The following is a 70,183-nucleotide window of genomic DNA, read 5'->3' as shown; positions in this document are numbered from 1 at the left end:
CCAGGGATTCCCCCTGCTAGAGCTGTCGAATTCATCATCGACTTGAAACCCGGCACCACCCCTATAGCTAAACGACCCTACAAGATGCCGCCGCATGAGCTCATTGAGCTTAAGGAGGAAATCGACAAATCTCTTGTCAAAGGTTTCATTCGCCCAAGTTGCTCTCCTTGGGGAGCACCTTCTCTCTTTGTTAGGAAGAAGGATGGGACAAACCGATTGGTCCAATACTACCGTCCTATAAACCAAGCTACCATTCAGAATAAATACCCTCTTCCTCGGATCAATGATCTTTATGATCAACTGGCTGGCTCATCAGTGTTCTCCAAACTCAACTTGAGGTTGGGTTACCACCAGATCCGTGTTCGTGAAGAGGACATCCCAAAAACCGCCTTCGTGACTTGGTATGGATCATACGAGTACACCGTCATGTCATTCGGCTTAACGAATGCTCCAGCCACCTTCTCTCGTCTGATGAACTATATATTCATGGATTACCTCGACAAGTTCGTCGTGGTTTATTTGGACGATATCCTTGTATTTTCCAAAAACAAGGAAGAACATGCTGAACATCTTCGTCTTGTGCTGGAAAAGCTTCAGGAGCATCAGCTGTATGCTAAGTATTCCAAGTGTGAATTCTGGCTCCCCGAAGTAACCTATCTTGGGCATGTCATCTCCAAGGATGGTATTGCCGTCAACCCTGAACGAGTTCAGGCTATTCTCAATTGGACTCCTCCGAAGAATGTGAAGCAAGTCCGAAGTTTCCTCGGTCTCGCCAGCTATTGCCGTCGATTCGTCGAGAACTTCTCCAAGATTGCCAAGCCCCTGACTAATCTGTTGCATAAGGGTGTCAAGTTTGACTGGACAGACAAGTGTCAGGAAAGTTTCCAGGCGCTCAAAGACAAGTTGACTTCTGCCCCCGTGCTTGCACCACCTGATACTAAGGACTTCGTCATTTATTGCGACGCTTCCCGTCAAGGATTAGGCTGTGTCCTAATGCAGGAGCGCAGAGTGATTGCTTATGCCTCTCGTCAACTGCGCCCTCACGAAGAAAACTACCCAGTTCACGACCTCGAGCTGGCTGCTGTCATTCATGCACTGAAGCAGTGGCGACATTACCTTCTCGGTAATCGTTGTGAGATCTTCACTGACCATCAAAGTCTGAAGTATCTGTTTACTCGGCCAGATCTGAACCTCCGTCAGCAGAGATGGATGGAGACTGTTGCAGACTTTGACGTGGGTATATCCTATACCCCCGGCAAGGCTAATGTAATGGATGATGCCTTGAGCCGCAAGTCTTACTGCAACCACCTCCAGGTTCATAAAGTTCAGCCCTCGCTTGTCGAAGAATTTAGAAAGCTGAACCTCCATATTGTTCCTCCTGGAGCACTCGCTCCCCCTCCCCCGGAGTTCCGCAAGATGAATCTTCTTGTTGTTACTAAGGGTTCTCTAAATACCCTGGCTGTCGTACCAGATCTCGTAGCTGGTATAAAGACTATTCAAGGTTATGACTCTGAAGTCCATAAGATTAAACGCCATCTAGCAGAAGGAAAGCCCTCATTCTTCACTATCGCCGACGATGGCGCCTTGTATTTCAAGGGCCGCCTAGTGGTACCATGTTCGAAGAAAAACCTGGATAAGACAAAAAGGGTTATGCAAGAAGCCCATGATACGCCTCTGTCCATCCATCCTGGTAGTACAAAGATGTACCAGGATATTCGTCAAAGATTCTGGTGGTCTAATATGAAGCAGGACATTGCTCGTTATGTTGCTGAGTGTGACGTTTGTCGCTGAATCAAAGCAGAGCATCAAAGGCCTGCTGGAACTCTGCAACCTATCTCTATTCCTGAATGGAAATGGGACCATGTTGAAATGGACTTCGTCACTGGATTTCCCAAATCGCAGAAAGGTAATGATGCTACTCTTGTCGTCATTGACCGGCTCTCCAAAGTTGCCCATTTTCTGGCGGTCAAAGAGACAATCACTGCTAGTCAGCTTGCTACTCTCTACATGGCCAGAATTGTTTCACTTCACGGTATTCCACTAGTTATCAGTTCAGACCATGGCAGCTTATTCACTTCAAGGTTTTGGGCGAGTTTCCAAGGAGCTATGGGAACTCATCTGTCATTCAGTACTGCGTTTCATCCTCAGTCGCAAGGACAGGTTGAACATGTCAACCAAGTTCTCGAAGACATGCTTCGAGCTTGTGTAATCTCATTCGGCAAGAAATGGGAGGAATCTCTTCCATATGCCAAGTTCTCTTATAATAATAGCTATCAAGCTAGTCTGAAGATGTCCCCCTTCGAAGTGCTATATGGACGAAAGTGTCGAACCCCTCTGAACTGGTCAGAAACTGGGGAACGTCCACTCTTCGGTCCGGATATTATCCAACAGGCCGAAGAACAAGTTCGCATTATTCGCGAGAATCTCAAGACTGCTCAGTCACGTCAGAAAAGTCAGTATGACTGTCATCACCAAGACATGGTCTATCAACCTGGCGAAAAGGCTTATCTTCGAGTTACACCAATGAAGGGTGCACACTGCTTCGGGATCAAAGGAAAGCTAGCTCCCCGCTATATTGGTCCTTTCACTATTCTCGAAAGGCGTGGAAAGGTGGCATATCAACTGGAGCTTCCGCCGAACCTTTCTCAGGTCCACGATGTGTTCCACGTGTCACAACTCCGAAGCTGCTTCAAGGACCCAATCCGAGCAGTGGATCATGAAGTGCTTGAATTGCAACAGGACCTCTCCTATAAAGAGCATCCGGTCCGCATTCTCGACCAAGCTGAACGCCGCACACGTCAGAAGGCGATCAAGTTCCTCAAGGTCCAGTGGTCGAATCACTCTGAAGACGAAGCCACCTGGGAACGCGAGGATCGTCTTCGTGATGAATACCCCGCACTGTTTCCTTCTACCTCCTAAATCTCGGGACGAGATTTCTTGTAGTGGAGGAGAATTGTAATGCCCGGATAATTAAGCTACAGTGAATCTCCGCTAATGATGCCACGTCACCTCGGTTGTTGTTGATAAACCCGCGTAGTTCGAAACCCAGTTCAAAATTCAAATTTAAAATAAAGGCAAACAATAAAAGTTTTCAAATATTAAAACTAAAATGTTCGGAGTGAGCCAAATAATCCATATTAAATATTGGTGAAGAAACCACACCTTTATAAAATGTTTAAATAATATGAGATGGGTAAAACAGCAGCAAAACAATTATTTTAAATGCTTTTAGATACTAAACAAATGTTAATCTAGTTTATATAATCACCAAACTTTTTGGAGTAGGTGGCCTATGTTATTATGCTAATTTAGGAGTAGGGGTTATATTTTTGTAAAGCTGTTTTGCTAACTAAAATAAATAAAATAGAAAAGGGAAGAATAATAAAAACAGGAAAAAAAACAAATTAAAAGCCCCCCCCCCTCACTGGGCCTCGGCCCAGCTGGCCATCCAACTAGGCCGGCCCACCTAACCCTTGCTTAACCCCCTGCCTCTCCCCGTGACCTAGCCACTACCCAGTCAACCCCCCACGATCCCCTTCTCCCCTCCCCGCGCGATCTGGATCGGGCGCACGCCCCGCCCCCGACACGGTCGCCCTCGCCGCCCGGAACGACTCCGCCGCCCGAGGACCTCGCTGGACCGCCTCCACCTCGACGCTGCCTTCCTCGTCTTCCTCCATGACTCGCGTCACCAAGCCTCGCCGCCCTGTGCCCCTGCAACGCCGGTGAGGCCATCGGACTCCGCCTTCCCTCCTCCTCTTCCCCTTTGTCGCCTTGCACACTCGCCGACCGGGCCTCGAACGTGCTCACCACGACCATGCCGCGCCCCTACCACCGCACCGCTCTACCGACTCCGCCGCCCGCGCCTGCTGTTGCTTCAGTGACGGCCACCGTCCGCAGCTCGAACCGCTCCCCCACCTGCCGGTTCCCGGCCACACCTGCTGCGCCGTTGCCCTGTCCGCCATGCCCGCCTCTGCTCGCCCGCGCCCTCCCTTGCGTCCTTGCACGCATCCGCCACGCCGGCGCCGCCCAGCTCCGCCATGGCCCTCCTCCCTTCACCCCGCGGCCTCCCTCTGCTTCCTCTGGAAGCGCGTGAGCGCGCGCTCGCCCCCGGTGGCCTCCGTGACTCGAGTTGCCGCCCATAGCAGCGATCTGGCGTGCCTCCGCCATGGCTCGAGGCCACCAGCGTTTAATCACTGGCCTAATAGGCCATTAGTGCTAATTGCGCTATTAACCCTCCTGATAAGCCACTAACACATGGGGCCACCCCGCTAATTAATTAGTTGGCTAAATAAACCTCTTTTAATTTACCTCTCATTGACAGTCGGGCCCCACCACTTGTTTGAGTTAATTTAAAAGGTTAAACTCTGGTAACACAGGCTCTGTCTATGACAGGTGGCCCCATGGTCAGTTTAACTAGTCAACGTCCACAGTTGACTGCTGACTGGGCAGTCAACTGGGACCACTGTCAGCCTTTGGTTCACTATTGTGTGTACTGGACCGAGTGCACGTAGCCCTTTTCCTTTTACATTTTGAAATTAATATTAATCCAGAAAATCCAGAAATCAATAAAACTTTTAAAAAATCATATAAAATAAATTTTAACTCAGATGGAAAAACTTTGTACATGAAAGTTGCTCAGAACGACGAGACGAATCTAGATACACAGCCCGTTCGTCCACCACGCATCCCTAGCATAGGGAACGCGCAACTTTTCCCCTCCGGTTCATCAGTCCGAAAATGCGAAACACCGGGGGTAATTTCCCAGATGTTTTCCCCCTTCACCGGTACCACCTCGTACCCCGTTAGGGCACACCTAGCATCGCGCTTTGTCATGTCATGCATCGTCATGCATTTGTTTTCATTATATTTATTGTTTCTTCCCCCTCTACTCTCGCTAGACATCGAGACCGACGCCGCTGCTAACCAGTACGACTACGGTGTTGACGACCCCTCTCTCTTGCCAGAGCAACCAGGCAAGCCCCCCCCCTTTGATCACCAGATATCGCCTACTCTTTTCTCTACTGCTTGCATTAGAGTAGTGTAGCATGTTACTGCTTTCCGTTAATCCTATTCTGATGCATAGCATGTCCTTGCTACTACTGTTGTTACCTTTACCTGCAATCCTAATGCTTAGTATAGAATGCTAGATTATCATCAGTGGCCATGCATTCTTGTCCGTCTGCCATGCTATATTATCAGGCTGTGATCACTCGGGAGGTGATCACGGGTATATACTATATACTTATACATGATACATGTGGTGACTAAAGACGGGTCGGCTTGTGGAGCACCCGCGAGTGATTCACGGATTGGGGGCTGAAAGGACCTTTGTCCCAACGGCCCTCTGTGTGGATCTTTGTGGCGGAGCGACAGGGCAGGTTGAGACCACCTAGGAGAGAGGTGGGCCTGGCCTTGGTCGGCGTTCGCGGTTATTTCAAAATAACACGATTAACGAGATCTTGGTATTTGATCTGAGTCTGGCCACTGGCCTATACGCACTAACCATCTACGCGGGGACAGTTATGGGCACTCGACGTCGTGGTATCAGCCGAAGCCTTCGTGACGTCAGCGACTGAGTGGCGCGCGCCGGATTGGACCGTAAGCCTGCTCTTGTATTAAGGGGGCTAGTTTTGCTTCCGGCCGCGTTCGCAACGTGCAGGTGTGCAAAGGGCGATGGGCCCAGACCCCTGGTGCGCTTAGATTTAGACCGGCGTGCTGGCCTCCTCTGTTGTGCCTAGGTAGGGCTGCGACGTGTTGATCTTCCGAGGCCGGGCATGACCCAGAAAAGTGTGTCCGGCCAAATGGGATCGAGCGTGTTTATGTGGTGCACCCCTGCAGGGAAGTTAATCTATTCGAATAGCCGTGATCTTCGGTAACAGGACGACTTGGAGTTGTACCTTGACCTTATGACAACTAGAACCGGATACTTAATAAAACACACCCTTCCAAGTGCCAGATACAACCGGTGGTCGCTCTCTCACAGGGCGACGAGGGGAGGATCATCGGTTAGGATTATGCTATGCGATGCTACTTGGAGGACTTCAGTCTACTCTCTTCTACATGCTGCAAGACGGAGGCTGCCAGAAGCGTAGTCTTCGAAAGGACTAGCTATCCCCCTTATTCCGGCTTTCTGCAGTTCAGTCCACATATAATAGCCTTATTCCAGTTGATACCAATGCATACATATGTAGTGTAGCTCCTTGCTTGCGAGTACTTTGGATGAGTACTCACGGTTGCTTTCTCCCTCTTTTCCCCCTATCCCTTCTACCTGGTTGTCGCAACCAGATGTTGGAGCCCAGGAGCCAGACGCCACCTTCGACGACGACTCCTACTACACCGGAGGTGCCTACTACTACGTGCTGCCCGCTGACGACGACCAGGAGTAGTTTAGGAGGATCCCAGGCAGGAGGCCTGCGCCTCTTTCGATCTGTATCCCAGTTTGTGCTAGCCTTCTTAAGGCAAACTTGTTTAACTTATGTCTGTACTCAGATATTGTTGCTTCCGCTGACTCGTCTATGATCGAGCTCTTGTATTCGATGCAATGATCTAGCATAGCAATGACATCAAAAAACGGACAAGCCATGAAAACATCATGCTAGCTATCTTACGATCATGCAAAGCAATATGACAATAAATTCTCAAGTCATGTATATGATGATGATGGAAGTTGCATGGCAATATATCTCAGAATGGCTATGGAAATGCCATGATAGGTAGGTATGGTGGTTGTTTTGAGGAAGATGTAAGGAGGCTTATGTGTGATAGAGCGTATCATATCACGGGGTTTGGATGCACCGGCGAAGTTTGCACCAACTCTCGAGGTGAGAAAGGGCAATGCACAGAACCGAAGAGGCTAGCAATGATGGAAGGGTGAGAGTGCGTATAATCCATGGACTCAACATTAGTCATAAAGAACTCACATACTTATTGCAAAAATCTAAAATTCATCAAAACCAAGCACTACGTGCATGCTCCTAGGGGGATGATTGGTAGGAAAAGACCATCGCTCGTCCTCGACCGCCACTCATAAGGCAGGCAATCAAAGAAACACCTCATGCTTCAAATTTGTCACACAACGGTTACCATATGTGCATGCTAGGAGACTTGCAAACCTCAACACAAGTATTTCTCAATTTCACAATTAATCAACTAGCACGACTCTAATATCACCACCTTTATATCGCAAAACTATTGCAAGGAATCAAACATATCATATTCAGTGATCTACAAGTTTTATGTAGGATTTTATGACTAACCGTGTGAATGACCAATTCCTGTCATCTCTCTAAATAGATATAAGTGAAGCAAGAGAGTTTAATTATTTCTACAAAATATATGCCCACTCTCTAACAAATATAAGTGAAGAAAAAGAATATTCTACAAATGGCGGTTTTCTATGTGTAGGGAAACAGGCAATCCAAACTTCAAATGATATAAGTGAAGCACATGAAGCATTCTATAAAGCCATACTCAAAAGATATATGTGAAGTGCAAAGAGCATTCTATAAATCAACCATGGACTATCTCATACCAGCATGGTGCATAAAAGAAAAGTGAAAACTAAATGCAAAAGATGCTCCAAGATTTGCACATATCACATGAACGAAACGAATCCGAAAACATACCGATACTTGTTGAAGAAAGATGGGATGCCTTCCGGGGCATCCCCAAGATTAGACACTTGAGTCTCCTTAAATATTTACTTGGGGTGCCTTGGGCATCCCCAAGCTTGAGCTCTTGCATCTCCTCCTTCTCCTCACATCGAGACCTCCTCGATCTTCGAACACTTCATCCACACAAAACTCAATAGAAAGCTCGGTAAGATCCGTTAGTATAATAAAGCAAATCACTACTCTAAGTACTGTTGCAAACAAATTCGTATTTTGTTTTTGCATTGTAGCTACTGTAATATAACTTTTCCATGGCTTAATCCACTGATAGAAATCGATAGTTTCATCAAAACAAGCAAACTATGCATCAAAAACAGAATATGTCTTAAACAGGACAGTCTGTAGTAATCTGACCATTCACCATACTTCTGGTACTCCAAAAATTCTGAAACAATTAGGAAAGATAAAAAATTGTATAGAAAGACAGTGCAAAAGGTTGCAGAACTGTTTGACGTTCCAGTAAAAAATGTAAAATCGCGCACTACAGACAAAGTTTCTGTTTTGCACCGCACGAACCAACAAGCAATGTAAACATCCTAAAGGAAAATCTTGGCACATTGTTTTTTATAATAGAATGGATTTGTACTTTATAAAATCACACAAAATAAATAAATGACTCTCTAGAACTTCCGGGTTGTCTCCCTGGCAGCGCTTTCTTTAAAGCCATTAAGCTAGGCATATAGTGCTCAAGTAATGGATCCACCCGGATCCCAAGGTATATCAAAGCCAATTTTAATTAACAATGATTTGTGATTTAATAGTAAGCACAAAGTAACATATATCATGTAATGACGAAGTCTAACTCTCTTCCTATGCATCAGCATGTCATAAAAGAACAATTCATGCACACATAATAAAGGCCGATGCATAGTATAAATAGTTTCTTGCAATTTTATCATATTGGAAACATGGAGAGGCGGAGATGTAGTTCCTATCTCATAATAATTGAAAGTAGGAGTAGAAAGCACATGCATATTATATCTATCAAAGTCATCATGTGTAGTAGTAAAACGCAACCCATCAATATAATCCTTAATAGGGGCAAACTTCTCCGATACAGTGTAGTCGGGAGAATTCAAAAAGATGACAGGACTATCATGCGTGGGTGCAATAGCAACAATTTCATGTTTAACATAAGGAACTATAGAAATTTCATCTCCATAGGCATAATTCATATTGGCATCTTGGCCACAAGCATATCAAGCATCATCAAAAAGGGATATTTCAAAAGAATCAACGGGATCATAACAATCGTCATAGCAATCATCCTTCGGTAAGCACAAAGGGAAATTAAACAATGTATGAGTTGAAGAGTTACTCTCATTAGAAGGTGGGCACGGGTAGCTAATCCGCTCTTCCTCCTTTTGTTCTTCGCTCTCCTCGTCATCTTTTTCATCCAATGAGCCCACAGTTTCATCAGTTCCTTCTTCCATAGACTCCAGCAAAATATTAGTCTCTTCTTGGACAGCCGAGGAGTCCTCAATATATGGTTTAACATAGGAATTAGAAGCATAATTATCATAAAAATATTTAAGTATGGCAAAATTTTCAGATTTGTAAAGAGTAGCATCATACTTTCCAATCAAAGAAGCAATTTCATAAGCACCCTTAAAAGCAACAAATTCTTCAATTTATTGAACATCATAGTAATTATAAACACCCTTAGCATATGAAGATACGATTCCATTATCACTAAACTCACATTGATAGGGAAGGTGTTTCTTAAGGTCTTCAGAACAACAAGTAATATCATATATTTCACATAAATTCCAAGCATAGCATTGCAAACGATGAATTTCATCCAGTAAAAGTTTCCCTTTTTGAGATAAGCGGTGCCGCACATAATAAGCATGCTCATCTAAAGATTTGCCCTCAACTAAGCTAGTTGGGGTTTCAGCACGAGCACAAAGGGATCGAAGATGATCCAAGTAAAAAGCTTCAGGAGTGATAGATTTTGAGTGGTTCTTCAACCATTGGTGTAGTAGGTACAACTAATTTTTTTGGTATTTTGTGTCTCCTACCCATAACTAAAGATAGAAAACAAGAGCACAAAAAAACTACTTAGTGATAAATCTAACAAGCACACACGAGAATATTCACCCCACGCTATTGCTCCCCGGCAATGGCGCTAGAAAAAGGTCTTGATAACCCACAAGTATAGGGGATCAATTGTAGCCTCTTTCGATAAGTAAGAGTGTCGAACCCAACGAGGAGCTAAAGGTAGAACAAATATTCCCTCAAGTTCTATCGACCACCGATACAACTCTACGTTTGCTTTACCTAAAACAAGTATGAAACTAAAAGTACTTTGTAGGTGTTGTTGGATAGGTTTGCATGAATATAAAGAGCACGTAAATAAAAACTAGGGGCTGTTTTAGGTAAAGAAGCAATAAAGTTAGTATAGCGAGTGTGGCAAAGTGGTGGTAGGCATTGCGAAATTGTCCCTAAGCAATTGACTACTTTACTAGACCGATAGAAAGTTTTATGTGGGAGAGGCCACTGCTAGCATGTCATCTCTGACTTGGAATTCTATGCACTTATGATTGGAACTATTAGCAAGCATCCGCAACTACTAACGTTCATTAAGGTAAAACCCAACCATAGCATTAATATATATTGGTCCCCCTTCAATCCCGTATGCATCAATTTCTATGCTAGGTTGAAGCTTCTATCACTCTTGCCCTCTAATACATAGTCCTATCCACATACAACTAACCCTATGGTGTGATCCACACGCGCACTCATATGATGGGTACCAAAGGACAGCAATATAACCACAAGCAAATTAAACCAATCATAGCAATTCACCAATTACCGATAGGACAACGAAAATCTACTCAAACATCATAGGATGGCAACACATCATTGGATAATAATATGAAGCATAAAGCACCATGTTCAAGTAGAGGGTACATCGGGTTGCAGGAGAGTGGACCATTGTAGATAGATGGGGGAAGGTGATGAAGATGTTGGTGAAGATGATGGAGGTGTTGGTGTAGATCGCCATCGCACAATGATGGCCTCGGTGGCGTTCTGGTGCCACCGGGAGAGAGGGGGAGAGAGCCCCCCTTATTCTTCTTCTTCCTTGACCTTCTCCATAGATGAGAGAAGGGTTTACCCCCTAGTCCATAGCTTCCATGGCGGTGGAGGGGCGAGATCCCCTCCGAGATTGGATTTGTCTCTCTGTCTCTCTCTGTTTCTGCGTTCCAGATTCTGGCCTTTCACCATTTCTTATATTCCCGGAGATCCATAACTCCGATTGGGATGAAATTTTAACATGATTTTTGTTCGGATATTGGCTTTCTTGTGGCGAAAGAATGGCACCAACCGCCTTATGGGGTGGCCACGAGGGCCAGGGGCGCGCCCCTGCCTCATGCCCCCCTTGGGCATCATCTTGCGTTGATTATTCTTCCCAAAAATCACACATATTCCAAAAAAATCTCCGTCAGTTTTTATCCCGTTTGGACTCCATTTGATATGGATTTTCTGCGAAACAGAAAACATGCAACAAACAGGAACTAGCAGTGGGCACTGGATCAATATGTTAGTCCCCAAAAATAGTATAAAAGTTGCCAAAAGTATATGAAAGTTGTAAAATATTGGCATGGAATAATAAAAAATTATAGATACGATAGAGACGTATCAGCCTAGTATCTACTTGTTAGGCTTATTGCAAAAGCAACATCAGGCCGTGTACATATCATGGCATACATGATGGATCCAATATCCGAGGCATACGGAATCCGACTCATCCTGCTTTGCTCATCAGATGTCGAAGGACTCCGAGTCTCGCATAGCCTTATACCATGTGAGACAGGCAAGAACCCTTTCTTGGCCTCACTCATGTTGAACCGCTTCAACACTTTGTCTATGTACGTGCTTTGGCTCAAGCCGAGCAGCCTCCTCAATTTATCTCTATAGATCTTGATGCCTAAAATGTAAACTGCCTCACCAAGGTCCTTCATTGAAAAATTGCCATTCAATGATTCCTTGACCGATTTCAGCATCGAAACATCATTTCCGATCAGTAGTATGTCATCCACATACAAGATCAAAAACACAATCAAGCTCCCACTTAACTGCTTGTATAAACAAGCGTCCTCGTCGCTTTTGATGAAATCGAGACCAGTGATGACCTCATCAAAATGAATGTTCCAACTCCAGGATGCTTGCCTCAACCCATAAATGGATCTCTTGAGCTTTCATACTTTACTAGTGCTAGTCGGATCGACAAAACCCTCAGTCTATATCATATACACGTCCTCAGTTAAATTTCCATGAAGGAAAGCCGTTTTGACATCCATCTGCCATATCTCGTAATCGAAATATGCAGCTATAGCTAGTACGATCCTCACCGACTTCAGCTTCGCTATCGGCGAGTAAGTCTCGTCGTAGTCAATTCCTTGAACTTGTCCATAACCTTTAGCGACAAGCCAAGCTTTGTGGATCTGAACATTTCCATCCACATCGGTTTTCTTCTTAAAGACCCATTTGCAGCCAATGGCCTTTATGCCAGGCGGCGGATCAACCAAGTCCCAGACTTGATTTTCATCCATGGACTTTAACTCGGATCTCATGGCCTCTATCCATGCCTTAGAATCTGGGCTCACCATCGCTTCTGCATACGTGGCCGGCTCATCGCTCTCTAGCAACAATACGTCACGCACTCTGCGCAATCTTTCCAACCTTCGTGGTTCTGGTGCCGCTTCCACTACGGGTTCCCTGACTAACTCTGGTATGATCTCATCACCCGCCGAGCCGTCCCCGAGTGGTACTCGAATTTCTTCGAGTTTGACCGTCCTCCCACTGGCCTCCCGACTGAGAAACTATTTCTCAAGGAAAACCCCATTCCGAGCAACAAACACTTTGTTCTCTTCCCGGTTGTAGAAGCTATATCCCAAGGTTTCCCTTCGATATCCCACGAATATGCACGTATCCGACTTGGGTGTAAGCTTGTCTGACATAAGTCGCTTGACAAATGCTTCACAACCCCAAATCTTTAGGAAAGACAAACTGGGGCTCTTCCCTGTCCACATCTCATGTGATGTCTTATCTACGGATTTTGATGGTACCCTGTTAAGTGTGAAAGCTGCAGTTTCTAGAGCGTATCCCCAGAATGACAAGGGTAAATCCGATTTGCTCATCATTGACCGGACCATCACTACAAAAAAAGACACATCTGTGACATTTTCGGTCGAACGAAATTTTTTGCTATCATCCATATGACACTTCTATGACGATAATTGTGACAAAACCCGATATCATCATAGATGTGGTGGGCTCCTACTTCTATGACAAAAAATCATGATAGAAAATGGGCTTTTCGTCCTAGGCGGGCCAGAGACGCAGCTGCATGACATTCTTTGGGCCATCCATGACGGAAAAAACCATGGTAGAAGCGAGGGGGAGGAAAATTTCAGGGAGTTCCCAATTACGGTGGGAGGTCGGGGCCGAGCGATGCATGTTTCTCTCGTACACGTACGCGCGTGTGTGCGAGGTGTTGGCTCTAACTGAACCCAAGCGAGGCGTTGGGCTCTAACTGAACCCGAGCGATTGCATTGCAGGCTACGCATTACTGAACCCGAGCAATCAACCGTTGGCTATTAACTAAACCCGATCGAGCGATTCCTTCGCTACTGCTGCTAATTGAAGCCGATCGATGCTGCCTCTGGGATGAACAGTGAGCATTGCGGGGGGGGGTTGGATGAACAGTGAGCGGTGGCGTTGCCTCTGGATGAACAGGACCCCGTGGTGTGGTGGAGGGCTGGATGAACAGTAGACGGTGGAGGGGTGCCCGTGGAGGGGTGGTTGAACAGGACCCCTGGTGTGGAGGGCTGGATGAACAGTAGACGGTGGAGGGGTGCCCGTGGAGGGGTGGTTGAACAGTAGCCGGTGGAGTAGCGCGCGATGGAGGCTGGATGAACAGGAGCCCGTGGAGGCTGGAGGAGGTCGACGGTAGCCCGTGGAGGCTGGAGGAGGTCGACGGTGGAGATGAACAGTATCCCGTGGAGTCCCGTTTTGCGGTACGCCACACCCCTCCCGATGAACAGGACCCCTGTTTCGACCGTAGGAGGTCCCTTTCGTCCATTTTGCGGTACGCCACACCCCTCCCGATCAACAGGACCCCCGTTTCAATCGTAGGAGGTCCGTTTCATCCGTTTTGTGGTACGCCACACCCCTCCCGATCAACAGGACCCCCGTTTCGACCGTAGGAGGTCCGTTTCCTCCGTTTTGTGGTACGCCACACCCCTCCCGATCAACAGGACCCCGTTCCGAACGTAGGAGGTCTGTTTCCTCTGTTGTGTTGTACGCCAGGACTCGTTTCCATCGCCTGTTCCGTCCAAGCCCTCCCGATGAACACGACCACGCATTCCGTTCTGACCCAGCCGGTTGGCTCCCACGCGTTCCATTGCCTCCCGATGAACACGGCGCATTCCGTTGCCCCCCCCCATGAACACGACGCATTTCGTTGCCTCCCCATGAACACGACGACGCTGTTTCTCCGTTCCGACCCAGCCATGTACACGAGCCCTGGCCGTACGTATGCGCGAGTAGGCGTTCGAGACCCCGCCCGTATGTACACATACATGGCCGTATTTTCTTTCTTGCACCCTGGCCGTTGTACGTACGTGTACATGCTACGTGCGCGCCTCTACTACGACACGTACGCGCCTCTACTATGACACGTGCGCGCCTCTACATCCACCAGTATATATGTCCGTACACGTTCGCGACCAGAATGACAACGCTACGTACGCTTCGACCAGGTGGTTCCCGACTATCAGGCACTTCCTTGCCTGCGAAGATGTAGCTGGTGGGTCCCAGCAGTCAGGGGGGCGAATCGTTTTTTTTTGCCCGGACGCACTTCCTTGCGTGCGGAGATGTAGCTGGTGGGTCCCAACAGTCAGGGGCAAACATTTTTTTTCGCGAAATACGGTGGCCCGTACGGTGGGTCCCTGCTGTTAGGTGGAGGAATAATTATTTTGCATGTAATAAGGAGGCACTTCCTTGCTACGGTCGTGGACCCAGCTGTCAGCCTCTCCATGTATAGTCCACGTCTGATGGAAGCTGTTCCTTGACCATGTTGACCACGCCACGCCGAGAGCACCAGGGCAGTGGACGACAGCGAGGCCTAGGAAGGGGACGACGTGGAGCTGGGGAAGACGCGGCAGTGGATGCCCATCGTAGAGGAGTGCGAGGGTTCACTGGTTCGCTGCGGTGTGAGGTTGCCGTCGCCGTAGAATAACAGGGGGTGTGGGTGAGTAGAGGGATGGCCTGGCCAGCGGTGGGAGTAGTAGGGGGCGGTGAGGCCTCCGCCGCATCGCAGCCGGCCACGGGAGGCAGGAGCACGAGGCACGACCGGCGTTGGTTTGGGCGACTGGAGCAAGAAGACTAGAGGTTGAAGAAGCACTACAGCCGTTGGATGGACATCGTACGGTCACTGGAGTTAGAATCGTGCATATTGACTAAGTTGACAAAGCCCTCCGTCCCCGTCAACTTAGTAGGCCCACAAGTCAGCCTGCCACTATACTGGGTCCCAGCTAACAGGGGGAGTATTCATTTTTTGTGTGCGTAATAAGGAGGCACTTCCTTGCGTGCAAAGATATAGCTGGTGGGTCCGAGCTGTCAGCGGCGGTAATGTTTTTTCGCGAAATACAGAGGCCCTTTCGGTGGGTCCCTGATGTTAGGTGGATGAATCATTATTTTGTGCGTAATAAGGAGGCATTTCCTTGCGTGCAGCCATGGACCCAGCTGTCGGCCTCTCCACATACAGTCCACTTCAGATGCATGTCGGTCGTTGACCATGTTGACCAGGCCGCGCCGAGAGCACCAGGGCGGTGGACGACGGCGAGGCCTAGGAAGGGAACGACACGGAGGCAAGAAAGGCTCGACAGTTGTTTCCCACGCGGAGGGGAGTACGACTGTACGAGGGTTTACTGGTTCGTCTGCCGTCGCCGGAGAATAACAGCAGGTGTGGGTGAGTAGAGGGATGGCTAGGCCAGCGATGGGCGTACGGTGGGGTGGTGAGGCCTGCGCGGCAGCAGAGCCGGCCGCGGGGAGGAGGGAGCAGGCAGTCCTGCCGGCGCTTGTTTGAGCGGCTGGAGCAGGAAGAGCAGAAATTGAAGAAGCACGACGGTCGTTAGATGGCCATCCAACAATCACTGCTTGTGCGTCAACCTTTTTTTAGGAAAGCCTCACATCTGTGGAAAACAACATACAGCCCATCTGCCATTATTTCTAATAATTTACAGCCCATTTGCTAATTATTAAGGTTTTTTCCGGAGCCCATATTCTTTTTGTTAGCATTACAGCCCATATTGTGGCCATGGTTAAAAAATTATATGAAATTTTGCATATTTCGGTGCGGTCCGAACTGTTTTTAATCCCAAAATTTCGACTCACATTCAAACTGATTTTAAAAATAAATGTATATCAATATAAAATCCAACAAATTCTCCACGCATAAAAATTAATGTAATTTAAAATCTCGAAATGAAAAAAAAGATATTTGAAACTAATTGCCGGTTTGGTGTGTTTTAAAAATGTACAGCCCATTTCTCATTACTGATAGGCCATTTTCTCGGCCAGCCGAATGAAGCTTTCCTCGTCTTGAAAGATTTGCAGCCCAACAGGCCTCACAAAGCGACTTACTTGGCAAATCACAAAAAAACTGGGTTGTGACCGTGGACCCAGCTGTCAGTCCATTTGTTTTTTTAGTCCATTTGGTGGGCTGGGTGAAACAATGATGTAGCATCTATGCAGCCCGTTTAAATCTCATTTGCATTTTTCTCGAAATCCGCAGACTTGCTGGGCTGGGTGAAAATATCATGTTGGGCTAGACGGAGAAATGTTATAAAAACATAAACACATGATTGCACGTTAGTAAAATCTTTGCAAGCTTATGTATGCAATCACTAGGAGTTAACTTACCAAGTTATATATAAACAATTATTGTTATTATTTTGTAAGAACTTTCAACTTACGAAATAAAATATCATTTTAATTTGATGAGTTAATAGTACGTGGGGTATTATTATTTTTTAGGCTAGACGTGGGACAGTTGAGTTGGTTCTAGGGGAAAGTACTGGGAGAAAACTCAGTTTACATCGGAAAAGAAAGTGGGAGAAAATTCAGAGACCTGCTGGGTCCACCTGAGGAGGGGAATATGTTGGGAGGAAGGAGATTCAAAGGATGGCAGCCGAGTGAACTAGTTTGTTTTACGGACAAGTGAACTAGTTTACATACATAAGCAAATAGCCACTAAAAAGCAATCAGGTTAATGGGTTCTTAAAAGAAATATTTCGGACAAAACAAATAATTACGACACATAGGCTAATGCATGAAACACTCAGATGATAAAGGTGCTTATAAACAGATAAAGTACAACATCTAGACCTTCCTGGCATGCTTGATCATGACGCTGCGGCTGTCCGTGTACTCGTCGGTTACGGGAAGCACACACGCCCTCATGTCCAAGATCTGCCTGTACATGTCGTAGCATGTGTATGCGTCCTTGGCCGCGTAGGTTATGTAGGCTAGATTTAGAGGTACCTCCCACATGTTCAGGTCGTCTTCTTTCATGTTGGCGTATCAGGGGTCGATGATGGTCTCGGCGAGGTCAACCATGGAGTCCTTCTCCTGCCCATTACTGATGATCTTGTATTGCTTCTGGATGTCGACAAGCTTGTTGCACCAGATAGCCGAATCGTCGTGTTCTTCCTTCTCTCCACCGTAGCCAAGGTGCAGTCGGCGCTGCCGATGAAACGGGCGAATGCTCCAGAACCTGGTGCAGCCATAGGACTGAGGCGAGGCAGAGCTTTACCGAGTCCGTATCGTTGGTGTACATCACATTCAACTTGGTGCAGCCACAGGACTGAACGGCGAACTCAAAGGGGAACTCCTTGTTGAAGTCCATATCCAGTAGGATCACCCCTCGGATCGCCATTGGAGTCTCTTTGAGTGAACGAGTGTGTAGGCGGCGGCAACAGTTTGTTTTCCAGCTCTTGGGGAACTGGATTCAACAGTAAGCTGAGTGTGTACAGGCGACAACAGTTACTACCCCTCCCTCGTCCGCTGCACGCCTGGCAGAAGATGCACCCTCAGCCACACGTCGGTTCACGAGCGGGTCTGTATTGGTACTGTAATAAGAGGAGTTAGTGGTCACTTTACTTAAATTTAATTAGCTTTAATAGAAATTTGTACTTAAAACAAGCAATGCATTCGCTCGTTCTATCAGTGCCACAGGATCAACATGCACAACAATTAGAATTATTATTCTCAGGACGCACACGATCAGCACATTTGTCGCACTTTCACAAAGATAATACTACCAAGTTTGAACTGTTTGTTATGGTTGTTGTCCTCTACATCATCATGCCGTGTTTCCCAGCTTGCAAGATTCAGAACCAACAAATAAGATCCAAATAATAAGTACAACAAAGATGCCTACACATCTCATTGATTCCCAACTTGCAAGATTCAGAACCAACAAATAAGATCCAAATAATAAGTACAACAAAGATGCCTACACATCTCATTGATTCCCAGCTTGCAAGATTCAGAACCAACAAATAAGATTCAAATAATAAGTACAACAAAGATGCCTACACATCTCACTGATTCCCAGCTTGCAAGATTCAGAACCAACCCATTAGAGCCTTTTGATAAAGTGAATATCAGGATTAAATCCATCTTGGCTAGCCATGTCATACAATCGAAGAACTTGGCGAATGCTCTTGACCGTCACAACATCTGTAGTTGAGTATTCCTGTTTGCACAGCACAAACAAGGAGACAGATTTCACTTTAATAGCGGACTCCTTGAACTCAACCTCCAGCTCTACTTGGATGAGGTCTTCCTGGAGTTCCATGATTCAATTCATGCGCATTTTTCTGCAGTTCACCTAAAATGAAGCAAAGATTGCATCATTCAGCTAGCAAGAAGTACTTGCTCTTGTGAGCTGGCAGGTTCTTCTTTAGTAGTTGCACTAAAATTGAGGAACATTAAGGTTGGTTGTTTGACTCATGTAAGGTGCAACTATAATTTTCTTATCCTTTTGTGCAGTTCCACTAAAATAAAGTGCCATTGTGGTGACAGTGACGGCTCCATCTTGCAAAGGCTAATAAAATGTTGCACGAGATTACCAGCAGAACTTGACGAAGATTTTGGAAACTCCAATCACCATTTTGTGCAGTTCCACCAAAATTGAGAGATGTTGCCCACGTGACATTTTAGTTGAACTGCACAAGACACTCATTCCAAAAAAAGTGTTATGTGTAGTTCACCAAAAGGTCACAATAGCAACAAGGTGAAATGGATATCCCTATCTGCACAAAAAGATAGAAAGTAAACAGTTGCTGGTCAATAAGAATATACGAAACATATACAAAATGAAAAGAAGCATCTTAATTATGTTCATGGCAATCACGCAAGGATAGTAGAAATTTTAAAACGTCAACAATGCTTCATGTTACCAGAAGCATTACGATCAACAATGAGATTCCTCAAATATGGGATTACTTTAATGATGGCATTGCTTGTTTACCAGACACAGTAAATCAACAACAGCTAAAGAGTTGGTTTAAGGGCATGGGACTGTGGGGACACCAGGACACTCAGCAGCGTAAAGGAGCAACTTACTTATCATACTGGGGAAAACAGCAGGAGTGCCATTGTACTATGTGAGGGCAGCAAATCTAATCCTGGAGACCTTTTACTATGTGAGGGCAGCAAATCTAATCCTGGAGACCTTTTACTATGTGAGGGCAGCAAATCTAATCCTGGAGACCTTTTACTATGTGAGGGCAGCAAATCTAATCCTGGAGACCTTTTACTATGTGAGGGCAGCAAATCTAATCCTGGAGACCTTTTACTATGTGAGGGCAGCAAATCTAATCCTGGAGACCTTTTACTATGTGAGGGCAGCAAATCTAATCCTGAGACCTTTTACTATGTGAGGGCAGCAAATCTAATCTTGGAGACCTTTTACTATGTGATGGCAGCAAATCTAATCCTCGACATACTCTGTTGACTTGTCCACCAGCCGCCACTTTCTATCCTTTTTTCAACCAATAATAGATCTGTTCCTTATCCAGTTTGTACTGCGTTTTCCCATTATTTCCCTTTTCAACCAAGGGACCGATTGGGTATCCGGTCTCTACTACTTTCACCATATTATTTCCTCTTTGAATCAAGTCCTAGATTCATGCTACAACTTTCCCCCTTTCTTCGTTGTTTGAACAAAGCCCTAGATTCGAATGCATGAAGTAGCTTTACCTCTAATAATACTAAAAATTTAGGTGGCTTTGGAAGAGCTGATGGGAGTAGAAAAAGATGCACATGTAGACACGTGGGGAGCTGGGGCAGTAGAGCAAGGCCGCTTCGAAGAACTTATACCTGAGGGTCGCCGGGATGTCGGCGGCGGCAGGTCAGATCTGCGGACAATACGGCAGGGAGGAAGAAGGTTCGGAGGACCTCCTGAGCCGGCCATGTGTCGGAGAGAATGACACGGGCAGAGGATCGGGCCCCTCTGGCAGCTATGGGTTTCCTCCCTCGGCGGCGATGACCGCGTGAACGATGCACCTTTTAGTCCTCTACACACACCGGCCGAAGGGATCCGGCCGGATCGGTGACCAGCGGTGAGCAGAGAGAATATGTCGCTACCGCTGTCTTGTTTATATCTGGAGAGGATGAGAGAATGAAGAGAGCAACCCTAGTAAAGCAAGCGCTCAGGCCCCTGCGTCCATATATAGTGGAGTGATTATCTTTTTTCTCTCCACAACAAGCGTTTCAATTTGTGTATGTGGCATTAAAGAAAAGAAACTCTCTATTTAAGGTAACTACTATATGACTCCTACTTACTACTAGTAGTACTACAGTATTGTTCACTTGTGCTCCCTGCCCCTCCATTCATTGAACAACCCCACGGGTGAATAAACATACAGTAAGTACTGTATTTATATAGAACGAACAAGCTCAAACTATTTTCGCGTAGTTAAAAGTTGAGGGCGGGGCTTTTCCCGGGCAGTACGCGCGGCAGTTTTCGGGTAGGGCCAGAAGACTATTTTATTTTTTTTTAAAAAACTTCGAGACGGCCACATAGCATCGAGCCGACCCCAACGATTTTAAGCTTACAGGCATGGTACACGCTATCCTAGACTACTATACACATGAAACTGCCACACGAGCGTCCGGGCTGCGCTTGGCTCTTTGGCTCTTCGCCTCTTCGGGAAGTCGAACAATGATGGAATACTACTGCACTGGAGGAGTACTATAGTACGCTTCTGGCCATCTGACACCGATTGAACTGCTGCATGTCCACCGCGTGCGGGAGGGAGAGCGTGTAGCGAAAGCTTCTCCTAGTCTTGCCAGCCACCACGCTCATGGGCGAGGGAGGACGCTCCTGCCTTTGCGTGTATGACAGGTGGGCCCTACAGGTGTGTGGCCAACCTGTCATACAGCCAAAGGCAGGTGCAGTTAAGTCTGCGAGGGAGAGGATAATCAAACTTCTCATTGATGTACGAGTTGACGCGACACATCAAAGCACTGCACTCGATATATTTCAATAATTTGCGTGTGTGACTACCAGATGCAGAGACCGGGGGTCATCATCCTCCTTTTCGAGAAAAAACAGACACGTGTGTGAGAGGATGGGTGCGTGTGTGCACCTCTTCTCTTCCTGTATAACGTACTACTAAACTCAGAGTACAAGTTTTTGTGGGTGGCACGATGGTGCGTGCGAGAAGTCCCGAGGGATAGGTTTAATGCATTAATTGCAATGCATGCATGCATAAAGTACATGCATTGGTCAATTTTCTCTTAATACTTGCATGCAATGATTTAATGCACCTTGGAATCTAAACATGTGTTGGGGAACAACTAAATTGAGCCTTATAAAATGGAAAACCTAAAATTTTGAGATAAGCCCTATAAAACCGGAAAGGGGGGAGTAGAAAAAGAAGTACTCCATCCGGGAATAGTGCCGCACTTCGAAACTAGAACCATCAATAAATTTTGAGCTTGCGTCTCGTCACATTCCAAATTACTCCATGCTATATTGAATTGCAAACCTGTTCACACCGATCACAACCTAAATGGTTTCCCACTTAGGAGCGTATTAGTACTCGGTTATAAATACTAGTATGCCAAGATGACTGCACATTCATACTCAAATCCTCATCCACAAAAACAAACAAGTCATTCAGCATCCTTCCCTTGCGTCTGCCATGGCCAGCGTGAGTTCTGGGTCGAGAGATTGCCACCAGGGAGAGGCGAGCATGGAAGCGGAAGCACGAGAGATGTCCCGCCTCGCTGCGAGAGTAGCCGACATGTCCCGCCACGCGAAAGTAGCAGCACAGAGGTCCCGCCGCACCGTCGATGCAGCAGACTAGTCCGGCCGCGCCGCGGAAGCAGCAGAGATGTCCCGCCGCGCCACGAATGCAGCACAGATGTCCCGCCGCGCCGCGGCGGCCTGGGAAAATTTCTCGCAAGCAGGCAACGACTATTATAGGCGCATGCATGTGATCGTCCATAGCCAGATGGATCAGATCTCCAGCTCGGCGAGGTTGCAGGACGACATGATAGCCTCGTTTGAATAGGCTACCGGCGTCATCCAGCAACTAAGGGAGGGCAATGAGAGGCTCCAGGCCAAGCGTGACCTGCTGAGGGAGAAGATCGTCCGAAGTGCAGACCTGCAGGAGGAGACCAGTGCCTTGTTGAAGAAACTTATGGACGAGAATGACATGCTCCGCAACGAGTGCCAAAGGCTGGTGGAGGAATCCGTGGAAGTTCTCAAGCAGCGTCTTGAGCACACGAAAGAGCTCATCGCCGCTCGCCGCGGAGACTAGTTTCTTGGTTTCTTTTGATGTAATAATCGGTTTAGGATGTGGATTGTGTCGTCGGTTGTGAAATGTTGGGTTCTAGCGCGGATGTTTGGCCTTTGTTGGCCTCTTGGGATGTTGCGATTTCAATCTGGTAGCTTTTAGTCCTTCGTGTTAGGCTGGAGTTGTGCTGAACTTCTTGTGAATTGTGGTGGTTTTCAGTAATGAAAATTGGAAGGGGCAAGCCCTTCTTTGATCAAAAAAAATTTAATCGTCCTTATATATTCATCAGTCTTGCTATAAGTCACAGTAGATGCTATATAGGTCCGCCGGATCTTACATCAAGATCCGTGCTTTCAGATTTTCTTTTTTCTCTCTTAAATCTCAGTCGAGTGAGACATAGCCACGCCATTAAACAGAGGCTCGGGCGCCATTAATGGAGACCTTGGGAGAGAGGTGGAAGGCAGATGGAGGTCAAAGGGCTCTCCTCCCGATAAGCACGCGCAGGTGTCTGATCGCACGCCTCTCGTACTCAAATAGCTACCCTGCACGGCGCCTCCTAGCTAATAAAAAATGGGGACACGTGGTGGCACGTAAATTGTACTAGTAAGTAGAACGCCCACGGTTTCAATAATACTTGTGTTTCCGATTGTAACATGACAGCACTTGTTCCAAAATGACTTTGTTGATTGTTAATGTGTGCGCCTTCGCAAATCGGACTGCAAATTTACCACAGCATGTTGGTGCCATGTCATGGCACCAAGCCAAGTTTCATTATTTTCATGCGTGTTTTGGATTTACAGGAATTAAAAAACTAAGTTCCTCAATGTTTCCAACCCAGCCACGACGCCCAGAATTTTGAATTTCATTCCCATTTCTTGCATGGAACCTAGAAATTTACCCGAGGACACACATGTGATTTTTCAACCAACTTTGGTGCACTTGAACATGTGCTTGTATTTCAAATTTGAATTATGCACACAAAGGTGACACGTTCCCTCCCAGAACCACGAGCCTTCTTGAGAGAAGCTCTGATTTGCAAGAAGCTTATACCAAAATTTGTTCCTATTCGGCCAATTTTTTTTACCACGGCATGGTACTACCATGACATGACACCATGCCAAGTTTCATGATTTTAAAACCAAGTTTCTCGATGTTCTCGACCGAGCCACGATGCCCAGATGTTTGAATTTTATTCTCGTTTTTTGCATGGGACCTACTCCCTCCTTCCATCTATATAGGGCCTAATGTGTTTTTCAAGACAACCTTTGACTATTGACAAGATTAATAGCACATGAGATGTATACTATGAAAATTATATTATTGGAAGCTCCTTTGACATACAAAATTGAAGGTATGCTTTGTGTAAGTTGCATGTCATATATTATTGCTCTAACGTTTGGTCAAAGTTAGCCTCGGAAAATGCATTAGGACCTATATAGATGGAAGGAGGGAGTAGAAATTCACCTGAGGACATAAATGTGATTTTTCAACCAACTTTGGTGCACGGGAGCATGTGCTTGTAGTTCAAATTTGAATTATGCACATTAAATGACCAAAAACTTAATTAATGTGTAAATAAGGCCAAACGAAGCCGGAATAATTCCAAAATTTAATAGGGCACTCATGTAGTTCTATGTTGCCTTTGTAAATAAACTCAAGGGGGACAACGTATATCGTTTCACACTCAAAGGTGGCACGTTCCCTCTCAGAACCACGAGCCTTCTTGAGAGAAGCTTCGGTTTGCAAAAGCTTATACCAAAATCTGTTCCTATTCGGCCATTTTTTTTACCACAACATGGTAGTACCATGACATGACATCCATGCCAAGTTTCATGATTTTCAGACGTGTTTTGGATTTACATGAATTTTAAAACCAAGTTTCTCAATGTTCTTGGCTGAGCCACGATCCCCAGATGTTTTAATTTTATTCTCATTTCTTGCATGGGACCTAGAAATTCACCCGAGGACACAAATGTGATTTTTCAACCAACTTTGGTGCACGAGAGCATGTGCTTGTAGTTCAAATTTGACTTATGCACATTAAATGACCAGAAACTCAATTAATGTATAAAAAATGACAAACGAATCCGAAATAATTCCAAAATTTAACAGGGCACTAATGTAGTTCTATGTTGCCTTTGTTAAGAAACTCAAGGGGGGCAGCGTATATCGTTTCACACTCAAAGGTGGCATGTTCCCTCTTAGAACCACGAGCTTCCAAATCGGCCCAATTTTTTTACCACAACATGTTAGTGCCATGACATGACACCATGCCAAGTTTCATGATTTCCAGGAGAGTTTTGGATTTACATGAATTTAAAATCAAAGTTTCTCGATGTTCTCGACCGATTCATGACGCCCAGATGTTTGAATTTTGTTCTCATTTCTTCCATGGGACCTAGAAATTCAACCAAGGACACACATGCGATTTTTCAACCCACTTTGGTGCACCGGAGCATGTGCATGCAATTCATATTTAGATTATGCACATTAAAAGTCCAGAAACTCAATTAATGTATAAAAAGGCCAAATGAACCCGAAATAATTCCAAAATTTAACAGGGCACTCATATAGTTCTATGTTGCCTCTGTACATAAAATCAGGGGGGAGGCAGCGTATATCGTTTCACACACAAAGGTGACACGTTCCCTCTCGGAACCACGAGGCTTGTTGAGAGAATCTCCGGTTTTGCAAGAGGCTTATACCAAAACTTTTCCCAATTCAGCCAAAAATTATAAGTATAAAAACATGGTTTGGATTATCCCAAACATCTCGCTACCTAGACCAATAATATACTATGATTTGAATTCAACATAAAATGGATACAAATATTTGAATTGGAGAGCGTATGGTACATGTAGTTCATAGTGAAATATGATTACTGCTATATGTATGTTTTTTGTTATCAAGATAATATTTAAATTATTGTATAACTTGACAACAATTGTATTCAAATGAGGAAAATTGATTCAAATTTAGTCCATATGGTAGACGACAATATATATGTTCACATGGTGGAGTAAAATGTTCATATATGATGGAAGATCAAAATGTATGACTACATCAATTATAAACCGCAAGGTCACCTAACGATATATTCGAATTCAACATAACGTGGATTCAAAAATTGAAATTCGAGATCATGGCATCTGTAATCATATAAAAAGGGACATTACTCTTTCTTTGGTGGGAATTGATTTGTTTTTTATTGTTGTTGAGGGAAGTGCGAATCGATTTGGTACTGTGCAGGGTAATCTTGTTCCCCTGATTTTTTTTACATTTTTCTTGTAGTTTTTCCAATGGCATCTATAGCAATATAGTAAAAGGGGACATGACTCTCTTGTGTCTTGTATGAATTGTTTTTTTACACGTTAAGTTTGTTCTGCCGAACAAGGAATCCGCACCTTGTTATCCCGAAATTTTCAAGCTCGAGTATCTTTTGTCTCACCTGCTTTGAAACTCCCGCTTCTTCAACCCGTGTCGCGCCTTGTTATCCCGAAATTTGGACACGCGCGAGAACTCCCTCCTCATCCGAAATCGCTCCCGCAGCCCAGACACGCGAAATCCCCCTTCTACCCCTCAGTCGGAAATGAAGCTCCACGTCGTGGTGTCAAAACCGGTGGGGGTACGCTGGTAACCTATCCTACATTCCGGACAAGCGCGTCCCTAAGCTTGGCTCCCCCTCCCCCTTCGCCCCCATTCATACACCGAGGCCGCCAAAACCCGCGAAACCCCACGCTCCTCCATCGGCCTCCCGACCGTCGCCCAGCCGGAGACTCTTCCCCGACTACGTCGTCCACCGCAACAGCTCGCCGTCCCTCATCCACTGCACCGGATGAGGATCCGTTGTCGATCTCGTCGTCCCGCCGGATCAGCCGCCCCGTCCTCCACATCCAAGGAGCTGCCCCGACGTTTGCCTCGTCTATCGCGCCACCTCAATCCCCACAGCGCCGTCTTGACCTGCCCCACCGGAACCGCATCACCCTCACCAATTCCTCTGATGAAGCCGAGGCCAACTCGGCGCCACCAAGGAGGTTCTGCACTCACCGCTGCATTTTATTTTTTATTTGATCTCATGGGGCTGCCGGTGCTCGATACCGAGCAGACATGGCGTGTCTCCATCGACGGCGCCGTCGCCGGCCACATCATCCACGGCGTCTCTCCCCCATGTCATTGCTTCCTCGGCGGCGACTTCCACAATGGCACTAGCTGCAGCTGCTCTGGCCCTCGCTCGCGCTGCGGCTCTGTTCTTGCTATCGGTCGCGCTGCTGCACTGCTCCTGCTTTTGTTCGTGCTGCTGCTCTGCTCTTGCTCTTGCTTGCGCTGCTGCTGCACGACCTCCGGCAGCTACAGGAGTTGTTGCTTTAGCACTCGCTCGCGGTGCTACTGCACGACTTGCTCTCTGCTAGTGTGTTCCCTGCTCGAGCGTTTGCTGATTTAGATCACTGCTTCTCTGCTACTAGTGCTCGAATGCCCTAAACATCTATTGCAATGCTCTGTTACTAGTTCAATCAGTTTCGATAGTAAAATTCAGTTTCAACTGTGAAGTTCATTTTCTTCAGTTAAGTTCAGAGTGAACGGTACTTACAGCATCTATCGGAGCGGCCGTGGCGCGGCTGATGCGTTTTACATCTAGCACTTTTTGGTGATGTATTTTACATCATCTATTGAAGATGATATTAGGGTCCCACTTCAGATTAACGTTGTTTGTCTTGTCATGCTTCAGCCTCGTCGCCGTACACCTTAGTGGAGCTGCTCCAACGACGGAACCATCCATCACAGCGGAGCAGTACCCTCGGCGCCGTTCCCAGAGGCCTCGGATCTTCTTCCCCGCCTCTGACAGTCACACCAGCATCATCACCATCCTCCACGTCCAACCCAATGATGCCGAGGTCCACAAGGCTATGCGAAAGAGGTTGTACACTCGTCGCATCACTTTGTTTCTCCATTCCTCTGTTCTTCCAATTCATGTGAGCCAAACACCCAGGTTGACTGAAATCCTATGTTTCCAAATGCTCTGTTTTGCACGTGCATTCCTATCCTATTCCTGTGTTTTTCCTGTCCCTGCGTTTATAGAATCCTCCAATTCTAAGGAGCCCTTACAGATTTACTTCATTTTCAGATAGGCATCAAAGAAAACTATGTGTGTTATGTCCTGCTCCTGTCGTGCCGTCATCCACCCCACCTGAGGTGCACCATTGACAGAAGCGTTCACTGCAGCAGAGATCCCCCCTGCAAACTTCCTTTCGCCGCCTCAGATCATCTTCCCCGTTGCCGGCAGCCACGCCAACTGCATTACCATCATCGACTGAGCAGATGAACCCGAGGACTACACAGTTCCGAAGAGATGTCGCAGTCTTTCGTGTTTGCTTACGTTATACATCGGTTATTATTACCTGCTACTTTATCGTTCAATCTTGAGTTTTGAACTGCCCATGGGTCTCATATCGAGCCAGCAATGAATAGTATCTGTCTACTATCTGGTTCATCTGGGGTCTTCTATGTGGTTCATGTTGGGTGGGCAACAAACAATAGATAATCCATTGTCTATCTTTTTAAACTGAAGCTATAATCTACCTGCTATCATTAGTTTTGGATCCATCCACTCGTTTGCTACCATCAGTCTTGAATTTTGCATGCACCCCTTAGGCCTTACAAAATCTAACTATTTTTATTATTATGCATGTCAGATATTGTACATAATTGTACTGAACATGTAGAGAAAAAGAGAAGACCGTTGCGTGCGAATATAATGTCATGCAGACGCCGCTCCATGGTGGGCGAAGTGCCCCCCTCCTGCATTTCCAGATTGTATTCCAGAGGAAGATAATTCTTCAGATGGAGATTCAGAAGGAGCCGACCACGCCTGTTTACCACCTGAGGTGTTTGCTCTAACCTGGCATGCTGATGTTGGTCATATCATGCATATGGCGCCTTGCATTGCTTACATTATACATCTTATATGTCATCAGCTTAGTTTAGATTTGCTTTGTGTGAATGCCACCTGTTTGGTTTCTATATCATACTCCCACTATTCCTAAATATTTGTCTTTTTAGAGATTTCAACAAGTGACTACATACGAAATAAAATGAGTGAATCTACACTCTAAAATATGCTATATACATCCGTATGTGGTAGTCCATTTGAAATCTCTAAAAAGACAAATATTTAGGAACGGAGGGAGTATATGGGAATTATGCAATGCCATCTTCTTTAGCCAGGCATCATATACGTGAATCATGCAATGCCATCCTGTTTAGCCAGTCATCGTATATGTGAATTGTATCGTGCCATATTTTTTTCATAATGTATTCCATTTGTCAACAATGTTTATACATTCATCTACTCTTCCTGTGCATCAGCCATTTGAGTCGGTCATGGGAAAATCTGGAGTGAAAACAAGGTCTTCTGAGCAGTCAGTGCTACCTGTCGATGCAGATTTCTTGCTGGTTACAGATGGCTCCTCAGAGGAGGATTCAGAGAGAGATGACCAGTCATATCCCCTCCGGTGCATGCTCTAACTTGGCTGGGTTATATTACTCATATCATGCATATGGTGTCTTGCATTGCCATGCCATCTGCTTAGATTAGACATGCTTTGTGTGAATGCCTCTTGTTTTCTTTCTATATCAGATATGTGAATTATGCAATGCCATGTTTTTCAGCCAGTTATCATATATGTGAATTATGCACCGCCATGGAGTCAGGCATCATATACGTGAATTATCTCATGCCATCTTTTTTTTCATTACATATTCCATTTGTCGATAATATGTGTATATTGAACTACTCTTCATGTGTATCAGCCATTTGAGCCGGTTATAGAAAAATCTGGAGTGAAAACAAGGTCTTCAGAGCAGGCAATGATACCTGTTGAAGCATATATCTCGATGGTTAAAGGGAGCTCCTCAGAGGAGGATTCAGAGACAGGTGACCAGTCCTATATCCCACCTGAGGTGTATGCTCTAAGTTGCAATGTTTATATTTCTCATATGATGCATATGGTGTCTTGCATTGCTTAGTTTAGACATCATATGCACAATATTGAATTCTATCTGCTTAGTTTAGAGATCATACATGCGAGTGCCAGCTGCTTAGTATATGAATTAATTATGTCAATTATATCATGCCATCCTGTATACTTAGACAACATGTATGTGAATTATTTCATCCCAACCTATTTTAGAAAGACATCATATAATTTTGTCATGTCATCCTGTTTAGGTACTCATCATATGTTGAATTATGCCATTATATCCTGTTAAGTTATCCATCATATATCTGAAACTGTGTCATGCTATCCTGTTTAGTTAGGCATCATATATGTGAAATTGTGTCATGCTGTCCTGTTTGGTTAGACAACATATATGTGAATTACCACATCTGTCTATCATACAATGTCTGTACATTTAATTTCTTTTCTTGTTTATCAGCCATTTGAATTGGAGGGGGTGATGGCAGTATCTAAGGGAGAAAAAACCCGTTCTTCACAAAAGACAGTGCCACCCGTCGATGCAGATAGAACCATGGTTGTACTAGCCCACAAACTAACCCCACCACACATAATCGAGACTCTTTCAGATTGCACACTTACACTGTTGGGCAGAGAACTAGCTACAACCCATCTAACCGCAACCCCAGCGAATAGTAATCCACTTATAGTGACAAAGTACCACGTCCACCACAGAGTACCCCCATACGAGCAGTTTGTAAAGCTACTGCAGTGCCCAAAGCATGAAGACCACCACAGCTAACCCAAACTTCACGTTTAAAGCAGAAGAGCAACTGTTCTCAGGTCAGATTCCGTAGCTATGGTCCACACTCCTTTGTTGTTGCATCACTGTATTTACTCATACCAACTACTTTCGAATTTGAAGAATCCAATTGAAACTCCAATGGCGCAACGGATATGTTTTAAACATATTTCTTTAACTGGATTGCTGTTTTAACTTCTTGCTCTATGTTGATTTCAGTTTAAGTTGTATAAACAGTTATGTTCTCATGTGATGCACATTACAAGTGTTGCCAATGCTGTGTAGTTTCTCACACTTATATTCTGTCTATGCTGTTGTGTCTTAAAAATATATGAGTTGAACTGTGTCTCTATCTTGATTAGGGAACATAAACTAGAATGATATGGACAACCTTCATTTTTACTTTTTTGGAACAACCTTCATTTTTTTGAGACATTCATTTATTTTTATAGAATTTTAAAACGTTTTTCATGGACCTTCATTTCGGTGTCACTACCACTGCCCTACAGGCCCAACAAACAACTACGTCTACCTGGGCCGCCAGGCCTCGTCCCCGAACACAAGACACAACAACAACCGGGTCGGCGCAAAACTCTGTGCAGGCGCACGCTCTAGCCGAAGCCGCCGCCGCCGCCGACGAGCACGACATCTCAGGTGAGGAAGGGAGGCGGGAATGGCGGATCATAAGGTGGCTCAGTTGGGGCCTGGAGCTGCGTGCTGCGGCTGGAACCACTGCGGCCGGCGCCTAGCCGCCGGCGCCGTCGATGGGTCCGTTTCCGTCTACGATTCTCAGCCGTCTCCCTCCTCCAAGTGGCAGGTCAGTCTCCCACACCACCACCAGCCCACCACCTTAAACACGGAAACCCTAAAACCTCACATGGCACCCACCCACCCAGCGTCTCGTCCTTTCGCTTCCACTCGGGTGGTTTAGTACTGACCTAGTATTTCTCATGAGTTCGTCAAGATTTAGTGCAAGTTTAGAGCCTTTTGCTAGAATTCGATTCTTCGTGCGTAATACGGCAATATCATGTGGCTCGTTGCGTAGGGCTACGATTACCAAGTTATTGCTTTGGGATGCGGTAATTAGTTTGCATGTGGAGACTGGAGTGTTTCTGCATTCTTGATGCACCAAACTGGCTGCACATTCTGTTGAATGGTTCTATTTGTAAAGATCAGTGTGCTGATATGATGTTGGCACTTGCGTAGAAATTATGCTGGAGATGGAGTACTATGGGCGTTGGAAAAGCATATATCCCATATCTTTCTGAACCATTGTATCTTCCTTTTGGTGTTTCTTGTGTACTAAGTGAGACTTGTTTCGTAATGTGGTTGGTCTTGGGAGCAGGCCCATGAGCATGCCATAGCGGCTGTCGTCTGGCTTCCTCCGGACTACGGGGATGCTATAGCTTGTGTCTGTGCTGACGGTACACTGTCTTTGTGGGAGGAGATTGCTGAAGGTCAGCTTTTCTTGTTCTATCTTATTCTATGTTTCTAACAATCTTGCACTTTCAAGATGGGGATAGTTGTGCTGTTATTATCTTTTGTACTGAGAAGTCTGAAGGGGCTTATGCATTGATGAGAATGAATTTGGAGACCACTCAGCAATCATTGATCTTGTTTTAGTTGCCTCTCCATCTTCGTTACTAGCTCAATTTTCCCATGAAAATATACATGCAGAATAGTACTTGGGCTAGGATCCGTTCAGTACTGACAACCAATTAGGGACTCTTTGTTTCGTAGGATTTCCCAAATGCAGGAATAGGAAAAACGTGGGATTGGATTTGCATGTCATCTTGACATGTCCAGTACTGACTACCAGTACATCTGAAGCACTTCAGTTAGTTTACCACTCTGTCATGTGCAATACTGACTATTGAGTAGATCCAAATCAAATTTATTTATTTATTATTATTTTTTGACACATCAAACTCATTTTAAAAACTGGAATAGGAATATTTCACTAGACTTTGCAGCACAATGCAACATATCATGTAATCCCAAACTGGCCTTTATGTGACTTAAGGCGCTGCTTAGATCTTGAATATTTAAAACATATGACTAATTTTACCAAATTTGGTTTTGCAACAACGAACAGCCTCTTGCAGAAATGTAGGGAAAGGCTGCGTACTATAGACCCAAAGTGGTCGGACCCTTCCCTGGACCCTGCGCAAGCGGGAGCTATGTGCACCGGGCTGCCCTTTTTTGGTTTTGCAACAACGAAAAACATTGTTTGCTTCTCTGACACCAGTAACATCAACTTCTAAATCTCAAGCAGCCGGTCCTGCAAAAATCTACTTATATACATTTTCTAAGATAACTTAATCGAGAAATCTTAAATCTAGTAGTATGTACCAAAGAACTTATTAATTAATCCAGTCTTGGCTAACGTATATATGTAAAGAAATCAGTTTTGCTGAAGGTAATCATGCAAACAACCTTTAAGCTTCATTGTTTTCGTCAGCTCTGGATTTCTATACATCAAAGCTGCATTCTGCTTCATGTTATATAATTATGGAAATATACGTAGTATGCTTGTCATTACTGTATTTCATCCCCTTCCTATTCTTCAATAATGGAACCTGGTAGGCAAGGCCCTCACTAAGAATTTTCCACTAACAGATGATCAACTTCCAATCTGGAGAAAATGTAAAGTCTTTGAGGGTGGCAGTTCCCACATCCTAAATGTACAGTTTGGTGTGCTGCTGTCAAGTCTGAAAATGGTGAGTTACCCCTGATTCGTAAACCAGCAGTTTCATTTCACTTCTCACATGCAACAAGTTGTAAACTAGCCTGTGCTGAAGTGGTGCGTTGTTTCATTGTTTCGTTGACCATGCTAGAAGTTCTATTCTTATTTTCCAAAGCTTTCTCACTGTTATGGACTCTTCGTTGCATGTGCATCATTATTTAGTAGTAACTCTTGCTGGTCTTTTTAGGTTATTGCATACTCAGATGGTCAAGTGAAAGTCTATGAACTTTTGGATTCGTTGGAATTGGACAAGTGGCAGCTTCAGGTTCATCTAAATTTTGCTCTCATTTGTCAACGTTCTCAATAATTGCATTTTAGTTCCTTTCTACTGCAGATGAATCTCTTGTTAATCTAAACTAGCAAACCCATTATTTCATCATTCAAAGTGTTGTCGCCATTTTTCTGTTTTGAAAAACTAGAGCAATTCTGATTCCTAACAATAACTTCAGGCAGAGCTACAGAATATTACCGATCCTGTTTCCAGAATTGGGAAGCCAGCATGCATTTCTGCATCAATTGCATGGAGTCCAAGAAGAGGTGAAGGCCAGCAGGCTAGTTTTGCTATTGGTTTCAATTCGGATTCTCCAAACTTTAACTCTTGCAAGGTTCGTGGACTGTTTTCATTGTTTCTTGTACGCTCAACATGGAAATTATAAAACTTCTGCAACTTCATCCCAGCAATAATCACAGTTTTCTTATATTATCTTGCTTTTGAAGAAAAATGAAATAAGAGCTGTTATTAGGGTGATGACTGTGAATTGAAGTGATGAAGTCTACAAAGAGTAATTGAATGCAAATGCATATGATGTCGCTTTGGCTTTGCAGTGATGAGCAACCAACTTTTCGTGTTTCGTAGTTCATGAACTGGTATTTTTTCTATGGTAATATTCTAATTTGAAATGGTAAACAGATTTGGGAGTTTGAAGAAGCTCACCAGCGCTGGCTTCCACTTATTGAACTTGGTTCACCGGAGGATAAGGGGGAGAGAGTACATGCTCTAGCATGGGCTCCTAACATTGGCAGGTTAGCCCTATCTTGAGCAAACACGACAAGCCCATTCCACTATGAATAGTTTGCTCTTTCATCCCCAAGATGATTAGCTCCACAATCACTGATAACTCCTTGGGCCTCTTCACAATCCTCGCTCCAAGTTGAAAACCTTCTTTAATCTTCTTCGCTTGATGAAATATTTCAATTTTCTCTCCCTGAAACCAGTATGGGAAGATTTCTCGTGATAGCTTCTTCACTCGCATATCCACCATTGCTTGATGGACCACAAGCTTCAAGTATATGTCTTGACATAATGCTCGACTTGAACTTGCATGCCTTGATAATTAAGCTGAACTCAGGCGTAAGGGTGGTAATTGATGGGTTGGTGCTAGGATGGGCTTGGAAAGAGCATGTCAATTGGGTAGATCATCATATTGCTATGCTTATATCGATATGCATTATTTCATTATTGGTTGTTTGTGTTTGTCCTGACAATTTGTTGTTTTACCATAATATTGCTATGCTCTTGCAACAATTTTCAGACCATATGAGATGATAGCAGTTGCAACCTGCAAAGGCATTGCAGTGTGGCATGTAGGCTTCAACCCTGAATCTGACGGCAGACTGTCAACAGAGAATGTTGCTGTACTTCCCAGCCACAATGGGGAGGTATGAACGAGAAACAACTTGCCTGAAATTGTTTTCATGTTAACGTGCCCTTTACGAGAACATGGTGGTATTTATAATCCCTGCAATTGAATAGTTGCAAATCTGCTACGTAATAGAGGAATAACGCTGGTATAGCCATGGCATGCGTCAAGGAGAAAGAAAGCTTTAACTGTTGTTTTCCAGCCCGTCCTCATTTTCTTGGGATAGATTTCTCATCATCATCATCATTATGTATTATGTATTATTACTCAGCTCACTTGCATTTGACATCCAACTAGGTATGGCAACTGGAATGGGACATGGGCGGTATGACGCTCGCATCGACCGGAGTGGATGGCATGGTTAGGCTATGGCAAGCCAACTTAAATGGAGTTTGGCATGAGCAGGCTGTGCTTGACTGCAATGGGTCACACCAGTAAGGGCTGTTCACAACAAATAGGATCCCAAATTGCAGGCACAAAGCAAACTTAAATGCCTTAATAGCTCTACAACATGAAGATAGGATCCCAAATTGTGGTTGCTATCTGTTCACAATTCTGCAAGGTTTCTTTATGTTGTCTTGTGTGGAAGGTATAGCGCATGCATGGTTGGCTTTGCCCTGACAAAACTAGGCTCCTCAACCATGAATGCATGATGTACCTGTTATCCTTATCTGGTTGATGATGTAGCTGTTCTTTATGGCCATGTGATGGAAAAAAAAATGGTCCACAGTTGATGATGTATCTGTTCTCTTGTAAACAATTTAGCCTGCTGACTAACTTTATTTTATTCAACTGTCAACAAATCAGTTCACAGTCTTGAAATAGTGTTCGGTGTCGTATATACCACATATATGAAATACACCCTTGGTCCCAAAATCAGTGTCAAAATTGGGATATGGAAAATGAGTTATGAGTAAGATCCATTTTACATTTCTCTTAGATAATAAATGTCATTAATCAGTTTTGAATATAAACAAGTACTGCCTCTGTTCATAAATACTTTTGAGTATAAGATATTTTAACCTTTTCTGAATAAGATGTATATAGATACATTTTACTATGTTTGTTTACTCATTTGAATGGCTCTTGGGTGTAATTACACCTGATTTTTTAAAATAGTAATTTGTAAGAAAGTCAAAAAAATCTGAAACTTTTTACGAACAAAGTAGATTTATTGTTGCACTTGTATGAAAACTTTCGTGAAGAAATAACTTTCATGTTGTTGTGGACTTAAAAAAACAAATTTGTTGTTATATACGCCGTAGAATATTTGTCATTTCTGTCAGAGAATATTTCGTTGCAGAATATTTCTGTACACCAGAAACGACATCTCAAGTTTGTTGGGAAAAAGTTTTGGAACGTTTTGACATTTTCTGACATTTTTGAAAATAAAATACGTAACCAGGTGTAATTGCCACCATGTTCCAAAGGGTATATTTTGTATATTGGCCCGTAGGTTGAGCCCACAAGTGGTCCTTGAACAGTATCATCCATCCATCCATCCTAGGATGGATTGCATATCGTGTTCTAGAACACTGATTGGAAGCTATGAAGCGTTCCACTTAAGCTATTGGAATGTGACTGGCGCCAGCCACAAGTTTATGCTACTGATGGTGCTGGATATTATCTTGTATACTAATAATTGATTGATTTTTTTCTCTTTCTTTCTTGTGAAAGTCTTTTCGGGAAACGCTGATGTGCGTGCATCATTGAAAGCGGGCAGCCATATTGCTATCACGTGCTACTGGTGCGTCGCTATTGTTAGATTCTTGCGTATCATCACAAAGATTTACGCACTAGAAATTGGGAAATACTAATACCTACTAGCACCGGATGCGTCTAGGACCACATTTCAATCCCCATTCACGCCTCCTTTAGTTCATATGATAGGAATATCACAAGAATATGAAATTTGTGAAAGACCTCCATTGGTGTGTAGGAATTTCATATGATATGATTTGCATAGGAAAATCTTCTTTGGAGTCTTTGATTTGTAGGAATGGATTTCTATTTTTGTGTAGGATAGAGATCAATCCTCACATTTCAACGAAAAAATACATTAGCCTAGACTCAATGGATGCGTTCTTATCCAATGCATCAAATAACATATTTTTTTCTATAGTAATTAAGATACATGTCATCTCACTTCCAATGCCATTCTTACCCTATGAATCAAACGAGGCCGAAATGAGATGACATGTATAAAAAATTCCTATGAAGATGAATACGGAAAGAGATGTTATTTGATTCACATAATAGGATTTTTTTAACTGAGTCTAGGCTAAGGTTTAGGCCTCCTTTGGTTTTACAGGAATTTTATAGAAATTATAAATGGTAAAAAATATGTACACCAGAAAAATTCCTTTGAAGCCTTTTGATTTATAAGAATCGATTCTCATCCCTATGTAGATAGGAACCAATCTTTCACATTCTAAAGAAAAAAAAACATTAGATTGGACTCAATGAAAATTTTCTATCATATGCATCAAATGGCATCTCTTTTTTCTAGGAACTAATATATACATTCCTATCATTCTTCTGTCCCTATAATATTCATATCCCATAAATAAATCAAAAGGAGGCCTTATTTTCCTTTAAAATGTGAAGAACATGAATTCATTTCTACGAATCAAAAGGCCCTAAAGAAAATTTTCCTACAGGAATCCCATCCTATAGAATTCATATGAAGTTCCTCTCCAAACCAAAGGAGGCCTCTGAAATCGGATTTCTCTTGCGGCGGCCGTACAATACTACAGAAAAGTAACAGTGACAGACCAGCTTTTTATCTCGAGAAACATCTGGCTACAGAAACGTGGACCTTCAGCCTCAGGTCCCCGCCGGATCACGTGAAGTCCCGACCGAATCACGTGGTTGCCACGCGGGCCGGGCCGCCCTGGACAGCTACAGTTGAGCAGCGTACAAGACGGACCGACCGTCCACCAACCACCGGACTCTCCCGTTCTAGCCGTGCCGTGCGTGGGAGAGGGAGGGATTGGGATGAATGGATAGTCGACTGCGCTCGCTGGCCACCACAAAACTGCGTCGATTTCGACGGATTCGATACTAGGTCACACATCACCCGGACAATAATTCGGTTCCCAGCCCCAGCCCCAGCAAGAAAGGTCAACACATCTATTGCTCCGTGAACATGTGCTTCAAGTTGGATTAGCACAGCAAAAGAAAATATGTTAATTTTCTGCATCGCGGAATTTTTGTTTCATGTTTACCAGGATAATGGCAAGGACAAGTAATACTCCTTCTGTAAATTAATATAAGACGTCTTTTACACCACAGTGGGAGCAATAACCAGGTAAGAAAGACTACTTAACAAAACCGCTCCTCGTGAAACAATTTATTCATCCACCTGGACAAAATCAAGAGTAAATACAAGTGCCGTGACAAGGTGAGTTGCCAGCTGAAAGCCCTGTGCACAAGTGTGATGATGAGGCCTTCATAAATAAAGTACTTTCAGTCAACCATTATACTATACTCAATAGTGGTGCTTCCACGATAGACCTCTTTCACATTGAATGCAGTTAAAAAACAATGGACAAGTCCTCCAGAAAAATGAACTGTGGAACATGGTAACCCAAGGAGCTAAGCAATATATCAACCTTTACTCCTACCATGCCACAACAACACTTTTTAATCAACAATGCTAACAGTACGATGATGCATCACAACTGCCAGTCTATTACTCCCTCCGTCTCAAAATAAGTGTCTCAACTTTGTACTAATTTTAGTACGTGCAAAGTTGTACTAGGGTTAAAACACTTACTTTGGGACAGATGGAGTAAAAAACATGACATTGTAGCGTATCGACAAAATAGTGATTGATGGAAATGAGATAACCAATCAGGAGATTGCTTGATTGGGTGGAAGAACGACTTCCAATAAGGTGGGCGCATGCATAGTGGTCATAAAGGATGCAGTATATCTACTGTATATTGAGTTTGAGCTTTTAAATGAAGAAAGCGAAGAAGCTCAATTCAGCAAATTGATTTCTCAGCTTCAATCAACCACGCACTCTTGTAAAATCATGCTAGGGCCTTTTTTTAGCAAATATCGTAGGGCCTTCTCTGGCAGATGCTTTGGGAAGGCCAAAAGCCAACAGCCACTGACCTAGTCAATAGTGGAGTAGAGTACCAACTCCGTGTCTTTAAAACCGGAGGTTTTCTCATGTGTTGTAATGGGCAGAACCTGGGAGAAATAAGGTGTAGCGCCTCATAGTGTACCCCCACCACCACCAACGACCGCCGCCTACACTCACAAGCTAACCTCACCATTTCAGGAAGCATATGAGCAGCGAAAGCTTGGGCAAGAACTCCAAGATCATGGGTGGCCGTGAAAGAAAAGGTTCGCCACCATCCTGTTTCGCTTTGCTTGCTTGTTCCTTTCGATCTTTCTTCACTCTCTCTTCTCCAAAAAATTCTCTCCCTCTGTTTCACTAGATCAGTACACATAGGAGGCACAAAATCGAAGTTCTCTTTGATGGAGTTGGACCATCTTAGCCACTGTTAGATAGACACACTACTGCTCTATCTAATGTGAGCAAGTTAGCCTGATTCCATCAAACATTACTGAACTTTCGTGCCTCACCAGATGGATATAGGAACAGGAGGCAGTACCTTTTAATTACTGTCATTTTGATTTTAAAAAAGGAGAGCTAATGAAGGATGAAGAAACAGTCTATGTTTTCTTAATATGATTTCTAGTGAACTTTAACATACATATTCGAAGGAAAAAAGCAAAGTGAGGGAAGGCTGTACCAGTTTCAGAGTAGTTCATCAAGGAAGCAATGCACATGTAACTACAGAAATTATAAAGAAACTGTATAGGTAATAAACAGGATATTCTTTACTAGACAAGAGAGTTAACCTTGAAGCCAGTGGAGGCCAGAGTACATCTTTGGTCTCTTCCAGCATATGAGTAAACTCCTCCAAGGAACATTTTGGATTCCAGTGGTGAACACACAAATTTCATTTGTTAAATATTCATATATGGTTGATTACTAGAGTTTGTTTCTTAATTTTATGACCACATTTTGAAGTTTCTAATATTTATGTAATATTGGCAGAAGTTAATAGCACCGCAAAGCATTTTGTTGATTTCACAGAAGCAGAGGAAGATCTTGTTTTCAGAATGCACAGGCTTGTCGGGAACAGGTTTCCTACTACCCTTATACTGATATATACCTACACATACATGTGAAATGTGTTTTGAGTGAATGAAGAAAATCATTTGACAGGCTCATGAAATCCATAAATCTATCAGTTCCAAGCAAGTAGCATTATCTGTGATTCCCTAATTGTGCTTCTCGTACGATGGGCTTGTGCAGGTGGGAACTTATAGCTGGAAGAATCCCCGGAAGAACAGCAGAAGAAGTAGAGATGTTCTGGGCAAAAAGGCACCAGGACCAATGAAAATGAAAACAGGATGCATGCAGTAAAATAGATTGACATATAGGATCATGTCCATCAAAAACCTGTGTTGATCTTACTCGTCCTATCTTCTCAGCCATGCTAAAAGCAACTTGTTCTGTACCAAGCATGGATGTACATAAGAAAACCTCAAGAAAAAGGAGGAACATGTGCTAAATAAACAAAAATATGAATTCGCTTTGTTCCAGGATTATTCTAACATTTTGCACTAATTACATCACATGTTAAATGGCCACACTGACAATAAAGTCGCAGATTGACCAAAAAAGTAGACACAGCATGATTACATAACCATATATTTGGTTGGGGAACTAATTCCAAATGTAAATCACATAACAATGCATCACAGAGAAATTACGACATGCAAGAAACAATAGGAGATGTCCATCATGTGGTAGGAAGATGTATATCTCTGTGCAAAACTAGAACATAGTTGACTGTTGTTACTGTATATCTGTAACTGCACTATTAAGGAAGCTTGACATATCACAAAGTTTCCATGTAAGAAGTTATCCGCTATCAGATAATAATAATTCAAATGCTAAAAGAATAGCGCTCACAATGCATGCAATAAAGAGACACGCGATTTTCTTTTTAATACTTCACATCAGAAGTTGTTTAAGTTTAACTGGCATTGTTCAGAAAATAACATTCATAAATAGATATTCCTAGAGAACATCAAAAAAGTAGTCCAAACCTTGTCCAATTTCCCAGATTGAAAGCCCTGCCCCCCAATCTTGCGCTTCATCCAAACGTACAGAAAGAGACAACAGCGTTGGATAAAATACAGCATGCCTCACACCTTTATCCGAATATATAAAAAAATGCTCTGAACTTTTGTCATCCCATTGCAAAGATGGCTTGTACTTCTCAAGTAAATGAATGAAATCTCTTCCAGTAATAGAACTACCACCACCACCTGTGTATGTAGATTAATAAGACACAATAATCCCAAATTCATGCCAAGCATAAGCTATAAGCAAGAAACATAATAACCGTGCGGCTGAAAAAAATCATCTGCTACCAATGGTAAACAATGTTCCTACTGAATTTTGAGTGTAATGTCATAATATGGGTCAATCAGTGACATTTCAAGCAAACATGGTACCAACACAACAAAGGTGACGTCTTCTGTTTCACATGGCCATGTAAAAAGACTCTTTGTCATTTCAATGGCAAGGGTATGAAAATGGGTATAAGTACCTTTAGAAAGTAGAAAATCATTCCCATAGAAATTAATCCCAAGGAATATCATGTGAGAATGGCCTTGAGAAGCAGAACCCTTGGCTGGAAGAAGTGTTGTCAAAGAATATTGTATCCACTTCAGAGGTGCACTGGGGCCAGGGTTTTGTGGTCCAGAGAAGTCATATGTCATAAGAGAAAAACCATCTACTGAATCAGCCAACTCCAGGAGATCTTCTGGTCCAAAGTCTTGATTGTTGGGCCCTTCCATCCGTGGAGCTGGGATAACATAAATTAGTTCCAAATGGTTCCTGGTACTTGATTTTGAGCTGATAGAATGCAAAGCCTCGCCCAGCTGCTTAACAAACTGAAGTGCCTGTGGCATGCAACAAAATATTAAATGAATTAAAAAAATGACCCCAAGAATGCAACTCCCTCTGATCTCAAACTGATATTGCTTTAGAATTCGTGCAGTCAAACATTGACAGCTAGTATATACAAAATGATCGAGGTTTATGATATGGTAATGGTACTTTTTCTAGAGTAAAACGATAACGGTACTAGGAGATTGCTCAGGAAAAGTATATTCATATCATCATTCTTTCTTATTTTCAACTAAAATATAAATCAAAAAAGTAATGTTCGGTTTGGCTATGCTATGCCTCAGCAATCTGGACAACCAGGGTGACGATGTAGGTTAAGTTCTTCCTTGGGTTAGCTACCAAGTCTGACAAAATCCTCACTTGGATAAGCTCATCAGGCAGCATCCCCATGACAAACATGATCTTTACGGATTGGTGGTCCTATATGATCGCCACGGCACCAACAGTTTTACAAAAGGGAGTAGTTTCCATAACGCCTTCATTGCTTGGTCAATCTGGAAGCAGCGGAATCACTTCATCTTCAACAGAAACCAGCCAAATGTGCAGCTGCTTGTTAGCATTATGGTGGAATAAGTTCAAGTGAGTTTAACAAGTTCTCAGTTCTAGTAGCATGTCTCAATGTAATTTTTTCAAATAAAACAGAAAAATATGAAATATGCTTCCTGCTGCACGAATTTGCAGAACAGATGTAACGTACGTAGAGCTTTGCTCTATGGGGAAAGAATTAGATGAGAGAGTCTCACGATGCTTGAAAGGGCACGTGTATAGTGAGGTAGCTCGATCTGAGATCTCGAGCAGGACCTACGACAACTACGTTAAGCTGGTGAGGCAACTAATAAAAGGCGCAACAAAGTTAGTACTCCCTCATTCACTAAATGCATGCCATTCTAGCATCTAACATTGGAACTATAACATGAAAAACAGTGACGGGTTGTGAGATAAAAACAAGAGATTCAATTGTACAATGCTCAAAAACAATTTCTAGAAAGAAAACCAGGCGTTTTTCTATCTTCAGTTTATACAAGTGTTAAATCAACAAGGACCTATGTAATATAATCCTAGAAGTAGCTCAAGATTAGTTTGTTCAACTAGTTTACTTCGTAAAGTAATTCAACAATAATAAAAGAATGCAAACCACATACATGACGGGCGTGTTTGGTTGCCTGCATGAGGCCCAACCAGGTCCGCGCGGGAAGAAAACGACCTGTTTGGTTGGCTGCATACACTGTTGGGCCTGCATGGCATGATGTTTAAAGCACTCCTGGGCCTGGCTCCCTGGGAACGCTCGAATCGGCAGTTTCTCCAGAGCCAGGCCCGAGCGGTGCACGTGGGCGGCGGTGGCTGCACGCGCGTGGCCACGCTCGAGAAGCCGCGTTGCTTCCCGAAGCGCCGGCAGTTATTAGCCTCACCGCTCCATCTCCCCACTCTCCCAACTCTCACTGGCGGCGGCGGATCGGAGGAGAGCAAGAAGACCACCAGACTCCATCACCGGTGAGCGGATCATCACCTGGCCCGCGGCAATGGCGGTAAGCACTTTTCTGTTCGTCATGCACTACTTTTCCGCGTTCGATCCGGTGGTAGATTCGATCCACGACGGAGAAGGGAATGGGGAATAGAGGTAGATAAGCATGGCAGTTCATACTAGTTCATGCAAGATCGGAATAGAGGTAGATGCGGATGGAGTAGAAGGGGGATTGGGGGATTGGGGGTACACAACAGACACTGGCTAACCGCGGCGGCCGTTGAGGCATGCGGAGCGGCGGGTCGAGTGGCTGGCCTTCATCTTCTTGTCCATCGTCGTGCGGGGCGGCGGGTCGTCATCGTCCTCGGCGGAGTCGAGGTCAATCTGCCAGGTACGACGGCCTGGCTCCGGCGCCCTCACTGGCATCTGCACCGGTTCTTCCTCCTCCTTAGGCTCCCCACCGATGACCGCCAGCGGCACGATTGCCGTCTCCCAGTACACTGCGGCACGGCGGTCATTAGGAGCCCAGTAGTTCTTGTACTTGGACCACCTCTTCCTCTGTTTAGCGTCGTCGGAGACGACCTGACTCATGGCCCAGCGAATGATGTCGACTGCCATCGCGCCCTTCGCTGGGTTAGGAATCAGCGTCTTCAACTCTTGTGCAGTGGCCCTCATGAGCACTGCATCAGATTCCTTCTGCATGTCAGGCATGGAGCCGAAGTTCGAGCACACCTCCATGGTGCTCTTGAACTTGGTACGGTCACCAGCCGACCATCCGAGGAAGAAGGCCCTCTAGCCAATACCCCAAGGGAAGGGGTTAGCGTTGGAGCTGGAGCTGGAGCTCATGGCGATGGAGAGGAGGAAGGTTGATAGTGAGAGAAGAGAGGGGGTGGGTAAGTAGTGGTGGTCAGGGTGAGTAAATATAGGCGCGATGGAGAGGAGGAAGAGTGACAGTCATGTCGTTTTAACCACATGCTCTTCAATAAGCCTTGAACTCTGTGTTGTGCCTGACTCCATGAATTGTCTGCAGATCGAGGAGAGCAATGAGATGGGCACGAAGGTGCTCCCGGCCGTTGACAACAAGGACAAGCAGCCGGTTCATCCAATGCCCGAGGTGGTGCTGCCGCCCACCGCTGAGGAAGAACCGAAGACGCCAACGGTTGGCGACGACGAGCGCATGGAGGAGCCCCCCAGCAGCAAGCGCCGCAACTACGACCACTACCATGAGGAGGGTGGCCCAACTCACTTCTGCAAGGTCATCGTTGCACCGGAGCTTGAGTGCATCCCCATGCCCCTGGGCTTCACCAAGCACTTCGTCGCGGTGCCGACGGAGTTCAAGCTGAGGAACAACACCGGCTGCTCCTGGAGGGTGACGGTGAAGCTGATGAACGACAGGGTGACCTTGGATCAGGGTTGGGCCACCTACGCCGCAGTTCATCAGATCAAGATCGGCTATATGGTGACGTTCAAGCTCCTGACTGCCGACACCCTCAAGGTCATCATCTTCGACGACGATGGCATTGAGGTGGTCAACAAGTGCGGGAAGCACGACGAAGCCTTCGCCGCCAGGGACTAGGGCCCGGGCACCTCCTTCCTTAGTACTATCGAGTCTGCTTTATGGTTTATGTGTTGAACTGTTTGAACTATCATTATGATGTGTGGTACTATGTTATCTGAACTATGCTGTTAAGTAGTTGATTTTCTGTTTATGCTATGCTCTGCTTATGATGTGTGGTACATGGTTGTGCCAAAGTGTGCTGGTAACCTCACCAACTAGCCAAAGAGGTTACCACACACCAGACGTTGCATACAACCAAACACCATGCCTTGGGTTTGTCCACTAACATGCAGGCAACCAAACACCAGGTAGTGTGGTTCAGCCCATGCAGGCAAGAGGGCATGCAGGCAACCAAACAACTTGCAGATGGTGCATTTGAGGCTGCATTTGCATAGCCAGGCTGAGTTGAGAAGGCTATGCAATGCAGCTACTGTAGACTACAGCAACCAAACACGCCCCACAAGACTCCCCGAATGCATGGATTGCATACTAACCCAGATGGTGAATTGGTGATGCAAAATTCTTTGTTAGAACCATAGTAGAGATTATTAAGGTATGCTGGTAACGAATTACCAGTTGGCGCAGCTCTGGATCATCTAGCACACCATAAGCAGCCCATCTTGACCAGGATTCCAGCACAACACCATCATACCCCTTATCCCTATTAACCGACAGTCAGATGTCAAACTGGCAACCATAAGAATACCTGCATCTGGAAATGCAATAAATAAAGGTTTTCTTTTACCTGCATTCGCTCACTATTAGTTCAATGGTTTTGTCCCTTGACTTCTTTTTCAGAAGTACAACACCAGGGAATGCCTCTAAGACAACTCTTGGCACTACCTAAAGAACAAGCATAAGAACCAAAAACAAATTATACTAGGTAGACAACATAAAATTCTGTTAGTTTATCTTTATACTTATATGCACTTATGAACATCTTGGAGAGAACAGATGCTTGGCCAACATAATATGTATGGAACTCCCTATTTAGCAAGACAGACAGATAATTTACCAAAGAACCGTTATTTTGAAGTTCGGAGACCCATCCAGCATCATAATTGTGCTGTCCTTCCAAAGATAGCTTATTCCCATCACTGGACAGAGAACACGTTAGACAAACAACTTGTTGAAACAAGATACTTGGAAAATGCATCCAGGGACGGAAACCACATACCTCTTCAAGTCATACCACACTGGTGATACATGAGTAAGCTTCGTGCTGAACAACTTTGCCATATCATAGCCTTTAGAATTCCTGCAGGGAAGTTCAGTGCACAACAAGTGATGTGGATTTTTTTTGACAGATTAAGACTTACAACAATAAAGAAGTATTGCTAATTGCCAATTATACATCCTAGTTGTTTCTTTTATGTATGTATAGATCTAGGTCTATAGTCCTGATAAAACAATAAGTTTCAACACCTTACATTCCACACATTAGATAAGAAACCTAGCCTCGGCTCAATTCGCGTTTTAAGATCTGATATTAACCCTCAATTACCTCCCTTTTCACACTACGAATTAACTATATGCTAATTAGGTTTCTTCTGATCTGAAGCAAGTTTGCTGTTTCTTTAAACAAACAACATTCGCTTTGGTTCAAAAAAAAACTGATGGTTTTTGTACTGCAACTCCTAGCATGGTGTGGGCCTTGGACAAGTTAATAGTGAACAGATATGGTAGCAGAAAGTATACATCGACACATGCTAACTCTATTGGATCAAAATTCCTACTGCTCACATGTACCAGTTTGAACTCCCTGACGAATATCTAAAGCCATGGTTATACCATTATGTCAGGGTATAACACCCTCTTCCCCGGGGGGGCGCTGTGTAAGGTTCTTGGAGGTTGAACTGGCACTCATGGGCACCCCTGCGAGTGAAGTTCTTCGTTTGGCTTGCTTGCCAAGCCCGCTGTTGGACTGCCAAAAGCCTTGTGAGCTGGGGCTTGCAGCACCACCCGCGTTAGCTGTTCTGTGACCAGGCTGTGGAGTCCATGACTCACATACTCACAGTTTTTCCCTTCTCACGGACCTTGTGCCACAAGGTCCTATCCGTATCAGATCAAACCCCCACTGACGCGATGCCTGCAGGACTTCGTTTACTGCTGGCAGCGGACCTGCGCAAGGGCACGTCCTCGGTGATTATGCAACGCAGCCTAGCATCACCACTTTGCTCGACACGATCAAGTCCGAGGCTCGATCGTGGGCGAAGGCGGGGGTGGCGTGCCTGGCCACACTTCTCCCAGCAGTGTCTTCTTAGCCGTGTTGCGTTTTTGTTCTTTGAGGTGTTGCCCCGTCACTGTACTTGTAAGTTGTAACGAACAATTCTCTCTTTCTATCAATTCATCAAGAAGCAAGCTTTTGCGTTTTCTCCCGAAAAAAGGTTATACCATTGTAAATTTGTACTCAATAAATTTCACTCTATCAACCAAGGGTGGATCTTCATGAGGACGAAGTTGGGCCATGGCCTTCCCATTTTAATTGCTTTTTTAAGACACCAACTAGCCAGTAAGCAGGAAAAGATGCTGATTATTGTTGTATTGCTGCAGTATTCTGGACCATTCGGAAATACGAAATGAAGCATGTTTTGACAACAAGTGGCTAGGAACAGAATTCCGAGCAGCGACCAGGTTCTCAAAAGACACGGTCCAGGGGATGGGACGTGCGTGTGGTGCAGATAAGACGAGAATTGTGACCACATTCTCTTTCGGTGTATTGTGGCCAAATTCATTTGGAGTGTTATGCGGGATGCCACGGGGTGTTCTAGGAGCCCAGCGGGCTTTGCCAATCTTCGTCAATTGATCCAGGGAACACATGGGAAGGATAGGAAAATGGCGTGGTTGGGCTTTGTACCAATTGCTTGGTCCCTTCGGAATACTCGTAATAAGGCACTAATGGAAGGTCTAACCTTTAAGCATCCAGCTGACTCATTGTCCTTTTACAGCTATGGAGAGTTGGAGACCGTTCGGGAGACAAGAGGATCGATGGCAGCATGATCGGCTCATCAGCAGCCTCCTTGCAAGAAGTCAAGTGCTACGTGCTGCCTCAAGACGGGACACTACTGGCTAGAGGAGCCATCCGTGCTTAGGCAGTACTTGTAGCGAGGCTCGTCCGGCACGACACCTCTTAGTATCGTTCATTTGCCAGCATGGCATTTCCTTTCTGTTCACTAGCGTTGCATCACTGTGTCTGGTCATTTGTGAATTTATGACCCTGTATCGAACTCCCTTTATTTTCTGCTACCTTGTTGTTAACTGTAAGGGCCTCGGTTTAAGGCCAGGCATATGCCTCCATTCTAGAAAAAACTCCTGCTGCTTAAGATCCTTGTTGCTGTGCATTCCAACAAGAGAAGATCAGCTACACTTCTTTTTGCTTTTGCCCTGAACATGGTCCCACATTGAGCCGCATGTGGCTCTGTACTATGGCTTGAAGCAACATTTGGCATCTTGCCTTTTTAGAGCTTTTCTTTCTTTCTTCTGTTTTCGTTTGGCTGTAAGGAACTTGGTTGGTCTCTGGTAATGGGAATCAGAGGGGAGAGATCAGCTACACTCCTCTTCTTCAAAACACATGCATTCTAGTCGACTTGTCTGACTCAATTTGCTTGGCGATAGGAGTGAAATCACTACAGCCACAATGATGTTCCTATGAGATTTAAGAACTTGAAATAATTGCAGACCCGATATGCAATGGTTATCTTCATTGTTTTTTCTGCCAACCAATCACACAGTAGTTTATGAATATATTGCTCTCAAAGATGTAGTATATTTTGTTACACAATGTGGACAAAATCGTCTAAATTGATCCAAATGCTATAAACTCTATGTAACTTGGTATAGCAGCTGATTTAGCAGAAACGACGCACCAGGGGGTCACGTAGGCCAGGACGGGGTTGGGGAAATGGTGGCGCGACTGGTTCTCCGAAACCCTAGCGTGCTCCTGCAGACGGTACCGAGCGGCCCGACAGAAGAAAGAAAAAACATGGCGTCAGTGGCAATGAACTCTCAGCTGGAACGACTGGACCGACCTCGAGGAGGCCCTTACGGCAAGGATCTCGCCGGCGGAGACTTGGCGCTTGACTAGGCCGCGATCATAGACGGAGAGTGGGGTCTTCCCCGGCGTTTGGGGGTAAGGAGGGGATCGGGAAAGGAGGCCGGTGAAGTGAAGCACTGTGAGGACCAGGAGAAGCAGGGGAGGGACGATGAAGGCGAGGCGGAGGCGGGGGCTCGAGGGGGAAGCTCGTGGCCCGCTTGGGCGGGAGGGAGACGGCGAGGGGTCGCGATGACTCCGGCGATCCCGCCTCCGGGGTGGCATTTCTCCGGCGGTGGCGGGGACAGGCCCGACGAACCGACAGAGCGATGCAGCGACGAGGTGGGCTTTTTTTTTTCTCTGTCCCATCACGATGTGGTTTAGAGGTGGGTTTCTCTGGCGACGTGTTGTGCGCCGTCGGATAATTGCCTCGAGATTTGCAACCCCATGGCCCAAGCCCACAATCCACCGAAAGATTGCCTGGCGGCCCGAGGCCCAGCTGCCTCCGTACTCTCTCTTCCCGCAGGAGCCCACACGAAACCCTAGGCAGGAGGCTCCGAACTCCGAAGCCTTTCGATTTGACAATCCATCCAACCCGTCTTCCTCCGGTCCGGCCTGTCGCCTCTCCACATCGTCGAAGAGAACCGCCGCTCGCCGCTCGCAGCTCGCCGCCGTTAAGTTCAGGCTCCTACTTTGATGCACCTTGGTTGGGAGCGTATCCACTGACAGTTTCCTCCTAAGGGGATCTGTTTATCGCCGATCACCTGCCGAGTTAAGATCGGGAGGTAGGAGGAGCTTTTGGGGGAGTGGGGATGGCTTCCGGTGGGAACCCGCAGTTCCGGTACACCCAGCCTCCATCGAAGGTGATACACGTGAGGAACCTGCCGTGGGAGTGCACCGACGAGGAGCTGACCGAGCTGGGGAGCCTCTTCGGCAAGGTCGTCAACACCAAGTGCAACGTCGGCGCCAACAGGAACCAGGCGTTCATCGAATTCGTGAGTATTACTTCCAGATCCTTGATTGCATCTTCGTTATAGTTTCGTCCTATGTGCGTATTTGGGTTGAGAGTCAGTTTAGTTCCTCAGCCACCCACCCACCCGCCCCCTCCCTCCCGTATCAAGTGTGGGGATGCAAGGGGCCGTCCTGTTCGTGTGTTTAGTCAGTGAGTTGTGCCATTCATAAACTGTTAAGGCCTTTAGAGTTGGTGTCATGTTATTTACAATTAAACGAGCGCAATCTTGGTGGAAATTGTGTCTGGAGTTTGTCTTAAGGAATTTTAACTGATTATGTGAGGAATTTTTTTTTACAAGTCTAGACTGTAGTTTGGTATGCTCCATAGCAGATACCAAACACTAGTTAAGTTTTACATTCTCTCTTTGCAGGCTGACCAAAATCAGGCAATTGCTATGATATCATACTATGCATCATCAGCGGAGCCAGCGCAGGTAAGAGGCAAGAATGTGTACCTTCAGTACTCCAATAGACAGGAGATTGTCAACAGCAAGAATACCGGGGATGCTGCAGGCAATGTTTTGCTAGTGACAATGGAGGGTGTTCTGCCAGATGCTGTGAGCATAGATGTTCTACACTTGGTAAGGAAGTTAAGAGTCCTAGTATGATTTCTGTTGTTTACTTAGTCTGATGTCTGCAGGATTAATTTGATTTGCCAGGACTGCCTTAGTAACTTGTAGCCCATTTTTTACATGGTCCAAATGGATTAGCAGGCCGTTGTCACGGAGTATCATGACTGGCAACCGCATCAGGAACAACTGTGTGTGTTCGTTTCCTCTCCCTTACTCATCGCTGCCCTACCCCCTTCCCTTCCCTCAAACTATATCCTCCGCTAGGATGTTAACATCCACTCCCTCCCTCTCTCCCTCCCATCCTCCTCCCTCCCTCTCCATTCCTCCCCCCTTCATGTTTGTTGACTACGTAATAGTTAGTGACAAAAAGTTGGTTTACATGTTGTCTCAATGAGGATTGCATGAAATACTTTTTGAATTTGATGTTTCCGAGGTACTTGACACTATGTGTACAAGAACAAATAAAGATGCGAGGATAGTATTGTTTACAACTATCTCCAGAAAGCCACCAGGACAAGATGAAGCCGTTACTGTAAAGAAAACACAAGATGAAGATGCCAGAATTGTGGTTCCCTGTTATATCACAATTCAATACAAATAGGCTAGAGGCAACAATTCGTATCTTTTTGCCAAAAACTACTAAACATGCATACATTATTCACGCCCTCAAAGAATTTTGGCAAATAGCATCACACAGAAATGATGTCATGGAACAATCCTATAACAGTTATCATGATGGAGACCTTGAACAGTTAGCCTATACTTATACATAACTATAGATCAGTAAAGTTTTAGAAAGTACGTGAGCTAACTGGTAAAGCCTCAACATGCAGTGTATCCTTTGTTGAACACTTTGTGCTTGTTTGGCTTTAGCGACTGCTTCTGTCATTCTTTATGCCCTCTAGTCTCAAGTGACTGACATACCTGTACGCAATTCTGTTCAATTGAGCTTTAAATTTTATATAGAGTTGCAATTGTTTTAACAGTTCATCACTTGCTGATGTGAAGACATGCCTAAAAGTTGTTTTTCAGTGTTGGGACCTTGTTCAGCTGAACTTGTAGTTCCTTTTTTAGCGGCACTGGAATATCAATGCTTTGTAGATTTGCTGCTTGCTGCCTTCTCTTGGCCATCTGTTATAAACGCTAACAAATGGCAAGTATTGACTTGGTGATAATATAAGTAGAACTTCTATGGTTATAATTGTGCGAGGGGAAACATAATAGGTTTATTTAATCTTTTTGTATTTTTAGCGGTTTAGAAGACTCCTTTTGAAAAAATGATCTGCTAGTAAAACCTCAAAACTTGCCTTCAAACTCTACCCCGTGAGTGTCATGGTTAGTGAGGAATTTACCTTGTATGCTTCTGTGCTTTTCTTCATGCTTTATAATTGAGTCTTTGTGACACTCTGCATTCAGATATTAGTTGGCCTTTGTAGCTTATTTCCTGACTTAAGCTTGCTTGTCTTTCCATTTTATCTAAATGCATGCAATTGGTTTTACTACATTATTGTACTTGTCATATTGACAACCGAACTTTGTTTACCCAGGTATTTTCTGCTTTTGGATATGTTCACAAGATTGCTACCTTTGAAAAGGCATCTGGTTATCAGGTGAGGGTTTACTTGTACTCATTTAGTAACAGTTCTCATCTGATCATCCCTTCAAATCTTGCATGATGGTTTCTCTTTTTAAGAACAAGCAGCATGATTTCCTTTTCTTTGTCCTGGTAGGTTTTATATGGAATTATGTTTTTTATCCCTGTCTTATAGGCGTTGATACAATTTTCTGATGCTGAGACCGCGTCATCTGCAAAAGCTGCTCTGGATGGCAGATGCATTCCTAGGTATTGTTCTCAGGTTATATTTCTATTGTACTATTTTTCAAGACTGATGGATAACTATTTATGCTTCTGCTGCAGCTACTTGCTTCCAGAACTTGATGGGTCCTGCACTTTAAGAATCAATTATTCAGCACACTCTGTTCTAAATGTCAAGTTTCAGAGTCATAGGAGTAGGTAAGAATTGCTGTCTTGCTGCTTCATGAACGTTCGTCACATTCACCTACCAATTTTTTCTCACTACAAACATGGGCAAAATAATTGTTTGTCTCATTATATTCTATTACCCTATGACACTAAGCTACTGTTTAACTATTTGCTCTCATTTTGGCGTTGAAAGATCCTCACTCCTCACTTATTGGTTTCTTTTCCTCTTTAGGGATTATACAAACCCATACCTTCCCCTTGCACCTTCTGCTATTGATGGATCTGGAGTGGTAATACTTCTAACCTCCGTGCCTATATATGATTTGGTATTTTTCTTATGCTAACGTAGTGGTTGGTTTAGGCCCAGGATGGGAAGAAGGAGGAGCCAGAGAGCAATGTTCTGCTTGCGTCAGTTGAGAATATGCAGTATATTGTTACAATTGATGCTCTTCACGAGGTAATGTATTAAATACTGTGAAATCATCATATGTAAAACACATGACACCAACCATTTGTTCCTGTAATTGGCAGGTCTTCTCTGCTTTTGGGTTTGTACAAAAGATTGCTATTTTTGAGAAGAACTCTGGCTTCCATGCACTAATCCAGTATCCAGGTAAAACAAATTGCAAGTACACAAAACTCAAAAAGTTTTTAGTGTGCAGCATGTCTCTCAAACTTTTACGCCTTTGTTGCAGATATTCAAACTGCAGTTAAAGCAAGAGAAGCATTAGAAGGACACAGCATCTATGAAGGTGGATATTGCAAGCTTCACCTCGCGTTTTCACGCCATACTGATCTTAATGTTAGGGTAATGCACCACTCCCTCGTTATGTCCAAATTTGGTATAACAAAATGCACCATTGTGCTGGGGAATAAAGATTTCGATGCACCAGGCAAAACTACTTGTGCCATATGAACTAGTAATATCAGATGTTAAATCCTTGGTGATGTTTTTATCTTGTTTCAGATCAACAATGAGCGAGGTCGAGATTACACTGGGGGGAACAGTGCTCCAGCTAACCATGAACCTTCCATTCTTGGGCCTCAGCCAATGCTTGCTGCTGGCTCTACTGCGCCACCATACAGCAGTGCTCCTTCCACAGCAGCTGATGTAGTAGCAGCACCAGGGACTACATCTATTCTGGCAACACCAGGAGCACCATCCCTTCCTTCCAGTCAGCCACACCCACAAACTGCTTCAGGTGGACCTCAACAATACGCCAGCCAGGGAGTCCTACAAGGCTATGGAGCCCCAGGGTTCCCGCAAGGCCCAAATCAAGCTCAAATGTCACAGCATTCAGGCCAAGGAAATCAACAGATGCCCAACCATCAAGCGATGTCATTCCCTGGCCATGGAAGGCAGCAGCTACCTCCGGGTCCTCAAATGATGCAAGGTCCAGGTTATAGAGGCCCGCCGTTTCCACAAGGTCATATGCAATCAATGCCGCAGTTTCCAGTATATGGCAATCAGCAGTTTCCTCCTGGCGCCGGGCCGCAGATGATGGGCTTCCCCGGGCAGGGAGGTCAGTATCCTCCATTTGGTAGGCCGCTTCATCCGTATAACCGTTAGCTAGTTTATGTGTATGTAAGAAACCGCATGTGCGAGTGCGAGTACTTTTTTTTTTTGCGAAAAGAGTGCGAGTACTTGCCGGTGACCATTTTAATGGGGCTTCTGACTTCGTAGTCGTGTGCTCAGGAATTTTGGTGCACATGTGGCAGAAACAAGTGGGCATACATAATTATTCTGTAGTGAAATGCTTTGGCTATGGATTGTATCATTTCATTCTTATTATTGGAGAAAATGGTGTTGGCTGCAAACTATTCGTTTCTGTGGCCTTTAACCTAACCTGGCGAGGGAGGAGCCTTTGGGCGGTGCCAGGGAATGGAACAGAATATTCATGGTTAAAAGGTCACAGCAGCGTGGCGATCAAGAGTTCAGGAGTTTAGAGTAACTCTATCAATCAAACACTCTAAAAGCATCTCCAATAGATGGTCCAAATGTAAATATAATTAACCTTTGGACCATTTGGGACAAAAAACACTGCTCCAACAGACGGTCCATATGCAAAAAGAAATGGACCGCGGTCTCTTCATGATGTAAAATGCAACACCTCGCGATGCAAATATACATCACGAGAAGCATCTGGTCCAAAACCAGCCGCCGCCCGTGAACACCCAATCGCCACTTCATTTCCGTTCCCGCCCGCGACCTCCTGCTCGTCCGCCGCCTCCACACCCCGCCGCCGCACGCCGCACGCATCAGATCCGGTGCCGCCCCGTCCCTCGCCGCTGTTTCCACGCCGCCCCGCAACCCGCCCGCCGCGGATCCGGCCCCATCGCCCGCCGCTGTTTCTACGCCGCGTTGCCGCCCGCCCGCCCCGCCGACCGCCGCCCCGCAGCTCCGCCACCGCCCCGCCCGCCACCGCGTCCCCGCAGATCCGCCCCGCCCGGCTCCGTCCGCCACCGCCCCGGCCGCACGCCGCTCCCGATGTCGCCGAAGAAGACGCCGAAGGGCAAGTCGGGTTTCTTCGGCGTGAGGCAGAAGCCCTCCGGCAACTGGGGTGTGGAGTTCTCCGACGCCGGAAGGCGTTGGTGGATCGGCACGTACCCCTCCGCCCACGAGGTCGCGCGTGCCTACGACGTGGCGGTGTGGCGTGCCGAGAGGCCTCGGTCGCACCTCAAATTTCCAGAGATCGAGAGTCGGGCGGAAGCGGAGATACTTGTGCCGCAGGGCATCAACATGAAGGAGATCACGATGAAGAAGAAAAAGACGAAGAAGCCGTCGGTTGTCGTCAGTGCTGGCGAAACCGATGAGGAGGCGATGGCGAGGTTTGCTCGGGAGCATCCGGAGTACGTCCAGGCCGAGATAGAGTACTACTGGAAGCGTGAGGCGGAACAGAAGAAGAAGGGGTCGAAGAAGGAGGATGAGGCCGGTCCCTCGACGGTGATCCCCATCGAGTCATCTTCCGAGGAGGACTGGGCAGACTTCTCGGAGGAGGATGAGGAGGATGAGGGGTGCGACGACCCGACGAAGGAGGAGTTCTGGGAGCAGTTCCGTAGCTCCGATGAGGAGTAGTTTATCTAGTAGTTTGAATAAGTAGTAGTTGAAGTTGATGTATGAAACGATATTGAATTTGATGTTTGAACTATGTTGAATGGACTAGTAGTATGTCGTTTTACATCTTCATTTTGGACCATCTATTGGAGTTGCTCTTTTGGACTATTAATTTGGACCATCTGTTGGAGTTGAGCTTTTTTCGGAGCTCCAAAACGCACTTTTTGACGGTCCAAATTTTACATCTTCGGTTTTGGACCGCCAAATTTTGGACCATCTATTGGAGATGCTCTAAAACCAATAGCCTCTGTATGGTTTTAAAGGGTTCTCTATTAGTTGTCCTTGATTTAATATAGATTTGTACTAAATCAGCGACAATTAATATGAATCGAGGGAGTATTAAATTTTTTGAATACTTCCAGATTAGAAACTATAGGTCATTTTCCTTTTCTTATTTCTACTCTATCTGTCCATCTTGGGAGGCGGTGTGGCAGGATGCCACGGGAGAAGGAGGAGGAGGCCACGACGGATGGTCCGCTCAAGGCGGCGACCTCCTTAGCAAGTCGGAAATGTCGGAGGGAGGCCCACATCGAGTACCGTGTCAAGGATGCGGGCGGGAAGGCAACATTAATGGAATGGTTGTGTATGTCAGCAACAACATGGCGAAAACAACGAGAGTTGAACGTGAAATTTCCTACTCCCTCCGTCCGGGTTTATTAGACCTCTCAGTATCACAAACATGTCCCTTTTTATAAGGTCTCGTTTTGGAAAGGTGCATGCATGCAATCATTTCGTTGGTTGCATTGAAAGCCGTTGTTATTGGTGCCATGACTGGGAAATTAATACACTTCAAGCGTGCTTTTTCATTGGCTGCATGCATGTGAGAGAGTGCATTGAAGTGGAATGAAAGAATTAGTGTGAGCAAATTACTATATGTCTTGCTCGAAGAGAAGTTGTCTTTAGGCCTAATAAACCCGGACAGAGAAAGTAAAATTTTACTTCACATAAGTTCAAGCAAGAGGGCAACTGGCCTGCCAATACCGGCACCAAAAGATCCAAGTGCCCTCTTATACCCTCTTATCTAAGGCGTTGTTTTCATAGGGAGGATACACAAAACTCAATCTTTATAAACTAGAAAACCGTTTAACCATATAAAATCTTGTTTGCCTACTCTAATTAACCCATGGATTTAGGAAACTTTGTTTCTAGAATCCCAAGATTTCAGGTTCGTCGAAATAGATTGATAAACAGAAGAAAAATAATATATAATGTACATTGATATGCTCCTACGCTCCGCAGATAGCTAATCAGCTACATCACCTTTGTGACTTCACCTTGACAAGTAAGTTGTGCCTCTCCCTGCGAGTATGCACACCCATTTCATTGATGCAAATAGATTCCTTATCCTAGGAGTATATGTAGATTGGGTACACCCCTCCCGTAAGCTCTACCGCCTCTTTTAACCGCTACGCTCGTCCATGTCACTATTGGTAGACATTCTTGATTGGAGATGGGAGATGGCAATAAGCAATGACACGGGATTTTTCGTTTTGTGAAGGATAGTTCATATTGCAAGTGATAATGCAACCGCCCTTCTCGACCACAATTGTGTTTTTTGTGCTTCACAACAATGCCGTGGAGGACGCGTCCTCCTCGGAGCTTGTGAACACGCGCGGACGCCTCCTACAGTACCTCGGTCGTGACCGCGGCAACACGTCGTCACACACCATGACGGCGGCCAAGAAGGTGGCATCCAAGGCCACGCCATGGGAACGATGCAACACGCGCCGGCCATGTTTGCTACATTGGACTGGGAGCTCGCCAACCCAACCTCGCATTGGCCTAGGCCAAGGGCCAGTCTAGGATCACCGAGCAGACGGGGCTGGCCAACTCCAAGCGCGCCACCCGTGCCCTTGGCGGCAAGGGCAAGGCGTTCACGGTTGCTCCTCAAAGTGGGGTTGGGTGACTTCGAACGCGCCACCCATGTCCTTGGCGGCAAGGGCAAGACACCCACGGCTGACCGTCATCGCCAGGACGAGCACCTGCACCAGGAGGCGAAGGCATCTGATCGGCTCCCGCGAGCGCCAGTTTGGCGGACCATCACGACTACCGCAACCCCTACGCTCCCTTCCGTCTTTGGAAGACCCACAACGACTCCGACTTCGACAACGATGGAGGGGATGACGACTGAAGGAGCCGCCGGCCAAGGCAGGATACGTACGAGGTCATGTCTGGTACCTCACGTATTTAAAAAAATCAGGTGAACTTGTTAAATATCGCCCACATAGTTTATTTTCTAAAATTTAGGTGAACTTGCTAAATATCATCCAGTTTGAATGTAATATGTGAAACTTTCTTAAAATTCATCCAAGTTTGCATAAATTTCGGCTTACTGTCCGTTTGAACTTGTAGATGTTTGATGCAGACTATCCGTTTGAACTAGCGCGTGGACGTTTGATGCACATGTGTCAGTATGCACCTATTGACACTGGCAGTGAAACAGCCAGGAAGACATATTCGTTGTGCCAAGGTGGAAGCGTAGTGGCGGGAGGTTTGAATAGGCGTTGGACTGTGTGTAGTTGAGTTGGGCCGGGTGAGTAAACGGGCTGAGGCCCATGAATGTAACCAGCAGATATAAGCTCGAGTGGCTGGCGTGTACGGGTATCAATGTATTGAATTTGAATCTCATTTCCCTGAGCTTATCTCTTTCTCTCTCTCACTCGCTTGCGTCCGCATCTCTCCCACCGTCTAGCCCCTCTCCTCACCGATCTCACGGGTGACGAGCCCCAAATCCGACGGTCCCTCGTGGCCAACGGCAAGGGCGTTACAATCTGGTATCAGAGCGACTGATCTATGGCCTTCTTCCATGTTCTCGAGAGCGTACCCGGAAAATTCCGAGGCGACGGTCTCCGATCACCTTAGGGTTCGATCGATGTAATCCCTGACCTGAGGTGGGTTACTTCAGAGAGGAACGACACGACTGCGTTCAAACCCGGCGCCCAGACGAAGCACATCACGCGCGAGATGGAGCTCTTCCAGGAGCGCATGTTGAAGGAGTTCGCGGGGATCTGCGCCGAGCAGAGCAAGTTGGCGAAAGTGGTGGAGATCTGCAACCAATTGGAGGCGCTGGATGCAAAACTGGAGGAGCAGTCGCAACGCTTGGATCAGGTTCAAGTGAAGGTAAATCTCTCATGTGACACATTGGGCAAGGTACAGTAGGAGCAAGTTCAGTCGATGAAACAGAGTGCTCCGGTCGCAGCTAAGGGAGGGACTGTTCCTCAAGTTCCACCGCTCCAGACGGGTTGCTGGGAGCAGCACCAGCATCCCAAGGTTCCACGACAAGGACTCCGCACCGGCCACATCAGGTACATGTCAACAACCCATACCCTAGTGGAGAGCAAGAAGAACATGTTCAGTGTGATGAAGCGACTAGGAAGAGGAATTGGATGCCCAAAATGGATTTTCCAAAATTTGATGGTACAGGGGCTAGGGTCTGGATTGATCAGTGTGAGGCATTTTTCCAATTGTACAACATTCCAGACAGTTTCCGGGTGGCATATGCATCTCTGAATCTAGTAGATAATGCAGCACATTGGTTTCAGTCAGTGAGACTGCTTGCTAAGTTTGATGTTAATGTGCATAGAGAGCTGCTGCAATCACTACTCAGGCTGAAACAGTGGGGTACTATAGAGGAGTACAAAAATAAATTCCACCAGTTGGTATATAGCATCAGGTTGTATGAGCCTCAGCTGAGTGACACCTTATTGGTCACAAGATTTCTCATGGGTTTAAAAGAGGAATTGAGAGCTGCAGTGGGAATGGAGTTACCTGAATCTGTTTAGCAAACTGCACTATATGCTCAAGTCCAGGAGAGGTTACTGCAACAAAACAAGGGTAGTAAAACTACTTATCCAAAAAAATCACTGGTAGACAGGACTCTAGAAGTGCGTTTGCACCAGGTGAGTTGTGGAAAGCTAAGTAGCTTAAAGAGTACAGAAGAGCCAATGGGCTATGTTATGGGTGTGGGGAGAAGTACAGTCCTGGACATGCTTAAGTCAGTGGAAGCTATGAATCCCCATGAGATCATTTCTGATGCCGTGTTAGATGCACTGTTGTATGACCAGCAAGAGGAATGTGCTACTATTCCTGTCCATGCCTTGTCAGGTGCTACTCATCAAAAACTATATAGTTCAGAGCACTGATTGGAAACCAAGTGGTGTTACTGTTGTTGGATTCTGGTAGTACACACACTTTTGTTGATCAGGCCTTGCTGGACAAGATTAAGCTAACACCAAAAAAACTATCTGATCCCTTATCTGTCAAGGTGGCAAATGGTGATAAACTACAGTGATGCGGAGCATCCTATGGACATCACCATGTCAAGAGTCCATTCGGTGAGTGACACGTGCGACATCTACTTCACATACACAAAGGTGAATCATCTCCTTTACACGTGCTCACTTGACCCCTTCGAGGATGGTATACTACTTGACACTTCTCCCATGTGCATGCATAGGTATTGTCAGTGCTTCACCGATGTTAAGGAGGAGTGCAAGCGCCAAGGAACAACTACACCATCCGGGAGGGAAGCCTGGAAGCGACGACGGAAGAAGACAGGGCTGCTGAAGCTACAACGGCCGGACATCCGGGCCAGAGGCCAGACATCCGACGTGTGGGCAGCCGCGCAGGAGCTGCCCCAACAGTCGGACGAACAAGCTTCAGCGGACGGACATCCGACGCCAGCCCCGGACATCCGGCGCCTCCCGACAGCCCGAACATCCGGCATCTCCCGCGGATATCCGGCGCCGACGTATCCAGAGAGCAACTGAACCTCCACTTCAGCCCGGACATCCGGCCGAGACCTCGGACATCCGGCCCCCAGCCCGGACGTCCAACACATGTGCGTGCCTAACCGGGCCAAAGGCCCATGTATCCCCTCCTCACTTACTCCTTCGTGGCCCTAGACTATATCTACTCCTCCACCTCCTTCTAGTTGGGGTTAGTAAAGGATTAGCTCATTTAGAGATAGAGCTTTGCTCATCCATACAGATCTACTCCACGAGAGAGATTGCATCCTCTACAGAGAACATCCACCTTGGATTCAAGACCCCTCACGGGAAGATCCCCTCGTGGATTGATACGTCCATTTTGCATCATGCTTTTATATCGATATTTATTGCATTATGGGCTTTTATTACACATTATGTCACAATACTTATGCCTTTTCTCTCTTATTTTACAAGGTTTACATGAAGAGGGAGAATGCTGGCAGCTGGAATTCTGGGATGGAAAAGAGCAAATATTAGAGACCTATTATGCACAACTCCAAAAGTCCTGAAACTCCACGAAAGTCAGTTTTGGAATATATTAAAAATATTGGGCAAAGAAAGCACCAGAGGGGGGCCACCCACTATCCACGAGGGTGGAGGGCGCGCTCCCTTGCCTCGTGGGCCACCTGAAAGCCCCCCGATGCCTATCTTCTGGTATAAGGTGTCTTTTGCCCTGGAAAAAAAATCAGAAGGAAGCTTTCGCGATGAAGCGCCGTCGTCTCGATGCGGAACCTTGGCGGAACCAATCTAGGACTCCGGCGGAGCTGTTTTGCTGGAAAAACATCCCTCCGGGAGGGGGAGATTGTCACCATCGATCATCTCATCGGGAGGGGGTCAATCTCCATCAACATCTTCACCAGCACCGTCTCCTCTCAAACCCTAGTTCATCTCTTGTATCCGATCTTTGTCTCAAAACCTCAGATTGGTACCCGTGGGTTGCTAGTAGTGTTGATTACTCCTTGTAGTTGATGCCAGTTGGTTTATTCGGTGGAAGATTATATGTTCAGATCCTCTATGCACATTAATACCCCTCTTATTATGAACATGAATATGATTTGTGAGTAGTTATGTTTGTTCCTGAGGACATGGAAGAAGTCTTGTTATAAGTAGTCATGTGAATTTGGTATTCGTTCGATATTTTGATGAGATGTATGTTGTCTTTCCTCTAGTGGTGTTACGTGAACGTCGACTACATGACACTTCACCATTGTTTGGGTGTAGGGGAAGGCATTGGGAAGTAATAAGTAGATGATGGGTTGCTAGAGTGACAGAAGTTTAAACCCTAGTTTATGCGTTGCTTCGTAAGGGGCTGATTGGATCCATATGTTTCATGCTATGGTTAGGTTTACCTTAGTTCTTCTTTCGTAATTGCGGATGCTTGTGAGGGGGGTTAATAATAAGTGGGATGCTTGTCCAAGGAAGGGAAGTACCCAAGCACCGGTCCACCCACATAACAAATTATCAAAGTAACGAACGTGAATCATATGAGCATGATGAAAACTAGCTTGACGATAATTCCCATGTGTCCTCGAGAGTGCTTTCCTTTATATAAGAGTTTGTCCAGGCTTGTCCTTTGCTACAAAAAGGATTGGGCCACCTTGCTGCACCTTGTTTACTTTTTTTTACTTGTTACCCGTTACGAATTACCTTATCACAAAACTATCTGTTACCGATAATTTCAGTGTTCGCAGAGAATACCTTACTGAAAACTGCTTGTCATTTCCTTCTGCTCCTCGTTGGGTTCGACACTCTTACTTATCTAAAGGACTACGATAGATCCCCTATACTTGTGGGTCATCAAGACTATTTTCTGGCGCCGTTGCCGGGGAGTGAAGCGCCTTTGGTAGGTGGAATTTAGTAAGGAAAAATTTATATAGTGTGCTGAAATTTACTGTCACCTGTTACTATGGAAAATAATCCTTTGAGGGGCTTGTTCAGGGTATCTTCACCCCAACCAGTAGAGCAAAGAGTTTCTCCTCAACCTACTGAAAATGTTTACTTTGAAATTCCTTCAGGTATGATAGAGAAACTGCTAGCTAATCCTTTTACAGGAGATGGAACATTACATCCTGATATGCACCTAATCTATGTGGATGAAGTTTGTGGATTATTTAAGCTTGTAGGTATGCCCGAGGATGTTATCAAGAAGAAGGTCTTCCCTTTATCTTTTAAGGGAAAGGCACTGACATGGTTTAGGCTATGTGATGATATTGGATCGTGGAACTACAACCGATTGAAATTGGAATTTCATCAGAAGTTTTATCCTATGCATCTGGTTCATCGTGATCGTAATTATACATAATTTTTGGCCTCGCGAAGGAGAAAGTATCGCTCAATCTTGGGGGAGGCTTAAGTCAATGTTATATTCATTCCCCAATCATGATCTCTCAAGAGAAATTATTATTCAAAAAATTTATGCTCGACTTTCTCTCAATAATCGCTCCATGCTCGATACTTCTTGTACTAGTTCTTTCATGATGAAGACTATTGAATTCAGATGGGATTTATTGGAAAGAATTAAACGCAACTCTGAAGATTGGGAACTCGACGAAGGTAAGGAGTCAGGTATAACACCTAAGTTTGATTGTGTTAAATCTTTTATGGATACCGATGCTTTTCGTGAATTTAGCACTAAATATGGACTTGACTCTGAGATAGTAGCTTCTTTCTGTGAATCATTTGCTACTCATGTTGATCTCCCTAAGGAGAATTTTTTTAAATATCATCCTCCTATTGAAGTAAAAGTAGCCGAACCTATTAAAGTTGAAGAAAAGACTATCACTTATAATGTTGATCCTATTGTTCCTACCGCTTATATTGAGAAACCACCTTTCCCTGTTAGAATAAAGGATCATGCTAAAGCTTCAACTGTGGTTCATAAGAGTAATGCTATAACACCTACACCCTCTGAGAAAATTAAAGTTGAACCTAGTATTGCTATGGTTAAGGATCTCTTGGTCGATAATATTGATGGGCATGTTATTTACTTCTGTGATGAAGCTGCTAGAATTGCTAGACCCGATACTAAAAATAAACATAGACCTGTTGTTGGCATGCCTGTTGTTTCTGTTAAAATAGGATATCACTTTTATCATGCCTTATGTGATATGGGTGCTAGTGTCAGTGCAATACCTTATACTTTATATGAAGAAATTATGCATGATATTGCACCTGCTGAGATAGAAGATATTGATGTTACTATTAAGCATGCCAATAGAGATACTATTTCACCAGTTGGGATTATTAGAGATGTTGAAGTCTTGTGTGGGAAAATTAAATATCCTACTGATTTTCTTGTTCTTGCTTCCCCACAAGATGACTTTTGTCCCATTATATTTGGTTTAGGGGATATGCTAAGATAGACTGCAAAAAGGATATTGTTACTGTTGGTTTAGGGGATATGTCTCATGATTTTAATTTTGCTAAATTTTGTAGACAACCCCATGATAAAGAATTGCCTAGTAAAGATGAAATCATTGGTCTTGCTTCTATTGCCATGCCTCCTAATGATCCTTTAGAACAATATTTGCTAGACCATGAAAATGATATGTTTATGAATGAAAGAAGGGAAATAGATGAAGTATTCTTTAAACATGGGCCTATTTTGAAACACAACTTGCCTGTTGAAATTCCAGGGGATCCTCCTCCACCCAAGGGTGATCCCGTGTTTGAGCTTAAACCATTACCTGATACTCTTAAATATGCTTGTCTTGATGAAAAGAAGATATATCCTGTTATTATTAGTGCTAACCTTTCCGAGCAGGAAGAAGAGAAATTATTGAAAACTCCGAAGAAGCACCGTGCTGCTATTGGATATACTCTTGATGATCTTAAGGACATTAGTCCCACTTTATGCCATCACAAATTTTTTTTGGAGAAAGACGCTAAACCGGTTGTTGATCACCAACGACGGTTAAATCCTAAGATGAAAGAAGTGGTAAGAAATGAAATACTAAAACTTCTGGAGGCAGGTATAATTTATCCTGTTGCTGATAGTCAGTGGGTAAATCCTGTCCATTGTGTCCCTAAGAAGGGAGGTATTAATGTTGTTCCTAATGATAAAGACGAATTGATCCCACAAATAATTGTTACAGGTTATAGAATGGTAATTGATTTCCACAAATTAAATAAATCTACTAGAAAGGATCTTTACCCTTTACCGTTTACTGATCAAATGCTAGAAAGATTATCCAAACATACACATTTTTGCTTTCTAGATGGTTATTCTGGTTTCTCTCAAATACCTGTGTCGAAAGAGGATCAGGAAAATACCACTTTTACTTGCCCTTTTGGTACCTTTGCTTATAGACGTATGCCTTTTGGTTTATGTAATGCACCTGCTACCTTTCAAAGATGTATGACTGCTATATTCTCTAACTTTTGTGAAAAGATTGTTGAGGTTTTCATGGACGATTTCTCCATGTATGGAACTTCTTTTGATGATTGCTTAAGCAACCTTGATCGAGTTTTGCAGAGATGTGAAGAAACTAATCTTGTCTTGAATTGGGAGAAGTGCCACTTTATGGTTAATGAAGGTATTGTCTTGAGGCATAAAATTTCTGAAAGAGGTATTGAAGTTGATAAAGCTAAAGTTGATGCTATTGAAAAGATACCATGTCCTAAGGACATTAAAGGTATAAGAAGTTTCCTTGGTCATGCCGGTTTTTATAGGAGGTTCATTAAAGACTTCTAAAAGATTTCTAGGCCTCTGACTAATCTCTTACAAAAAGATGTTCCTTTTATCTTCGATGATGATTGTGTAGAAGCATTTGAAATACTTAAGAAAGCCTTGATTTCTGCACCTATTGTTCAGCCACATGATTGAAATTCACCCTTTGAAATTATGTGTGATGCTAGTGATTATGTTGTAGGTGCTGTTCTAGGACAAAGAGTTGATAAGAAATTAAATGTTATCCAATATGCTAGTAAAACTCTAGACAGTGCCCAGAGAAATTATGCTACTACTGAAAAAGAATTTTAGTTGTATTTGCTTATGATAAGTTCAGACCTTATATTGTTGATTCTAAAGTAATTGTTCACACTAATCATGCTGCTATTAAATACCTTATGGAAAAGAAAGCCTAGGCTTATTAGATGGGTTCTCTTGCTACAAGAATTTGATCTGCATATTATTGATAGGAAGGGAGCTGAGAACCCCGTTGCAGACAACTTGTCTAGGTTAGAAAATGTTCTTGATGACCCACTCCCTGTTGATGATAGTTTTCCTGATGAACAATTAGCTATCATAAATGCTTCTTGTACTTCTCCATGGTATGCTGATTATGCTAATTACATTGTTGCTAAATTTATACCACCTAGTTTCACATACCAGCAAAAGAAAAAGTTTTTCTATGATTTGAGACATTACTTCTGGGATGACCCACACCTTTATAAAGGAGTACATGGTGTTATTAGACGTTGTGTACCTGAGCATGAACAGGAATAGATCCTACGCAAGTGTCACTTCGAGGCTTATGGAGGACACCACGCTGGAGATAGAACTGCACATAAGGTATTGCAATCCAGTTTTTATTGGTCTACTCTTTTCAAAGATGCCAGTAAGTTTGTCTTGTCTTGTGATGAATGTCAAAGAATTGGTAATATTAGTAGACGTCAAGAAATGCCTATGAACTATTCACTTGTTATTGAACCATTTGATGTTTGGGGCTTTGATTATATGGGACCATTTCCTTCCTCTAATGGGTATACACATATTTAGTTGTTGTTGATTACGTTACTAAGTGGGTAGAAGCTATTCCAACTAGTAGTGCTGATCATAACACCTCTATTAATATGCTTAAACAAGTTGTTTTTCCGAGGTTTGGAGTCCCTAGATACTTAATGACTGATGGTGGTTCACATTTTATTCATGGTGCTTTTCGTAAAATGCTTGTGAAGTATGATGTTAATCATAGAATTGCATCTCCATACTACCCATAGTTTAGTGGTCAAGTAGAACTGAGTAATAGAGAGATTAATTTAATTTTTCAAAAGACTGTTAATAGATCTAGAAAGAATTGGTCCAAGAAACTTGATGATGCATTAGGGGCCTATAGAACTGCATATAAAAATCCTATGGGTATGTCTCCGTATAAAATGGTTTATGGAAAAGCATGTCACTTACCTCTCGAGCTAGAACATAAGGCATATTGGGACATTAAAGAGCTCAATTACGATTTCAAACTTGCCGGTGAGAAGAGACTATTTGACATTAGCTCACTTGATGAGTGGAGAACCCAGGCCTATGAGAATGCCAAACTGTTTAAAGAAAAAGTTAAAAGATGTCATGACAAAAGGATACAAAAGCATGAGTTTAATGTAGGTGATTATGTTTTGTTATACAACTCTCGTTTAAGATTTTTTTGCAGGAAAACTCCTTCTAAATGGGAAGGTCCTTGCGTTATCGAGGAGGTCTATCATTCCGGTGCCATAAAAATCAACAACTTCCAAGGCACAAATTCGAAGGTGGTGAACGGTCAAAGAATCAAGCATTGTATCTCAGGTAATCCCATAAATGTTGAAACCAATTTTATTGACACCGTAACCCTGGAGGAGTACATAAGGGACACTTTCCAGAAAGTTTCAGACTCCGCAAAGGAATAGGTATGAGGTACGGTAAGTAAACCGACTCCAAAATAGTTCTAACAACAATTTTTCTCCGTTTTGGAATACTTAAGAAAATAAGAAAATAAGAAGTAGTACGGAAAGGACAAGAGGCATCCACGAGGGTGGACGACGCGCCCCCTGCCTCGTGGGCACCTCGTGTGCCCTCCGGATTCCGTTTTCTTGCACGATATTTCTTTTGGTCGGTAAAAATTCATTATATAATCTCCCGAAGGTTTTGACCACGGTACCACGACAAAATCCTCTGCTTTTGTTTTGAGCTATTTTTCTGACAGATCTAGATCACCATGACGTCTTCAAGCTCCCCCAAGGACAAATTTTTTGAGAAGGTCATCAACCCCTACCTCGCGGAGGTGCTGCAACACCCTCAAACCATTGAGATGCATGAGGGGGTGCTGCACATCCGCGATGTTGAGGGACCAAGGAGGACCGGAAGCGTGGAGACAAGACTCGAAGCAATGGAGCAACAAGTTTTCAAGTGCCAGGGGATGGGGATGGTGGAACGTGGACTCAACGCCAACCACATGATGATCACGGAGTTCACCAACAACCACAAGCTATATTCCAAGAACATTGGGGAGACCATCTTCAAGCTTCACGAGAAAATCGAGCACCCCCAAGCCCAGATCTATGACCTGCAAAACCAAAACCGTGAGTATAAATATAGATTCAAGAGGATGAGTTTGGCTACAGATTTGAGGATCCAGGAGACTCGATCATCCTTCTATGATGGTGAGCCCATGCCTTGGAAGATGGACGCCAAGACTACATCATAAACAACTCCATCATCACCACCTCCGAAGAAAGAGACATAAATACATGGGTATGGGCACTCCCCTTGGCGACTGCCAAGCTTGGGGGAGGTGCCCCGGTATCATATCACCATCACACTTCTATCTTTATCGTTTTTCTTAGTTCGATCCTTTTGGTTATATCTTGATCTAGTAGAATAAAGTTTAGTATGATCTAGCTTTGAGTTTTTGTGTTGATCATTATCTATGTAATAGAGTCTGTGAGCTATATATAATAAAGATTAGTCTTGAGTCGAGGGCTTGGTTATCTTGCTATGATCTTGAGGGAATAAAAGAAAAAAAAGAAAAAAAAGATCATATTGATCTTATGGAGAGTAATGACTTCACATATAAAGAGTATTATGAATAAAAGTTGTTGAGAGTTGACAAACATAGTTTTCGGCATCGTTGCAATTAATAGGAAGTAATAAATAAAGAGAGGTTTTCACATATAAATATACTATCTTGGACATCTTTTATGATTGTGAGCATTCATTAAAATATGATATGCTAAAACGTTGATGTTGGACAATGAAGACAACGTAATGGGTTATGTTTTCTTACATCCGAAATAAATTATATTGTCATGGATCATCCAACACGTTGAGATTGCCTTTCCCCCTCATGCTAGCCAAATTCCTTGCACCAAGTAGAGATACTACTTGTGCTTCCATGTAACATCCCAAATTTTTAATTTAGAATGTTATACATTAGATCATCATTGCATATCATACTTATTGCATTTTGGTTGATCCTAGAAATTTCATGCAACTCAAGGACCCTCGGAGAGAGTTGGGGATTTCGTCATTTTCATATTTGAGTTTTCTCAAATTTTGAAAAAATAGGATCATTTGATTTTATTTATTTTATCTTCAATTATTTCTATTACAAAAAAATATGAGAGAGGGAATAAAATGACTTCCCCAAAATAAAGAAATATTGAGGATTTAATAATAAAATCAAATAAGTTTTATTTCAGAGTTTTTCGTTGTTTTTTGAATTTAGGAAAAATTGCACGTTTTCAAAAATTGCATTTAGGGCCAAGAAAATGTTCATCCTGTTCTAAATATTTTATTTAGACGGTGAAAATTTGCTTTGGCATTTTAGATTTTTATTTATTTTCCTAGAATTTTTTTTAGTCCGGCGAAATTTATTTAAAAAAAACCCGCGCCTGACTGGGCCAAAGGCCCAGCCCAGCCAGGCCGGCCCGCCAGGAGCCGCCGCCTCCTGCGCCGAGCTGCCGCCGGACTTAGAGTCCGAGCCGGAGCCGCCCGTGCCGCCCGGCCCCCTCCCAAAGCCAGGCCGCCGCCCCCCTTCCCCGTTTAAATAGCCACCCGGGGCCCCCCTGGAGCCCCGAGTCGAGCCGCGCCGCCCCGCCCATGCAGCCCCGCCGCCGACACCGCACGCGCCGCGCCGCCGCCGCCTTGCGCCGTCGCCCCGCCCACGCAGCCCCGCCGCCTGCCTCGCCGGAGTCCGAGCCGAGGTAGCCGCCGCCGCCCGGTTTTCTGAGAAAAACTGATTCGTTTTTTTAGAAAACCGTACTTTTCGTTTTCTTAATAGATCGGTTTTTTTCCGGTTTATTTATTTAGCGAGTGTTTGCTCGTTTGTTCGATTTAACGAACGCGTTCATCGTTAAGTTCCAGAAAACGAACGTTCGTTCGTTATTCTGTTCGTCGTTTCTCTTTTTCTCGGATTTTCCGCGATTATTTCTGATCACGATTTCTGATCTGATTTTCGTTCTAGTATAACTTTTCGCTCGTTTATCGGAATCAGGCGATTCAAGCGCCTGGAGTTTCGTCTCGAAACCCTCTTTCCGTTTAACGAACTCAAAACAAGTTTTTTCCTCAGTAAAATTTGACCTAGATTCAGATTAGTAAACGGAGTTTGTTTCTTTTGCCGTTTGTCTTTCGTTGCTTCGTTTGATTTGATTCTTTTTGCCAACCGGAGTTCTTATGTTGAACTTTCTGGTTAGATATCTTATTTGAGTTTTACCTGTACATTAGTTGAGTACTTATTGTATGCTTGTTTGTTTGTGATAGAGTACCCGGATTGCGCCGCTTGCTACTTCGAATCCCTAGGTTTCACGAATCATCAGCAAGGCAAGTAACACTTTGATCATACTTCCTATTACCCAGTTTTTATTGCATTAGATCAATCCTCACACATTGCATGTTTAGGACCTAATTAAATTGTGGGTTTTGGGAAGTAGATGAGGTAGTACCTATTACCTGTTTTATTATCAAACCTTTGGGAGTTACTTCTACGTTGCTTATCGCTATGCTATGCTAGTAGACGTGGATTGGGTGAGTGTATCCATGACAGATGTGAGATTTTTAAATTAATGGTTTATCTAAGGGGGCAACTTAAACACACATCTGGGTGGATTGAGGCACCTCAGTATTCCAGCGATTGCCTGTTTTTCTTTGGACCGCCACCCAGGCTCAAAGGGATCATGAGATTATTCATACTAGAAACTTCCGTGTGCAGCCACAAGCTACTATGGGCTCTAGCATAGTTGACTAAGTCGTGCGAACTCTTACAGTGGTAGACTAGAAGATGTAGGGGATGTAGGTTGGTATGGTCTACCCGTTCGTAAGGTGCAAGCTCTTATGAAAGACTATGTCTCGG

General features: G+C 44.5%; 6 protein-coding genes and 1 long non-coding RNA gene across 9 annotated transcripts; 6 read left to right on the top strand and 1 right to left on the bottom strand.

The window, feature by feature from the left end:
- Positions 1-30,788: 30,788 nt before the first annotated feature.
- Positions 30,789-35,455, top strand: LOC125544144 (protein SEH1). The gene is made up of 8 exons (XM_048707727.1): positions 30,789-31,064; positions 31,593-31,704; positions 32,867-32,967; positions 33,181-33,258; positions 33,443-33,598; positions 33,904-34,016; positions 34,526-34,652; positions 34,931-35,455. Exons 1-8 carry the CDS (start codon positions 30,921-30,923, stop codon positions 35,069-35,071), a joined length of 972 nt encoding a protein of 323 aa, XP_048563684.1. The 5' UTR covers positions 30,789-30,920; the 3' UTR covers positions 35,072-35,455.
- Positions 35,456-38,729: 3,274 nt separating this feature from the next.
- Positions 38,730-40,255, top strand: LOC125544142 (MYB-like transcription factor TCL2). Its single transcript, XM_048707725.1, has 3 exons — positions 38,730-38,989; positions 39,711-39,798; positions 39,972-40,255. Exons 1-3 carry the CDS (start codon positions 38,932-38,934, stop codon positions 40,054-40,056), a joined length of 231 nt encoding a protein of 76 aa, XP_048563682.1. The 5' UTR covers positions 38,730-38,931; the 3' UTR covers positions 40,057-40,255.
- Positions 40,256-40,640: 385 nt separating this feature from the next.
- LOC125544139 (chitinase domain-containing protein 1) lies at positions 40,641-49,073 on the bottom strand. The gene is made up of 8 exons (XM_048707721.1): positions 48,705-49,073; positions 48,526-48,599; positions 45,837-45,917; positions 45,675-45,756; positions 45,405-45,502; positions 45,233-45,320; positions 41,278-41,632; positions 40,641-40,993 (listed from the first exon to the last, which is right to left on the bottom strand). Exons 1-8 carry the CDS (start codon positions 49,056-49,058, stop codon positions 40,743-40,745), a joined length of 1,383 nt encoding a protein of 460 aa, XP_048563678.1. The 5' UTR covers positions 49,059-49,073; the 3' UTR covers positions 40,641-40,742.
- LOC125544140 (putative B3 domain-containing protein Os03g0621600) lies at positions 41,498-44,813 on the top strand. Of its 2 annotated transcripts, none has more exons than XM_048707723.1 (2): positions 41,498-42,218; positions 44,132-44,813. In XM_048707723.1, exon 2 carries the CDS (start codon positions 44,150-44,152, stop codon positions 44,675-44,677), a length of 528 nt encoding a protein of 175 aa, XP_048563680.1. In that variant the 5' UTR covers positions 41,498-42,218; positions 44,132-44,149; the 3' UTR covers positions 44,678-44,813. The 2 variants fall into 2 exon arrangements, with proteins under 2 accessions (XP_048563680.1, XP_048563679.1); XM_048707722.1 differs by having other exon boundaries at positions 41,498-43,165.
- Positions 45,891-48,006, top strand: LOC125544143. The gene is made up of 2 exons (XR_007299296.1): positions 45,891-47,502; positions 47,608-48,006. It is a non-coding gene; the product is annotated as an uncharacterized LOC125544143 (long non-coding RNA).
- A 141-nt stretch (positions 49,074-49,214) lies between the features above and the next one.
- LOC125544138 (polypyrimidine tract-binding protein homolog 1-like) lies at positions 49,215-54,022 on the top strand. 2 transcript variants are annotated; one of them, XM_048707720.1, is made up of 11 exons: positions 49,215-49,684; positions 50,072-50,281; positions 51,820-51,882; positions 52,042-52,115; positions 52,191-52,286; positions 52,489-52,546; positions 52,618-52,713; positions 52,788-52,869; positions 52,952-53,064; positions 53,224-53,871; positions 53,902-54,022. In XM_048707720.1, the coding sequence occupies exons 1-10, from the start codon at positions 49,502-49,504 to the stop codon at positions 53,824-53,826; spliced, it is 1,578 nt and encodes a 525-aa protein (XP_048563677.1). In that variant the 5' UTR covers positions 49,215-49,501; the 3' UTR covers positions 53,827-53,871; positions 53,902-54,022. The 2 variants fall into 2 exon arrangements, with proteins under 2 accessions (XP_048563677.1, XP_048563676.1); XM_048707719.1 differs by having other exon boundaries at positions 49,216-49,684; positions 53,224-54,022.
- Positions 54,023-54,744: 722 nt separating this feature from the next.
- On the top strand, positions 54,745-55,332 carry LOC125544141 (ethylene-responsive transcription factor ERF010-like). The gene has a single exon (XM_048707724.1). It carries the CDS (start codon positions 54,745-54,747, stop codon positions 55,330-55,332), a length of 588 nt encoding a protein of 195 aa, XP_048563681.1.
- Positions 55,333-70,183: the final 14,851 nt, after the last annotated feature.

Source organism: Triticum urartu, chromosome 3, assembly GCF_003073215.2.
Source record: "Triticum urartu cultivar G1812 chromosome 3, Tu2.1, whole genome shotgun sequence".
In the NCBI taxonomy this organism is placed as follows: domain Eukaryota; kingdom Viridiplantae; phylum Streptophyta; class Magnoliopsida; order Poales; family Poaceae; genus Triticum; species Triticum urartu.
Note: the sequence above shows the minus strand (reverse complement) of the source record. Positions and strands in the feature narration are given on the sequence as shown.

Excerpts from the sequence above, each read along its gene's own strand:
- LOC125544144 (XM_048707727.1), top strand. The coding sequence starts at position 30,921 with ATGGCGGATCATAAGGTGGCTCAGTTGGGGCCTGGAGCTGCGTGCTGC. Across the intron at positions 33,599-33,903 it reads CAAACTTTAACTCTTGCAAG|ATTTGGGAGTTTGAAGAAGC; the intron begins GTTCGTGGACTG and ends AATGGTAAACAG. Across the intron at positions 34,653-34,930 it reads TTCCCAGCCACAATGGGGAG|GTATGGCAACTGGAATGGGA; the intron begins GTATGAACGAGA and ends ACATCCAACTAG.
- LOC125544142 (XM_048707725.1), top strand. The coding sequence starts at position 38,932 with ATGAGCAGCGAAAGCTTGGGCAAGAACTCCAAGATCATGGGTGGCCGT. Across the intron at positions 38,990-39,710 it reads GGGTGGCCGTGAAAGAAAAG|AAGTTAATAGCACCGCAAAG; the intron begins GTTCGCCACCAT and ends TAATATTGGCAG. Across the intron at positions 39,799-39,971 it reads CACAGGCTTGTCGGGAACAG|GTGGGAACTTATAGCTGGAA; the intron begins GTTTCCTACTAC and ends GGGCTTGTGCAG.
- LOC125544139 (XM_048707721.1), bottom strand. The coding sequence starts at position 49,058 with ATGGGACAGAGAAAAAAAAAAGCCCACCTCGTCGCTGCATCGCTCTGT. Across the intron at positions 48,600-48,704 it reads CCGCCGGCGAGATCCTTGCC|GAGCACGCTAGGGTTTCGGA; the intron begins GTAAGGGCCTCC and ends TACCGTCTGCAG. Across the intron at positions 45,321-45,404 it reads CTAATAGTGAGCGAATGCAG|GGATAAGGGGTATGATGGTG; the intron begins GTAAAAGAAAAC and ends GTCGGTTAATAG.
- LOC125544138 (XM_048707720.1), top strand. The coding sequence starts at position 49,502 with ATGGCTTCCGGTGGGAACCCGCAGTTCCGGTACACCCAGCCTCCATCG. Across the intron at positions 49,685-50,071 it reads ACCAGGCGTTCATCGAATTC|GCTGACCAAAATCAGGCAAT; the intron begins GTGAGTATTACT and ends CTCTCTTTGCAG. Across the intron at positions 52,287-52,488 it reads TTTCAGAGTCATAGGAGTAG|GGATTATACAAACCCATACC; the intron begins GTAAGAATTGCT and ends TTTCCTCTTTAG.
- LOC125544141 (XM_048707724.1), top strand. The coding sequence starts at position 54,745 with ATGTCGCCGAAGAAGACGCCGAAGGGCAAGTCGGGTTTCTTCGGCGTG.